The sequence below is a fragment of the Zingiber officinale genome, chromosome 8A, assembly GCF_018446385.1.
Source record: "Zingiber officinale cultivar Zhangliang chromosome 8A, Zo_v1.1, whole genome shotgun sequence".
Classification (NCBI taxonomy): Eukaryota; Viridiplantae; Streptophyta; class Magnoliopsida; order Zingiberales; family Zingiberaceae; genus Zingiber; species Zingiber officinale.
Genome location: NC_056000.1, coordinates 57,189,413 through 57,261,501, shown reverse-complemented (window position 1 = coordinate 57,261,501; position 72,089 = coordinate 57,189,413). Strand labels below are relative to the sequence as shown.

Below are 72,089 nucleotides of genomic sequence, written 5' to 3'. Positions count from 1 at the left end.
ACCTTTTGGGCATGGAGTATCTTTATCTAAAGAGATGTCTCCGAAGACATAAAAAGAGATAGAAGAAATGAAGGTAGTTCCTTATGCTTCAGCTGTAGGGAGCCTAATGTATGTTGTGAACGAGACCGGATATCTGTTTTACCATGGGCATGGTTAGCAGAGATCAAAGTAACCCAGGAACGGAACACTGGACTGCCATAAAACATATATTAAAGTACCTTAGAGGGGCTAGAGATTATATGCTAGCTTACAAGGTAGATGATTTGCTCCCTGTGGGTTATACAGATTCTGACTTCCAATCTGAAAGGGACAATAGTAAGTCAACCTCGGGATTTTGTGTTTACTTTAGGAGGTGAAGTCATAACAATGAAGGAGTGTTAAACATAGATGCTTTTTGGACTTCACCATGGAAGCTGAGTATGTGGCAGCCTATGAGGTAGCCATAGAAGCTGTATGCCTCAAAAACTTCATGATGGACTTAGATGTGATTCCTGGTTTACTCAAAAATTATTACAGTGTATTGTGATAATAAGTAGTGCAGTATCAAACTCGAAGGAACCATGAGCTCATAAGGCAAGTAAACACATAAGCGCAAGTACCACCTAATACAAGACATCGTATAACGAGGAGAAGTTGTTGCCGCCTAGATTGCATCAGATGATAACCTAGGAGATCCTTTCACTAAGGCCCTTAAGGCAAGAGCTTTTGATGGGTATATTGAAGGGTTGGGAATCAGATGTATGGCAGGGTATATGGCAGCATAGTCTTTTAGTATAAGTGGGAGATTATTAGAGTATATACTAAAAGTCTAGATTTTTGTATAAACATTTAAGAATCACATTGGTCAAATGTCTACATTTATGCGAAGTGTAGTTGTCCATTGAATTTATATTGAAGATAACATGGTGTGAGGAGACACACAGAAGTTCATGTTATCAGTTCCTTATAAATTATAAACAGTTGTTCTCAACCAAGATGGAATGGGACAAACTATTGTAGTGGTTGTAGTGTAATTAAGTATTAGTTTATCTTGACTAATAAATTACACTAGTACACTATAAGTGTATTGAGCAGGACCATTTGAGGTAGTATCTTTTTATACTGACTATATAAAAGAACAATACCTCTGTTATTATGGAAGTGTGTACTCTTAATCATGATATAATAACAAGCACGTATACTTAATATTTATTTCTTTGTTTTATTAAAGGGTGTGATTTAGCTCGTTAAATTAATAGGCTCGATAAGTTGGAAAATGATATTATTTATATGGTGTATTGTTGATTATAGAATGAAATTGTGTCATAGTAATCTAGGTTGATGATGTTCACTTGAGGGGCTCATAAGGATTGCCATGTAAACCTTGCAGGTGGACCTAGTTCGGTATGACAATGAAGTTGAGTGGTACTACTCTTGGAGTAGATATTAATTAAGTGAGTTGTCAGTAACTCATTTAATTAATGGACATTCGATATCTTAAACACAAGGAGACTAACACACTCAAGATAAGAAGAGCCCATATAGTAATATGGGATTGGTGCGGTAGTACAATAATAACTCTTTAGTGGAATGAGATATTATTGATGAACTTGAGTTGGGTGTTCGGGGCGAACACGGGAAGCTCAAGCTCATCGGGAGACCAAATCAATTTCTCCTCTCGGTCCCTATTATAGCCTCTTATTTATAAAGTCTTATATCCACCAAACCCAACTTCTTACCCACCTTAAGGTGGTCGGCCAAGCCATGCTTGGAGCCCAAGCTAGGGCCGACTAAACTAAGGTTAGATGGGTTCAAGTTGTGGCCGACCCCAGCTTGGAGCCCAAGCAAGGGTGGCTACCCAAATTCACATTGAAAGAGAGTTTTAAAATTATAAATCTTTCTTTTTATAGCTTTCTACAAAGGATTAAGAGAAAGGTTTGATGTCTTTCCTTATTTGTAGTTAAAAGGAAGATTTTAATTTTTTTGATAAATTTTAAATCTTTCCTTATGTGGAAGCCATGGTTTTAAAATAGAGTTTTAAAATTATAAATCTTTCCTTTTATAACTTTCTACAAAGGATTAAGAGAAAGGTTTGATATCTTTCCTTATTTGTAGTTTAAAGGAAGATTTTAATTTTTGATAAAACTTTCCTTTTTGTAACCATCCACATATTTTAAAAGAGAGATATTAATTTATAAAACTTTCCTTTTATAACCAACCATGAAGGGATTTAAAGAAATAAATTTTTTAATTAAAATTTATTACCAGAAACAATTAAGGAAGTTTTAATTTTTTTAAAAAACTTTCCTTGTTTGGAGAACAAGGTAGGGGCCTACCATTAAAGGTTTATAAGGAAGTTTTAATTAAATTTTCCTTCTTAGACATTGGCAAAGAATATAAGGAAGTTTTAATTATGTTTAAAACTTTCCTTATTTGCCAAGACCAAGGAATATAAAAGAGAGGGTAGAGGTGCCTCACCTCACACAACAACACATCTATTATTCCTCTCCTCTCTTCCTTGGTGGTGGCTGGCACTCTTCTTCCCCTATTCTTCTTCCTTGGTGGTCGGCGGCATCTCATCTCTAGGAGTTGTTGGTGGCCGGATCTTATTAGAGGAAGAAGGAGAGATAGGAGGCATTGTTTCTTAGCATCTCTTGGAGCTTGGTTGCTGGTCAAAGTTCTTCATCTCTAGGAGATTGTTCGTGGCCGAAACTTGGAAGGAAGAAGAAGGTTTTGGTGGAGTCTCATCTTGGTAGATCGTCGCTCACACGACGTCCGAGATAAGAAGAGAAGTACAATAGAAGATCAAGAGGTCTATAAGCTACATAAGGTATAACTAGTTATTAGTTCCCGCATCATAACTAGTGCATCCTTTTATATAGATCTTGTAAAACCAAACACAAGAGGTTATCGATTTTAATTATCATTTTTGTTATCGATTTACGTTTCGATTTCATGTTTCAATAATGTGTTTCTATTGAGGTCTCTATTGTTAAACCTTATTTACTGTGAGAAGTTTAAATATCTGATTTCTTTGAAAGGCTTTGTCTAGGCAGTGGTGGATGATCCCATACCCAAGAAGGCCTAGTGCTTCGCCACGTTTGACCTGGAAGCCAATCCTTGAAATAGATATTTGATTAACTTTTGTAATATAGTTTAACTTAGGAAGATCACATCGATTGAACTTGAAGTAAGAATGTTAAGTTTCGTTCCCAATTCAAGTTTAACTTCTAAAGGGAAATTTGGATTAATAATGTTAAGTATCGTTTGCAATCCAAATTGAACTTTTCTAGAACACATGGGTAGCTAGGATAGTTCTATGCTTGTACAAATTTTTGTACAGGGGAACTAGGATGGAATTCTGAGTAGCAACCAACAATACATTCTACTTTCTTCTCTTCTTTTGCTCATCACTTACTTTCTAGTTAATTGAACATTCCTCAAATATATCACCTTTCAAACTAAAACAGTGGCTTGTGATCAACTTAATTGAAAATAGCAAATTAAAAATCTTACCTTGAAGTCATCAAACATGCGACTGATTACAAATTCACTCCAATCATCTCGTGTAATACCATAACCACTTGATGGTTCTTTCAACTCCTCTGGTTTAGCAGGCTTGCTAAAAATAAACTTATGAGTGAGGAGAGCTTTATATTGTCGTCACTTACTATTTGTAGAATTCAAACACCCCTTTTTCTAGCTGGGGTTAACATTGTAATTCAACTATAAAAAATATTAACCCATTACATTAAATAGATCATAAATATACAAAAGGTAATTAAAATTGTAAAAACAATTTTAACTTACATTAACTGATTCCCATATTAAATCTTTAACACCACTTGGAACTTGCTTCCATGACTTATAACTTATCCTAACCTTTTCCCGAGCAAGAATGCCAATATTGTTGGTGCGGGTAGCACTAACGGTCTAACCCAGGTTTTGATGAATGACAAATAGGTTAAGTTAGTTGTATTGTTGTCTGACACTTTGATCAAGTGTGCAGGAAAAGTCCAACCAGGTCGACGGGCTGACCGGATGTCTGGCACGAAGTCCAGCTAGGTCGACGGGCTGACCGGATAGCTGGCGAGAAGTCCAAGCGGGTCGACGGGCTGACCGGACGCTTGGCGAGAAGTCTAGCTAGGTCGACGGGCTGACCGGATAGCTGGCGAGAAGTCCAAGCGGGTCGACCGGACGCTTGGCGAGAAGTCCAGACGGGTCGACGGGCTGACCGGACGTCTGGCAGGTAAGCAAGGTAAGTCACTGGAAGGGAGTGACTGTGAGGACGCGTTCTCGGGAAGGGAACATTAGGCGTCGATCCGGCTTAGATCCATTTCGGATATCTAAGTCGAGATCGTGACTAGATTCCGGTCTCGGAAAGACGGAATCTAAGTCATACTCTTTTTAATTATCTGTTGAACCTTAACTGTGCTGACAATCTGTTTTACAGGATATACATTTGCCTCGGACTAACTTTGTTTTGCAGGAAAAGGGAGTTTTCTAGAACAAGGTGGTCCGGGCGCCCGGAGGTCCGAGCGCCCGGAGGGGATCCGGGTGCCCGGAGGTCCGAGCTCCCGGAAGGCGAATTTTATCCAGCCAAGTCGTCGCCACGTGGAGCATCATGGTTTGTGCAGCTACGTCACATTCCAGGCGCCCGGAAGGGATCCAGGCGCCTGGAACAGCATATAAAAGAAGCCCCAGACAGGAGCTTCAGAATCAATTTTCACTGAGAACTCTTCTACTGCTGGTCTTGCTGCTCAACGTTCAGTGCGACGCCAACAAAGCTCCGACACTACGCTCCGTTCTTTTCCCTTTTGTCGGTATTTGTTTTCAGTTTTCATTAGCATCTTTTTGTACTTAAATTGTAATTATCCGAATTGCTAGTGAATTGCTCAACGAAAGTACTCAAGGAGTACGGGCCTTCGAGTAGGAGTCCTCACAGGCTCCGAACGAAGTAAAACCATCGTGTCTATTTTACTTTTTTCCGCTGCGCTTATACTCTGTATTTTCGAATCGATATTCACCCCCCCCCCCTCTATCGAATCTAACGGTCCTACAAGTGGTATCAGAGCAGGTACCGCTCTGATTTGGTGCAACCACCAATCAGACAGGGGGTGAATTGTTTTTGTTTTTTTTATAATTAATTTTAAAACTGGTGTTTCGTTAACTTAATATTTCACTAATCAATTTAAATTAGTGCAACACGAATCAAGATTTTTTTTCTATTTTTCTCTTCCCGCACTACTAATCCAAGACCAAGTCTTGGGATATTTTTTTTGGTTATTTACCTGTGCACAGAATGTCCCAACAAGAAGGATTCAGCACAGTGCGACCTCCACTCTTCAACGGGGACGACTTCCCTTACTGGAAGAAGCGCATGGAGGTCTACCTCAAAACAGACTTCGACCAGTGGATGAGCATTACGAAACCTTACAAAATTCCAGTGGACAACGCCGGGAATCTAGTGGATCCTGAAGACTGGACAGCAGATCTCAAGAAAAAAGCATCAACAGAAAATAAAGCGATCAACACTCTACAGTGCGGATTGACAAGAGAAGAACTGAACAGAGTCGGTCCACACAAAAACGCTAAAGAGCTATGGGACAAGTTGATCGAACTGCACGAGGGAACGAGCGACGCTAAGGTAACAAAACGAGACCTGCTTTTAAATAAAATTTTTAATATAAAAATGCAGGAAGGAGAAACAGCGAATCAACTACACGCGAGGATCAAGGACATCTTCAACGGGCTTCATGCAATAGGCCACCAAATGGAGAACAGAGACTTATTAAGGTACGCTTTAAACGCTTTTCCACGTAATAGTTTGTGGGCATCAATAGTGGATGCCTACAAAATTTCTAAGAATCTTTCTAACTTAAAATTAGACGAGCTGTTTTGTGAATTAGAATTACACGAACAAACTAATGCTGGAGCCGAGAAAGGTATAGCACTATTTGCAGGTTCCTCCAAAGAAAAGAAAAGCAAGCCTGAACTTGAAGAAGACTCCGATCAAGATTCTGAAGACGAAGAACACCTGGTGAACTTGGTAAGAAAAATGTTCACCAGGAGAAAGAGGAGCTTCAGCAAAAAGGATCTTCAAAAGATCAGCTCTCCCTCAGAACAAAAGAACGTGACTTGCTACGGCTGCAACAAAAAGGGACATTACAAGAACGAATGTCCAAAACTAAAGTTCGACAAACCAAAGCCAACCAAAAAGAAGGCACTCAAAGCAACGTGGGATGACTCCTCGGACGAATCGGAGGAAGAAGAGCAGAAACATCAGAGCCACCTCGCACTGATGGCCCGCGAAGACGAAACAGAAGATGAGTCAGAAGATGAAGACGGGTCTGAACCCGAAACAAGCCACGAGTCCGTACTCGTTTCCGAAGGCCCGAATGAGGTATATTTTAATTTAAGCAAAATTTTTTTAGAATTATTTCCTGTTTAAATAGTAAATTAACTAAATTAGAAAATGAAAACAAATCACTTCTTGAGGAAAATCAAAACCTCAAGGAACAATTAAAGAATTCGAATCCAACTCAAGATCTAACACTTGAGGAAGAGAATTTATCATTAAAAAATGAAATAAACAATTTAAAAGAGATGTTAGAAAAATTCACAACAAGATTAAAAAATTTAGACTTAATCCTAAATAATCAAAAAGCATGTTATAATAAAACCGGACTAGGATATAAGTCGAATTCAAATAAAACCTTCAAATCATTAATAACCCAATACAAGTCAACCAATCTAGCTTGGGTTCCGAAAGCGTGTTTGACCACGCAAGTAGGACTTAATCAATATTATATACCTAAAGAAAAAAAACATTATATAAAATTAAATAAACCAAACCAAAATCCAAAATACAAACCTAAATCAAATTCAAAATCTAAACAGTTTAAAAAACAACAAAATTATCACCAAGTTAACTATAACTATAAAAAGAATCGACACAAGCCTAAAACCAAAATCTAAATTAATGGCCAATAATTCAGGGGGAGGCTCCAGAATAGCTGGCACCTCCAAAACTAACTACCCGGCAGGGTAATTAGGATTAGTTAAAAAGAGACCAAGTTTAACTTGAATCATGGTACTGGTGAAATTTTTGGATGATAGTACGTTAGGGAAGCTTGGGCATCGCATGTCTAGAAAAATATGGCTTCGATCTGGTGCATTTGGCCAAGTGGAACTGACCGAAGCTACCCTTAAACGAATCCTAACCAGTTAGACCAAGATTTAGTACTAAGTTCCGTGGATAGGACTATTCGGAAAACCTCGAAAGGTTGGTTACTTCTAATGATGTCCTTGTGGCTCACCAAGCTTAGAAGTTTATCCGAAGAATGCCTATTTCTGGAAACCAAAACTAAGTCTGAATCTAACACAAGTTAAACCAAAAGTCTGTAATCAAACCAATTTCATCTCACAAAATCATAAGATTCCCTGATTGATAATATAGATCGGGTGAGATGAATAAGGCTTAAATTTTAATTTCAAAATTTTTTTTAAAAATTAATTTCAAAATTTTAATTTTAAACTTAAAAATTAATTTCAAAATTTTTAATTTTAACTTAAAAATTAATTTGAAAATTGTAATTTTAACTTAAAAATTAATTTGAAAATTTTAATTTTAACTTAAAAATTAATTTCAAAATTTTTAATTTTAAAAAATTAATTTGAAAATTTTTAATCTTAACTTAAAAATTAATTTCAAAATTTTAATTTTAACTTAAAAAATTAATTTCAAAATTAATTTCAAAATTTTAATTTTTAACTTAAAAATTAATTTCAAAATTTTTAATTTTAACTTAAAAATTAATTTCAAAATTTTAATTTTTAACTTAAAAAAAAATCAATTTCAAAATTTTAATTTTAACTTAAAAATTAATTTCAAAATTTTTAATTTTAACTTAAAAATTAATTTCAAAATTTTAATTTTAAACTTAAAAATTAATTTCAAAATTTTAATTTTAACTTAAAAATTAATTTCAAAATTTTTAATTATAACTTAAAAATTAATTTGAAAATTTTTAATTTTAACTTAAAAATTAATTTCAAAAATTTTAATTTTAACCTAAAAAAATTAATTTGAAAATTTTTTTTTAACTTAATTTCAAAATTTTTAATTTTAACTTAAAACTTAATTTCAAAATCTTAATTTTAAACTTAAATTAATGCATGCTCAAAAGACTAACTTCAAAATTCTACTTACTGTAGGAAACCAAGTGGATTTTGGACAGTGGTTGCTCCAAACATATGACTGGAGATCACACCAAGTTCACTCAACTCACTTACAAAAGCCTAGGAACAGTTGCCTTTGGAAACAACGGCAAACTCAAGGTAATTGGTATAGGTAATATTGAATTAAAATTAGACTTTATAATTACAAATGTCTTACTTGTTGAAAACTTTAAATATAATCTTCTAAGTATAAGTCAATTGTGTGATACTAGGTATAAGGTCAAGTTTCTATCTACAGAATGCTCAATCAAACATCTAGATAATCCTACCATAAGCCTAAAAGGTTTTAGAAAAGACAACATCTATGTCATCAACTTAACCATTTCTTCCATTAAGTGCTATTTAACACAAAAAGAAGAAACTTGGTTATGGCATAGGAGAATGTCTCACACCAACTTTAGAAATATAAGTAAACTAAATGGACTTGTAAAAGGCTTACCGAAGTTACCTAACTTAGATTCAACTATATGTAATGCTTGTCAACAAGGAAAACAAACTAAATCAACCCACAAACAAACAAATCAACCACAAACTAACTCAATCTTAGAACTTCTACATTTAGATCTTTTTGACTCCCATGGAGTCAAATCCATTAATGGAAACTTATATTGTTTAGTAATTATAGACGATTACTCCAGGTTTACTTGGGTAAAATTCTTAAAACATAAAGATGAAACTTTTGAAATTCTTACAAATTTTTGCAAACAGATTGAAAACGAAAAAGATATTAAAATTAAAAGAATTAGGAGTGACAATGGGGGAGAATTTAAAATCACAACTTTAACAGTTTTTGTCTAGAAAACGGTTACCATCATGAGTTCTCATGCCCTAAAACCCCCCAACAAAATGGAATTGTAGAAAGAAAAAATAGAACCTTACTTGAAGCTTCTAGAACAATGTTAAATGAGTATAACCTACCTAAATACTTTTGGGCAGAAGCCGTTAGTACAGCCTGCTATGTACAGAACAGAACAACAATAAATAAAACTCATAACAAAACTTTCTTCGAAATATTTTATAATAAACAACCAAACATAAAATACTTTAAGGTATTTGGGTGCCCAGTTTTTATCTTAAATACAAGAGAACACTTAGGAAAATTCACCTCTAAAATTGAAAATGGAATTTTTGTAGGATATTCCCTAAATAGTAGAGGCTACAGAATTTATAATAAGGTTACCTTAAAAATTGAAGAAACTACTAATGTAAAATTTAAAGAAACTAAACAAGACATAGAACCTACACAACCACCGGAGTTTGTTCCAGAAATCAACCAAACTCTAAGTCATGAAGAAGAGGAACAACATCAAGAGAATCAACCTCCTAAAACAATAAGGGTAAACCCAAATCATCCAACTGATCAAATAATTGGTGACCCAGACTTAAGAGTTCAAACCAGATCATCTTTTAGAAACCTAAGTCAAATTTCATTAATTTCAAAAATAGAACCTAAAACTGTGGATGAATCTCTACTAGACCCAGATTAGATTATAGCTATGCAAGAAGAACTAGCCCAATTTGAGCGTAATAAGGTCTGGGACCTAGTCCCACCACCTAAGAATAAGAAAATAATAGAAACAAAATGGGTATTCAGAAACAAACTAAGTGAAACTGGGGAAATTACTAGAAATAAGGCTAGGCTGGTTGTCAAGTTGAAGGACTTGACTATGACGAAACATATGCCCCAGTAGCCAGATTAGAATCCATTAGAATGTTACTAAGTTATGCAGCCCATAAGGGATTTAAACTATACCAAATGGATGTTAAGTCTGCCTTTCTTAATGGACTAATCAAAGAAGAAGTTTATGTAGGTCAGCCTCCTGATTTTGAAAGCTTAGAACACCCTGATTATGTTTTTAAATTAAAGAAAGCCCTATATGGACTTAAACAAGCACCCAGGGCGTGGTTTGAGAGGCTAACATCTTACCTAACATCTAAAGGATTCAAACAAGGTCAAATTGACCCAACCTTGTTTGTTAAATCATTAAATACAAACATATTTATTGCACAAATATACATGGATGACATAATATTTGGCTCAACAAATTCAGAATTTTTAGAAGAATTTATTAATCTAATGGAAAAAGAATTTGAAATGAGCTTAGTGGGAAAACTAACCTATTTCTTAGGATTACAAATCAAACAAACAAATGAAGGAAACTATATTTCTCAACATAAATACACCAAAGAATTACTTAAAAAATTTGGAATGGAAAATACAAAAGAAATAAAAACACCGATGGCTGTAAACACAATCTTAGATAGTGACCCAAATGGAAAACCAATTGATTTAAAATATTATAGAAGTACAATAGGTAGCCTACTGTACTTAACTGCAAGCCAACCTGATATTTTATTTGCAGTTAGTATGTGTGCTAGATACCAAACTTGTGCTAAGGAATCCCATTTGACACAGGTTAAAAGAATTTTTAGATATCTTAAAGGAACAACAAATGTAGGAATCTGGTATCCTAGGACAAATAATTTTGAACTAATAGGGTATTCTGACTCAGATTATGCTGGATGCAAATTAGACCGCAAAAGCACAAGTGGTGGATGCCAATTATTAGGTGCATTACTTGTTAGCTGGTTTAGTAGAAAGCAACATTGTGTTGTTCTGTCTACAACTGAGTCAGAATACATAGCTATAGGCGAATGTGTTGCACAAATATTATGGATGATGCATACTCTAAAAGATTTCAACTTAAATATCACAAATGTAAAAGTATTAATTGACAATATAAGTTCAATTAACTTAACCAAGAATCATGTGCACCATTCAAGAACCAAACATATTGAAATTAGACACCACTTCATCAGGGATCATGTTACTAAAGGCGATATTGAACTCAAATATATTGAGTCCAAATCAAATTTAGCTGACATTTTTACAAAATCTCTCCCTGAAAGTGAATTTAGCAACTTACGACGAAAATTAGGGATGTGCTTAATAGACTAGGATCTTTCAAAAATACTTTCAAAAATGATTTTACCAACTTATAGGCTAAACTTGTTTGTTTTCAAACTTTCCATTTTTAGACTTTCAAAAACAGTTTTGGCCTTAGACTAGTTTTGAATCCTTAGAAAGCATGTACCCATAGGTCTAGTTCTTGAGCATCTCACCAACACCTTAGGTTTACCTTGCTTGTGTTTGATAAACATAGAAAGGAGTGAGATGCATAGGCCAACTGTCTAGACTTAAGATGCTTATTCCAGTGCATCAGCATAAGTCTGGACGTTAAATACAATTCAGATATTAATCAGATTAAAGTTCATCAGTCAAGTCAAACACTGACTGGTTATAATTAACTTAATCTGACTAACCAAGTGAAAGCTACTATCTTCTGATAGTTAGTTAGTACCTAATTGGTTAGACAGCTGGTTAGAGTTAAGTATCAAGTTCAGGGGGAGAATTAACTCAAATTTTGTGTGTTTGAAAAATACTTTTTAAAACCTAACATATGTTTGAACATTGATTTACAAAAAGTTAAATTTAACTAAGTATTTGAAAAATGTGAAAGTTTAATCCCGCCTGATTTTCAAACCTGATTTGAAAAGTTAACTATTTCAAAATTTAGTTCTTATCAAATTAGCCTTAAAAATTAATTTTTGACAAAATTTTTTTTTTCTTGAAAAATTACTTAATTTTTTTTGGTTTGAAAAATCAAAGTTGAAAAACTTACCTTTTTGAAAAGTAGATAAAAATTTGAAAAACCTATTTTGAAAATTTCCACACGCTTGAGAGTTAAACTTGATTAACTTTAAATTTATACTTTTCAAAACTACTTGTCTCCCCCAAGTCAACTTGACAATTTTTTAACTTGGTGTTAAAAATTGCACTTTTATCTTTCAAATTTTGAACCAAACCTAGATATCTTTCAAAATTTGATTACCTGTTACAGTAACTCTTCACTATGATTGTTTACCTTTGATGAATGCCAAAGGGGAAGGAGGGTTAGGTGGTTAAGTTAGCTAAACCAAGTTGAAAATACAAACTAACAAACTTTAAAACCACATAAATGCATGTTGTTTCTTGCATATGTTTTCACTAACTTAACCAGGTTGTCATTCCATCAAAAAGGGGGAGATTGTTGGTGCGGGTAGCACTAACGGTCTAACCCAGGTTTTGATGAATGACAAATAGGTTAAGCTAGTTGTATTGTTGTCTGACACTTTGATCAAGTGTGCAGGAAAAGTCCAGACAGGTCGACGGGCTGACCGGATGTCTGGCACGAAGTCCAGCGGGTCGACGGGCTGATAGCTGGCGAGAAGTCCAAGCGGTCGACGGGCTGACCGGACGCTTGGCAGAAGTCCAGCTAGGTCGACGGGCCAACCGGATAGTCGGCGAGAGTCCAAGCGGTCGACGGGCTGACCGGACGCTTGGCGAGAAGTCCAGACGGTCGACGGGCCGACCGGACGTCTGCAGGTAAGCAAGGTAAGTCACCGGAAGGAGTGTGAGGACGCGTTCCGGAAGGGAACATTAGCGCCGATCCGGCTTAGATCCATTTCGATATCTAAGTCGAGATCGTGACTAGATTCCGGACTCGAAAGACGGAATCTAAGTCATACTCTTTAATTTGAACCTTAATCTGTGCTCATTTCTTATATGCATATTCATTGCCTGACTAACTTTGTTTTGCGGGAAAAGGAGTTTTCGGAAAGGTGGTCCGGCGCCGAGGATCCGGCGCCGGAGTCCGGCGCCTAAGGATCCGGCCGGAAGGCGAATTCTATCCACCAGTCGTCGCCACGTGGAGCATCATGGTTTGTGCCGCTACGTCACGTGGAAGGGATCCAGGCGCCTGGAACAGCATATAAAAGAAGCCCCAGACAGGAGCTTCAGAATCAATTTTCACTGAGAACTCTTCTACTGCTGGTCTTGCTGCTCAACGTTCAGTGCGACGCCAACAAAGCTCCGACACTACGCTCCGTTCTTTTCCCTTTTGTCGGTATTTGTTTTCAGTTTTCATTAGCATCTTTTTGTACTTAAATTGTAATTATCCGAATTGCTAGTGAATTGCCCAACGAAAGTACTCAAGGAGTACGGGCCTTCGAGTAGGAGTCGTCACAGGCTCCGAACGAAGTAAAACCATTGTGTCTATTTTACTTTTTCCGCTGCGCTTATACTCTGTATTTTCGAATCGATATTCACCCCCCCCCCCCTCTATCGAATCTAACGGTCCTACAAATATAACTTTGCATTTCACTAGCAAAGTCTCCTATTGGTTGTCCAAATTTATTTTACATCCTTTCTAATTCCATTGACCCTTTGCCTAACTAGCTTATCCAAACGAGTGCGACCTCTTGAAGTTCTTGTTGTTTCGGTCTCTAGAGATTCCATTACTGTACTAGAATTTCTAGAATTTGAAGAATTTTCCGTATTAACTTCTTTGTTTCGGTCTCATGTACTCTGTTTTCCACGAGATGCCATAGTTTCCACAAAGCAATGAGGAGATACAATTCCAGAATCTTGTTAAGTTCTCTAATGACGCAATTCCTGCATGCATTGACAACTTGTTAGCCATTTATAAAATTACACTATGCAATGCATTGGTAAATAAAGTATAGTATTTTTCCATTTGCATTATACATCAATGTCATTCAAAATGCTACTCATACAAGAATCATAAAAAAAAAGGAATATGTTTCATGTGCAAATAAAATTTATCTGAATACAAATAAACAAATGAACTTCTTCATTTACAACTAATGAACAATAGTCAAAAGACCAAATACCTGCTGGTTCATGCCATGTAGGATTGCACTTATTTATTGTCAACCGAAGTCCTATCACAATCTTCACGAATACATGGTGGTTCTTTCTCATCTATTCCATTAACATCCATTGATAGAAACCCTCTTGTAAAACATTGGTAGTGGATTACATCATTTTCCAACTCATCATCATTTATATATTCAATGTTCTCCCTGGTAGGTGTTGCAAGTACAACATGCCATGTAGAATCTTGAGGATCTTCAATGTAAAATACCTGCTTTGCTGGACTAGCCAATATAAAAGGGTCAGATTTGAATCCAATTCTCTTGAGATTTACCAGCGTAAAACCAAGATTATCGAATTTAATACCATTATTATTCTCAACCCAATTACATTTAAATATTGGAACTTGAAACTTTTGGTAATCAAGTTCCCATATTTCTTGAATGACTCCAAAAAAATCATGTCTGACACAACTGGATTTTTGTCCTTTGAACTAGCAACTTGCATTGTCTTTGCGACTAAGCTTACTCCAGAGTTTTGAACGACTCATATATCATCGCCCTCTTTTGTATGATAAGTAACCCCATCAATTAAATAACTAGAGTACTTTAACACTTGATTGCTAGGTCCGTGGGCTATATCCACTTCAATCTTTCTGATATTTGACTAGTGGAATGACCAACTGCACTTGCAACATATATTTCACAATGTAATAAAATTTGAACTTAGCTTTGAAAAAACCTATATTTCAAAACTTATGAAACTTACACGATCACGTAACCAGTTAATAAATGTTCAGTTATGCTCATCTTGTAGCCACCTTTTAGACTTAGCCTTATGAGGAAATTTTGCATTCAAAAATGTCATGTACTCCTTGATGAAATGATTAGGGATAAGTTAACCAATTACTCGATATAAGGATCAACATCATCATCATTTTCTAATACATAATGATGTGCTTGATGCAACTCATCATGACTAGTGGAGTGAATTACTGAACTAGATAGAGGCTTTGTGAGTTGTGCTCTTCGATGCCTTGATGGGATCCCAATTGTATGCACACTAGACAAGTAGTCTTAGCAAAATTCCACAGCCTCTTTAGTAATATAACTTTCGTCTATACACCCTCCAAGTCGATTGTGATTTCGCACATAGCCTTTCAAGATCTTCATGAATCTTTCAAATGGGTGCATATGCCTATACTATACTGGTCCACACAATTTCACCTCCCGCACAAGATGAATAGTTAAATGAATCATTATATCAAAAAAAGATGAGGAAAAATATTTTTCAAATGAACACAATAGCATCACAATCTCTCTTTGCAAATCATCCAACTTTGAGACATCTATCACTTTATTATATAGCACATTGAAAAAGCTGTTGGTTGCTACTCGGAAAACCTAGAGGTTCTACTGTACAAAAATTTTGTACAGAGGTCTGAACCTTTTCCTAGCTACCATGTGTTCTTTTAAATTAAATTTTGGATCGCCTGCGGAACTTAACACGTTTGATCCAAAACTTAATCTATTTGTTCTTTTAGGTTTTGACTTGGATCTCCTGCGGAACTTAACACGCTCAACCCAAATCACCTTAAGTTATTAATTCCATTAAATATTAATTTCCATAATTGGTTCCCAGTACTGACGTGGCGAGGCACATGGCCTTCTTGGATATGGGAGCAACCACCACCGACTAGACAAAACCTTTTATAGAAAGCTAATATTTAATTTCCTAAAATAACTTTAGGTTAACCGAAAAGAACAATCAAATCACAAGGAAAAGAAAAAACAAAAGAACACAACATCGAAAAACATATTCGAAATTCTAGAATCGTAAGCCTCTTGTATTTGGTATTATTTCCATAAATAACTAGTATGATGCGGAAAGAAAAATTACTAGTTATACCTTGTAGTAAAACCTCTTGATCTTCTACCGTATTCCTCTTCTAACCTCAGACGTTGTGTGGGCAACGATCTTCCGAGATGAGAACCACCTAGCACCTTCTTCTTCCTTACAAGTTTCGGCCATCAAAACTTCTCCTAGGATGAAGAGGTTCGGCCACCACCACCATGCTCCAAGGGATGCTAGAAACAAAGCTTTCTTTCTCTCCTTCTTCTTCTTCTCTAAACTTGATCCGCCACCATATGAGTCTCCACAAGAAGGATGAGGTTCGCCATCAAAGAGAAGAAAGGAGGAGAGGATGGGCCACACCAAGGAAGAAAAGAGAGAGGAAAAATAAATAGAGTTGTTCACCATGAAGGCACCTCTACCTCTCTTTTATAATCCTTGGCCTTAGTAAATAAGGAAATTTAAATAAAATTTCCTTAATTCTTTTGCCATTGATAAGGAAAATTTATTTAATTAAAATAATTTTTTCTCATCAATAATGTGGCTGACCACTTTAAACCAAGCAAAGGAAATTTAATTCAATCAAGAATTAAAACTTTCCTAATTTGTTTCCGGAAATTTTATAAAAAATTTCTCTAATAATTTTCCCTTCATGATGGTTAATAAAAGGAAATTTTATAAATTAAAATATTTCTTTTAAACATGTGGATAAAAGAAAGTTATCTTTAAAAAATTAAAATCTCTTCCAATCTACAAATAAGGAAAGATATCTAATCTTTTCTTAATCCTTGTAGAAGCTATATAAAAGAGATTTTTAATTTTAAACTCTCTTTTAAATCATGAACATGATTAAAAGGAAAGTTTTTACCAAAATTAAAATCAACCTTTTAATCTACAAATAAGGAAAGAGTTTTAACTCTTCTCTTAATCTTTTGTAGAATCTTATAAAAGGAAAGATTTAAATTTTTAAACTCTCTTTTAAATCATGTTATCCACATGAGAAAAATTTAAAAAATAAAATTCCTTTTTATTTTAATAGGGCCGACCACCTAAGCTTGAGTTCAAGCTAGGGCCGGCCACATGAATTCACCCATGAACCAAAACATGGCCGGCCCTAGCTTGGTCTCCAAGCTAGCTTGGCCGGCCCCCTATAGGATGGGTAAGAAGGTGGGTATAGGTGGGTATAATACTCTATAATTAAGAGGCTACGATAGGGACCGAGAGGAGGAATTGGTTTTGGTCTCCCGATAAAATTAAGCATCCCGTGTTCGCCCTGAACACACAACTTAATTTTATCAATAATAATTCATTCCACTAGAGAATTATTATTGAACTACCGCATCAATCCCAAATTACATTTTTGGGCTCCTTCTTATTATGAGTGTGTTAGTCTCCCTGTGTTTAAGATAACAATGTCCACTAATTAAGTAAGTTACTGACAACTCACTTAATTAATATCTAGTTCCAAGAGTAGTACCACTCAACTTCATCGTCATGTCGGACTAAGTCCACCTGCAGGGTTTAACATGACAATCCTTATGAGCTCCTCTTGGGGACATTCTCAACCTAGTATCTCTAGGACACAGTTTCCTTCTATAATCAACAACACACACTATAAGTGATACCATTTCCCAACTTATCGGGCTTCTTGATTCATCGAACTAAATCTCACCCATTGATAAATTAAAGAAATAAATATCAAATATATGTGCTTGTTATTATATCAGGATTAAGAGCACACACTTCCATAATAACCGAGGTCTTTGTTTCTTTATAAAATCAGTATAAAAGAAACGACCTCAAATGGTCCTACTCAATACACTCTAAGTGTACTAGTGTAATTATACAGTCAAGATAAACTGATACCTAATTACACTACGACCTTCTAATGGTTTGTTCCTTTCCATTTTGGTCGTGAGCTACTGTTTATAATTTATAAGGTACTGATAACATGATCCTCTGTATGTGACACCACACACCATGTTATCTACAATATAAATTAATTGAACAACTACATTTATCACAAATGTAGACATTTGACCAATGTGATTCTTATTTCTAGATAAATGTTTATACCAAAAGCTAGGCTTTTAGTATACACTCTAATAATCTCCACACAATCGAGTGATTGTATCTCTAACATATTTAGGCAAGACACTACGGATCACCATTGGAAGCAATTGTTGCATCAAAGTGTGATAGTCATGTGACTTAAGGGCAACAAGTTTCAAGTCCTTCATCGACACAAGGTTTTTAACATTGGATGAGTAACCTGTTGGGACCTTTATTCCTAACAAAGAATTACAAAATTTTCTTTTCTCAGCCTTACTTAGTGTAAAACACGTTGCTGGCAAATATGTTTTATTCCCCCCATCTTTGGTGCTAAATCAGTTCTCACATTCATCTCCATAAGGTCTAGTCTTGCTGCTACTCCATCCTTTGTTTTTCCTGGAATGTCAAGTAACGTACCAATGAGACTTTTACAAACATTTTTTTCAATGTGCATCACATCAAGAACATGTTGAACATGTAGATGTTTCCAATACTCAAGTTCAAAGAATATAGATTTCTTTTTCCAGCATGGTTTTTCATCAACATCCTTTAACTGAAGCTTCCCACTCATTTTTCCTAAACGATAATTAATACTTTCAACTCTTTTTAATACTTCATGGCCAGTTAATGGTTTCGGTGCGAGGTTAAACTCTTGATTCCCGTTAAATGATTTCTTTTGCCTTCGATAAGGATGAATTCTAGGAAGAAACCTTCTATGGCTAGTATATGATATTTTTCTGCTATGCTTTAACCTTGTTGAATATGTTTCTTCATCGCATATTGGACATGCATGATATCCTTTCCCAACACAACCTAACATGTTCCCATATGCAGTGTTATGATTCCGCAAATGCACTGATTCATCATCAGTAATAAAGATTATCGATCCCACGAGGATTGGTTATAAGCACTAGCAATGGTTCACTTAGGAGTAGCTAAACTATCGATGGTTGTAAGTTATCTAAAGAAAATAGATTGGGAAGCAAAAATGAGAACTAGTAAAGAGAAAGTAATTAACTTGTTTTATGAAGAGTTCTAGGAGTTCAGTTTCATTGTGGTGGTATTGATGTATTACGTTCTATCCTTTACTCATTGTCCATCAACATGCATTCGCCGGAAGCTAAAGCAACTATCCTTAAGCACTAAATAGAGAAGATCCCTGTGAAATCCTATTACGGTTAACACTTGTCACTAGAGAGCCTCGGTAGATCACAAGAACGCAACTCTAATTGGTGTCATTAAGGATAGAAATAAGGGCTTGATTTGGTCTCTTACTTCCTTGCGGAGAAGTTGCCTTTCCTTTCAAGGAAATACCCTAAATGTCAGAGAATGGGTTACCCCTGTCACTAGGGCCCCTCGGGTATACGATCTAAGATACTCTCTCTACGAGATTAGCAATTCCTACATGATCAATTAATACGATATGGAAATCTAGCGACAAGTCTCATGCATAGTAGTTGAAACAAAGCAAGCGAAATTATCCAATGAATAAAGGCATAAATATGAGTCTTACATCAAAACTAATCCACAACTACTCCCTAATCCTAGAACAAGGAATCTACTCCATAGACGCCAAAGAAAAATCCGAAGACATAATGTAATTAAGCATACAATCCTCAAACAAGAAGAGAGAAAGAGAAAGGGTGCTTATCCAACGACGACGAGTGATCTTCGAATCCAATCCTTTGCTTCTGGAGTTGATGTGGTGATGAAGGATCACTGGATGGAGGTCTTGAATGGCGTGGAATGGTACCAAGGCAATTCTCCCTTTAACGGCTCGCTCTCCCCTCGAGGAGAAGGGTTAGAACCCTTTTTCTAGGCTAGGGCACGGCGCCATGGCACGACCGTGTAGATGTGGCACGGTTGTGCCTTCTTTTGCTTTTGGCCGCGCTGCATGACCGTACCAATTGGCACGACCGTGTGGATCTGGGGCACTGCTCCTAGGACACGATCGTGCAAGATTGCACGACCGTGCATGGCTTGGCTGCTGGTCCCATGCACGGTCGTGGGGGGCACGACCGTGCAGATTTGCGCGGCCATGCGCAGATCCATCTTTGTTTGGTTGCACGACCGTGTAGATGTTGCACGGTCGTGCACTGTTCTTCCTCTGTTTGGCCACATGACTGTGCAAGGTTACACGACCGTGTTCTCTGCCTCGTTCAGATGCGTCGACAATCACTATTTTTACTCCAAAAGTTGTCCTTGTCAATACAAAGCCAAATAAAGAGCAGATCTCCGAACAAAAGAGTATTTATGATGAGTATATGGTAAGAGAGACGATCATGCAAAGAATATATACACATAAAGTAAGTGAATGTGCGTTTAAACATGCATAAACGATCATAATATTTACGCACATCACACCCCCAGACTTGAACCTTTGCTTGTCCTCAAGCAAAACGCTGCAAACTATGTTCATGAGTTCCTGCAGTGTTTCATAATCCCTAGTGCATTCGCTTAACTCTATCAACTAGTTTCATTGATAAGCACGATTGTGGAGTAACCTAAGTATGTCCTAAGCATAAGTTCTTTATGCTTGGTGCAATAAGTAACTCAAACTCTTCAAGTTTAAATTCTCTGTCTTAGTTAAGTCGTCATACAATTGAATTCCTAATGTTCCCAGTGATAGACACTTACCTGCCACACACTTGGTTCATTTTCCATAAATTACACAAGGTCTCAAAGGATACCATTCACAATCAAGAGAAACATAACATTTATTTCTCCAGTAACCTAACTCTGTCTCGAAGTCTCCCCACGGTCAGCCAGCCCGAGCCGAGGAACTATCGTCGCCGGTCTCCTTCACTGGACAGGCGAACTCAGCATCAACACGCCGAGCGGCGAATAGTTCGACGTTCACCGGAGTGGCTGTCACGCCCCAGGTAGTCCCTGCCAGAAGAAATTTCGGCAGCATCTCCCCTGTACGGGTGATAATATGAATCCAAAATACATATATCTATATCTCGGCCACACACCGCCGGAACAATACACACAAATAGTAAACAATCCATGTAGTTATATTCAACATTTCCACACAGATATAATATGAACAATCCACGCAGTTATATAAAGAAAGAACGATATAGAATTTCGAAGATATATGTAAACATCCTACTCCACTACAACGAAGAAAGACAAAATCCACGAAGTAATGAAAATACATCCGCAGCGGAAAACCAAAAGTAGTAAACCCAAGTGTTCGATATAAAGTTCACAATACAAAACCCACATCACAAGTATATAAGATGCAAAAACAAAACAGATCCCGACAACAGGAAATCCTCGCGATAAAGGGCTAGCGACTGGAATCTCTCCTGACAGCCTCAACCTGAAAAATAGTAACAACGAGGTGAATTCAAAGAACTCAGCAGGTAATCCAATAGATATGTACAGCAACATATAACCACTAGAAATATCCTAAGGTACAGTCTCCTAAACCATAGGATCTATAGTACAGTTTCCTAATAGTACAATCTATGGTACAATCTCCTAACAGTATAACAGATATGCATAGCTGAAATGAACTGTAATATCCAGCAATAGGCATAAAGTATAGTCTATAGCAAGAATAATAATAAAATGCATAACTGAAATAAACTGTACTCACCTGCGAGGCTTGTGCAACTGACTGTGAACATACACAGATAAAAATAGTCAGAGCAAAAGCAAATAACCTGTATGCATGTCAATCATATGCAAGCACCAAAATGCATCAATCACAAATAACGCAATCTGTGCATATGATACAAATGACACGTCCTGGTCACCCCTACTGCCATGCTCAGCCGTCTCACACGCAATGGCGAGACCGAGTGGGTAGGGCTATGACAACCGTGCACTCTGCCGTCACTACCCCTGATGAGTGACCGAGTGGACGAGATACTGTCGGAGTACACCTATCCTCCTGCCCCAAACATAGTTATCTCCCGGTACGCAATGACGGGGAGGGACCCCGGCGTGCTACCACGCTCTTGTCACGCTACCCATGAGCGTCCTAGCGGAGCACTACCGAGCAATCTACCCTACACACCCTGAGTGCTGTGCCACTACCCATGCAGTGAACACGTTGTGTGCAGGTCCATGTAGCCGGCCGACGAGCTCAACAATAATGGAGTCGTCAATCGCCCAGCATGCAATCATGCAGGATGGTGCATGATGCTACAGTATGTCATACCTGAACATAGCCTCCTCCATATATGTGTGTGCCAAAAAGGTAAATGCATATATATAACCATGATATAAACAGCATAAATCCAAGAACACCACATATAACAATGATATAAGTATCATGAATCCAAGAGCACGTATCAAACATGTAAAGCAACTAATCCAGTATAGTGGAGCACTATAAATATACACCTCTATGAACATATACACACATGGCAAGAGATAAAAACATCCAGTCCTAAAGTAAAGCAACTAGCAGAAGAAGCATGTGATAGGTATCAATTAGCTAAGACCAGGGAAGAGATAATCTACTATCTACCACTAGTAATTATATATAAGCTAGACATATCATAAGACATTATCAAAAGATAAGTCAAAGGGTACCCGCCTCAAATAGAATGTACAAATCATGCAATCCAAAGTCGACATCGAGACGCCGTCTCGAATCAGTCCTGTGTCAAACCAACAATATATATAGATTTTATTTAGCTAAATCAAATGAATAGCTAAATAAAACCCCTAGAACTAAATTAGGGCAAAAACCCTAATCCATACAATCTCAACCTACATAATTAAATCTAATGGTTAATTAGGATTAGTTACCTAATCCCTAATCACCAATTAGATTAGAAATCCAACGGTTGACTAGGGTTAATTACCCTAACCCTAACCATTCCATTAGATTTATTCTACACAATTAAATCTACACAATTTAACAACTAATTACAACATGTATCAACTAATGATATACTAACATATCATCTCCAATTTATTCCTACACATAAATGGCTAATCAATCACACTTAACCTAATCCATCTAGAACAAGATCATCAAACAACCACTGATCAATTACCTCAATCTCCAACCTTTGCTCTTGATCCGCAGCCAAAGAGGTGCTGCTGGAACCAAAACAACCCCACAACAATAGAACTTCAGATCCACAGAACACCAACTTGCTGAAATCAACAGGATCAAGAAGGACTCAAGTAAGCAGATGGCTGATCAAGGCCACCTTCTAGCCTCTGGCCCACAGCTCAAGAACACCTCATCAAGACCTCCCTGGAATTCCTCCTCACTGGATTCAATCAGATCACAACAACACCAGAACAGAGCATTAACCCGTGAATCAACAAGAATCCCACAATGAATCAAGAGGAAAGAAGGGTTTCTGTTGCTTACCCTTGAAGCCCTAATTGTCCCTTCAAGCCGGCGGTCGAGTGGATCTCGCTCGATCCAATGGCATCGGTGATCGGCTGAAGGAGACGCGAGTGTCTACAGCCCAGAGACGAAGGGCGTCAGTCGGATCTGAGCTCAGGCGGCTTCCTCCTCAAGCGACACCGTTGATCGCCGCTGCCACTTGCCGTCAACGATCGGCGCAAGAAACTCCCGAAACAAGGACTCCTTGGTCGAAGAAGACCTAGAGTCTGCCACTTCCATCGTGCTCCAGTAGACTCGGGAAATTGAAGATGATCGCCGAAGGAAGCTCCACTCCCGTCGACGTTGGTTGGTTCGAGAGAGAGATAGAGAGAAGAGTCAGGGGGTAGAAGAGGGGAAGGAGTTCGGGTCGCGGCGGTTTGGGGGAAAAGAGGTTCGGGTTCGGGATTAAAAGGGTCGGCGTTTGGGGAAGAAAACGAAAAGAAAAGGAATTTATAAATAAAACAATTCCTCACTTTAATGGGTATCCCAAACAGGCCTTATCCATACCCGTAATTGATCCCCCTCAAAACTCGTCGTACGAGCTCCGAAAAATTCCCAGAAAATTTCTAAAAATTTCGGAAAAATTTTGTAAGGCTATTTCTCAAATAACCCTATTATTTAAATTTTTCTGAGATCTCACAGCGGCACCATCATCAGCAGCAACATCACCAGCCAAGGGCCAAACCTCGAGTCTCCCACGAGCAAGTCAGACCATCTGCTCGGGAGGAAGAGAATAGAAGTAATTCCACTCGGGGGGAAATCAATATCATCGCCGGTGGGCCAACAAATGGGGACTCCAACCGAGACCGCAAGTCGTACGCCCGACGATTGGAAATACATGCTGTTGGATGCAGCTAAGAGAAGGCGAGCGGGCCGGCGATCAACTTTGGGCCTGGCGACCTCGAGGAAGTCGAAGTGTCGCACGATGACGCCCTCATCATCCGAGCGGTAATAGCAAACTACACTATTCATCGCATCTTTATTGACACAGGGAGTTCGGTCAACATAATCTTCAAGAAGGCGTTCGACCAGCTCCAAATCGACAAGGCGGAGCTGCTACCGATAACCACGCCCTTGTTCGGATTCACGGGGAACGAAGTTCAGCCAGTCGGTCAGATTAAGTTGGTCATTTCGCTCGGGGAAGAGCCACTCAGGAGGACACGGACTACCAACTTCATCGTTGTGGATGCTTCCTCTGCGTACAACGTCATTTTGGGCCGACCGACCCTCAACGAGTTTCGGGCAGTCGTCTCAACTTTCCACCAGAAGATCAAATTCCTCGTGGAAGACTGATTTGGAGAAGTTAAAGGTGATCAGTTGGCAGCACGGCATTACTATGTGGAGATGGTGCGAGCAGAGGCGAGGTCCACTCAGAAAGCCCCCTGTATCGAGGTAAACACTATAATCGAGAAGTCGCCTACTTTTGTTTACGAAGAAAAGGAGGAGGTACGTATTCATCCAGATCGACCGGAGGCCACGACATTCATAGCTTCTGACCTGGAGGCAAGCCAGAAGAAGGAGCTGTTCAGATGTCTCCAACAAAACCTAGATGTCTTCGCATGGTCGACGCACGAGCTGCTAGGAATCTCGCCGAGCGTCGCGCGGCACGAGCTACATGTCTGGCCGGACGCTCGGCCCGTCAAGTAGAGGAAGCGGGACTATAGCGCCGAGCAGAACGTCATCATACAGGCAGAAGTTGAGAAGCTTCTGGAGGTCGGCCACATACGCGAGGTGTAGTTCCCGAGCTGGCTCGCAAATGTGGTGCTAGTCTCCAAGCCTGGCAACAAATGGAGAGTCTGCATCGACTTCCACGACCTGAACAGGGCGTGTCCGAAGGATTTTTACCCACTGCCCTGTTGGTTGCTACTCGGAAAACCTATAGGTTCCACTGTACAAAAATTTTGTACAAAGGTCTGAACCTTTTCCTAGCTACCATGTGTTCTTTTAAATTAAATTTTGGATCGCCTGCGGAACTTAACACGTTTGATCCAAAACTTAATCTATTTGTTCTTTTAGGTTTTGACTTGGATCTCCTGTGGAACTTAACACGTTCGACCCAAGTCTCCTTAAGTTATTAATTCCATTAAATATTAATTTCCATAAAAGGTTCCCAGTACTGACGTGGCGAGGCACATGGCCTTCTTGGATATGGGAGCAACCACCACCGACTAGACAAAACCTTTAATAGAAAGCTAATATTTAATTTCCTAAAATAACTTTAGGTTAACCAAAGAGAACAATCAAATCACAAGGAAAAGAAAGAAACAAAAGAACACAACTTCGAAAAAACATATTCGAAATACTAGAACGTAAGCCTCTTGTATTTGGTATTATTTCCATAAATAACTAGCATGATGCGGAAATAGAAATTACTAGTTATACCTTGTAGAAAAAACCTCTTGATCTTCTACCGTATTCCTCTTCTAACCTCGGATGTTGTGTGGGCAACGATCTTCCAAGATGAGAAACCACCAACCACCTTCTTCTCCTCCAAGCAAGGTTCGGCCACAAAAGAAAAGCTTTACCAAGGAGAAAAACCAAAATACTAACCAAGCTCCAAGAGATGCTAGCTTTCTCCTTCTTCTTCTTCTTCTCCAAGTAGTATCCGCCACCACAAGAACTCCAAGGGAGGGAGAGAGGTTCGGCCACCACAAGAGGAAGAGAAGGAGATGATGGCCGGCCACACCAAGGAACAAAAGAGGGAGAGGAATAATAGATCTTGTGTCTTGTGAAGGCACCCTCACCCCTTCTTTTATATTCCTTGGCCTAGGTAAATTAGGAAATTTAATTACAATAAATTTTCCTTAATTTCCTTGACATGATTTAATTGAGAAAAATAAAATAATATTTCCCCAATTAAACAATGATGGCCGGCCAAATCAATAGGAAGCAAATTGGACAAGTTTCAATCAACAATTAAAGCTTTCCTTATTTGTTTCCGGAAATTTTAAAAAATAAAATTTCTCTTTAAAATCTCTTCATGGTTAATAAAAGGAAATATCTATAATTTTAATTTTATTAACATGTGAATAATTTTAAAGAGAAAATAAAACATCTCTCCAATCTACAAATAAGGAAAGAGATCTAATCTCTTTCTTTAATCTTTTGTAAATCTTTTACAAGAGAGATATTTTAATTTTAATTCTCTTTTAAATTAAATCTTCCACATAATAATAAACATTAAAATTAAATTTTCTTTTTAATTAATTATGGCCGGCCCTACTAGCTTGGGTTCAAGCTAGGGCCTGCCACCTTAAACCCTAGCTTGGTTCCCAAGCTAGCTTGGCCGGCCCCCTTTAGGTGGGTATAGAAGGTGGGTATATGTGGGTATAGTACTCTATAAATAAGAGGCTACGATAGGGACCGAGAGGAGGAATTGGTTTTGGTCTCCCGATAAAATTAAGCATCCCGTGTTCGCCCCGAACACACAACTTAATTTTATTAATGATAATTCATTCCACTAGAGAACTATCATTGAACTACCGCACCAATCCCAAATTACATTTTGGGCTCCTTCTTATTATGAATGTGTTAGTCTCCCTGTGTTTAAGATATCGAATGTCCACTAATTAAGTGAGTTACTGACAACTCATTTAATTAATATCTAAGTCCAAGAGTAGTACCACTCAACCTTATTATCATGTCTGACTAAGTCCACCTGCAGGGTTTAACATGACAATCCTTATGAGCTCCTCTTGAGGACATTATCAACCTAGTATCTCTAGGACACAGTTTCCTTCTATAATCAACAACACACACTATAAGTGATACCATTTCCCAACTTATCGGGTTTATTGATTCATCGAACTAAATCTCACCCATTGATAAATTAAAGAAATAAATATCAAACATATGTGCTTGTTATTATATTAGGATTAAGAGCACACACTTCCATAATAACCGAGGTCTTTGTTCCTTTATAAAGTCAGTATAAAAGAAACGACCTCAAATGGTCCTACTCAATACACTCTGAGTGTACTAGTGTAATTATATAGTCAAGATAAACTAATACTTAATTACACTACGACCTTCTAATGGTTTGTTCCTTTCCATTCTGGTCGTGAGCTACTGTTTATAATTTATAAGGTACTGATAACATCATCTTCTGTATGTGACACCACATACTATGTTATCTACAATATAAATTAAATGAACAACTACAAACAAATGTAGATAATTAGACCAAATGTGATTCTTTATTCATAATGAATGTTTACAAAGCTTAGGCTTTCAGTATACACCCAACAATCTCCCACTTATACTAATGACTAAGTCGCCATATCTTCTACCATACATCCGATTCCCATTCCTCCACATGCCGATCGAAAGCTTTCGGAAGGGCCTTAGTGAAAGGATCGCCAGGTTATCTGCCGATGCAATCTTGGCGATGACAACTTCTCCTCGCTCACGATATCTCGTATCAGGTGGTACTTGCGCTCTATATGTTTACTTCCTTTATGAGCTCGTGGTTCCTTCGAGTTTGCAATCGCATCGCTATTATCACAATAAATTGTGATGATCTTGGGCAAACCAGAATCACATCTAAGTCCATTAGAAAGTTTCGGAGCCATACCGCTTCTTTCGCCTCGGAGGCTGCTACATACTCGACTTCCATGGTTGAGTCCGAAACGCATTTCGCTTAACACTCCTCCATGAAATGGCTCCACCTCCTAAAGTAAACACATAGCCCGATGTAGACTTACTATTGTCCCTATCTCATTGAAAATCGAATCCGTGTAACCACAGGGAGCAAATCATCCGCTTGGTAAACTAGCATATAATCCCTAGTCCTTCTCGGTACTTTAATATATGCTTTACCGCAGTCCAATGTCCTTGTCCAGGTTACTCGATATTCTGCTGACCATGCCTACGGCAAAATAGATATCCGGTCTCGTATATAACATTGCATACATTAGGCTTCCTACACGAAGCATAAGGAACTGCTTTCATGTCCTCTATCTCTTTTGATGTCTTTGGAGACATCTCTTTAGATAGAGCTACTCCATTTCTAAAAGGTAAGAAACCTTTCGAGTCTTGCATGCTAAAACGAGCAAGGATTGTATCTATATATGAAGCTTGGGATAGACACAACATTCTTTTCTTGCGATCCCTTATAACTTTGATCCCAAGAATGTGTGCACATTCTCCTAAGTCCTTCATATCAAATTGTTTGGACAACCATACCCTTATGTCTGATAATACCTTGACATTGTTGCCAATTAACAAAATATCATCTACGTATAGTACAAGAAATACCACCACGTTTCCGTTACACTTCTTATATACACAAGACTCATCCGGACTTTGAATAAATCCATATGACTGGATTACTTCATTAAACCGGATGTTCCAAGACCTTGAAGCTTGCTTCAGTCCATAAATGGACCGATTGAGCTTGCATACTAGATGCTCTTTGCCTTTTACAATAAATCCGTTGCTTCATATGGATGTTCTCTTCAAGACTTCCATTAAGGAAAGCTGTCTTGACATCCATTTGCCAAATCTCATAATCCATATGAGAATGGATAAGAGTATCCGGATAGACTTAAGCATGGCTACCGTGAAAAGGTTTCCTCATAATCGATTCCCTCTTTCCGAGTGTACCTTCGCAACAAGCCTAGCTTTGAAGGTTTCTACCTTCCGTCATCCCTCTTTTCCTTTTGTAGATCCACTTGCATCTAACGGCTTTTACACCATCGGTGGTTCTACAAGCTCCCAAACCTTATTAGAGTACATGGACTCTATTTCAATTCATTGCTTTTACCAAGATCTGAATCTATATCTTGGAGTGCTTCATTATATGATCGATCAGGTTCATGTTTACCCGGATCAAGTCCAAGACTCTCCCAAAACATGAATCTTTCAGTGCCTCACAACCCTCCCACTACGACGAGGCACCATGCTGTGGTTGTGTATTATGTGTGACACGTGTTGCGTCTCTTGTGGTACTTCATCTTGTCTTGTTGAAAGTAGACATATCCTCTCTAAGTTCTTCTAAAACAACTTTACTCGGCTTGTGATCCATTATATAGTCTTCTTCTAAAAGCGGGCATTGGTGCTAACAATGACCTTCTCGTCTTTAGGACTATAAAATAAGCCACCTTTTGTTCCTTTGGGATATCCTACAAACACGCGAACTTCATACGAGATTCTAACTTATCATCTCGGTTCAGGACATGTGCCGGACTACCCCAACCGAATATGTCTTAGACTGGTTTTCGCCCATTCCACAATTTTATGGGAGTAGAAGAAACTGATTTAGAAGGTACTAAGTTCGGAACATACACTGCTGTTTCCGAGCATATCCCCAAAACGAATTTGGTAATTCGAATAACTCATCATTGATCTAGCCATCTCCATAAGAGTCTTATTCCTTCGTTCGCCACACCATTCTGTTGGGGTGCTGATAATTGGGATTGAATCCCGGCCTCCGATAAGTAATTCCTAAACTCTCCTAAGAGGTATTCGCCACCACGATCCGATCGTAGTGTCTTGATACTTTACCTAGTCGTTTCTCCACATCAGCCTTGTATTCTTTGAACTTATCAAAGCACTCGGACTTGCGGCGCATTAGGTAAATGTATCCATATCTTGAATAATCGTCTATGAAAGAGACAAAATATTCAAAACCTCCTCTTGCCTGGACAGACATAGGACCACACAAATCAGAGTGAACCAATTCTAACACTTCTTTGGCTCTATACCCCTTGGCCTTGAACGGCCTCTTGGTCATTTTACCTTCTAAGCAAGATTCACAAGTTGGAAAATTTTCCAACTCTAATGAACTCAAAAGTCCATCGGCTATAAGCCTCTGAATCCTACTTAAATTGATATGACCAAGTCTTAGATGCCAAAGATATGCTTGGTTCATTTCTGAAGGTTCTTTTCTCTTATTAGAATTAGAAGATGAGTTATAAATTTCCATGTTTTGCTTTGTGGAAGAGATTGGATTTAAAGTATACAAATTTCCAACTAATGCACCTGAACAGATAATCACTTTATTTCTTTTAATAACTACATCGTTACTAAAGAAAACTGAATATCCATCTAAAAACAGTTTAGAAACTGAAATTAAATTCTTTCTAAAACTGGGTACATAAAGACAATTTCTTAAAACCAAATTTCTATTTCTACTAAAAGATAAGTAGACGTCTCCCACTGCAACAACTGCCACCTTAGTAGCATTGCCCATGTAGACGGTAATTTCTCCTTCAGATAGTCGTCGGGTTTCTTGGAACCCCTGCAAGGAATTGCAGACATGATCAGTGGCTCCCGTATCTACACACCAGGTGCTGGTAGATAACACCGCTAAACATGTTTCAACAACTAGAGCATGAGATATACCTTTGTTTTGGTTCCTACGAGGACAGTCCGCCTTCCAATGTCCTGCCTGCTTGCAGATGAAGCACTTGCCCTTCGGCTTCTAAATCCCGTACACTGAGATTTATTCACTTTCTTTCTGAACCAGCTTGTTTCTTCTTCTTCTTTCCTTTCGGTTTAGAAGTAGAACCGTTTTCAACATAGTGAATTTGAGCATTGTGACGAAATAATCCTTCTGTTACAAGTAGTTCCGCTAATGAATAAACCTCTTATTCATATTATAGTTCAGTCGGAACTCAAAACTTAGGTAGCGTTTGGAGGATCATATCGATCCGGGTTTCCCATCAATTTCTCCTCCAAGGATCAGATCTCGTTCGGATAAGCCATCATCTTTAGGATATGATCCTCACAGGAGTACCCTTGCATGGTAGTCGTCATTATCTTTCTCATGGCTTCTTGCCTAGAAGCCCTATCCGATGACCAAAGAGTTCCTTGAGATTGTTCATAATATCATAGGCTGTTGGTAAATCTTGATGTTGCAATACATTTGACATTGAAGCCAAAATGTAACACCGCGCCATCTCATCTGCTTTACCCATTTCCTATGATATTCAATCTCCTCTTGGGTAGATTCACCAGTGAGTGCATCAGGGCGCTCAATCAGACATATTTATAGCTTTCAGCAGTAAGAACAATGTCCAGGTTTCTTTTCCAATCTATGTAGTAGAAAGTCTATTCTGTTGAAGTATGATGGACAGTGGGTTGAAAGTCATCCTAAGAATCACAAATAACTTTTGGTCAGAACTCTAAATTTAGAATAATATTGATTCCTCAAACAATACTATTTTAAATTAACCAACACCTCATCACACCGTGAATTTTGTATGCCACGTTAGTGTGGACGTATACAAATTCAACATTTGTAAAAGGAGGGTTTTAACCCATTAATTTTATTATCTTGTCAACCTAACTTTTTGACAAATAAAATTAATAGTTGGTATTATTTGGTCACACAAATAATAATAGTGACTCCGTTGGGGAGGATACTATTAGATGTGTCTAAGTGTATACCATTACTTGACACTAAGTCCATTAATAAGATTATGCCCCTTCCGTTGGGGAAGATCACACGCTCTTAATTAATTTCCTATAGTCATCCAAAAATGGAAGTCTGTTCTAGTGATCCACAAACAAGCTCATCCGTTATGGAGGAAGGCACTCAGAGCCAACGCGCAAGCTTGTTTGCATCACTTACAAAACAGTAATGGAGACCATGGGATTTATTTAAAAATCTCTCTCCCACTTAGTTATTTATAAATGAGGAATTTTAACTATGCTAGCCTACTAAACTTGTAAACTAACATGCACACACAGCATAATATAAAAGCAATAAATAGAAAATCTAATTTTCAACTATTATGGCTTTTATCTTTAATTATCCTTCGTGTGTTGTCATCCGAAGCTGCTGCCATATTTGGCCACCGCCACCGGGTCTAACTGTCGCATCCATCTTGCTCCGAGTTCCGCTGCGCCTCTGGTCCTTAGAAGGTTCCACGCTTTGCAAGATTTGATGCGCGACATAAATAGAATTTTACATTTTGATCCTATATTCCATAAAAGGAATGTACATTTATCTAGATCAAAAATAAAATCCTAATAAAACTAAATACAGCTCCTGCTGTATTTTAATACAATCATGCACACACATATAAATTGCCCTTGACATGTCCAAGGGTCCAATCACACACATAATTAACTAAAAGCCATAATAGTTGGATCCTGCATCCACAAAGTTAGCACATCCTACTATTATCCTGCCTAAATTATGTATGACATGTGCATAATTAAACTAAATACCAAATACACAGAGGCAAAACCCTAGCTCTGATACCAATTGTTGGTTGCTACTCGGAAAACCTAGAGGTTCCACTGTACAAAAATTTTGTACAAAGGTCTGAACCTTTTCTTAGCTACCATGTGTTCTTTTAAATTAAATTTTGGATCGCCTGCGGAACTTAACACGTTTGATCCAAAACTTAATCTATTTGTTCTTTTAGGTTTTGACTTGGATCTCCTGCGGAACTTAACACGTTCGACCCAAGTCTCCTTAAGTTATTAATTCCATTAAATATTAATTTCCATAAAAGGTTCCCAGTACTGATGTGGCGAGGCACATGGCCTTCTTGGATATGGGAGCAACCACCACCGACTAGACAAAACCTTTAATAGAAAGCTAATATTTAATTTCCTAAAATAACTTTAGGTTAACCAAAGAGAACAATCAAATCACAAGGAAAAGAAAGAAACAAAAGAACACAACTTCGAAAAAACATATTCGAAATACTAGAACGTAAGCCTCTTGTATTTGGTATTATTTCCATAAATAACTAGCATGATGCGGAAATAGAAATTACTAGTTATACCTTGTAGAAAAACCTCTTGATCTTCTACCGTATTCCTCTTCTAACCTCGGACGTTGTGTGGGCAACGATCTTCCAAGATGAGAAACCACCAACCACCTTCTTCTCCTCCAAGCAAGGTTCGGCCACAAAATAAAAGCTTTACCAAGGAGAAAACCAAAATACTAACCAAGCTCCAAGAGATGCTAGCTTTCTCTCCTTCTTCTTCTTCTTCTCCGAGTAGTATCCGGCCACCACAAGAACTCCAAGGGAGAGGGAGAGGTTCGGCCACCACAAGAGGAAGAGAAGGAGATGATGGCCGGCCACACCAAGGAACAACAGAGAGAGAGAAAATAATAGATCTTGTGTCTTGTGAAGGCACCTCACCCCTTCTTTTATATTCCTTGGCCTAGGTAAATTAGGAAATTTAATTACAATAAATTTTCCTTAATTTCCTTGACATGATTTAATTGAGAAAAATAAAATAATATTTCCCCAATTAAACAATGATGGCCGGCCAAATCAATAGGAAGCAAATTGGACAAGTTTCAATCAACAATTAAAACTTTCCTTATTTGTTTCCGGAAATTTTAAAAAATAAAATTTCACTTTAAAATCTCTTCATGGTTAATAAAAGGAAATATCTATAATTTTAATTTTATTAACATGTGAATAATTTTAAAGAGAAAATAAAACATCTCTCCAATCTACAAATAAGGAAAGAGATCTAATCTCTTTCTTTAATCTTTTGTAAATCTTTTATAAGAGAGATATTTTAATTTTAATTCTCTTTTAAATTAAATCTTCCACATAATAATAAACATTAAAATTAAATTTTCTTTTTAATTAATTATGGCCGGCCCTACTAGCTTGGGTTCAAGCTAGGGCTGGCCACCTTAAACCCAAGCTTAGGTTCCCAAGCTAGCTTGGCCGGCCCCTTTAGGTGGGTATAGAAGGTGGGTATATGTGGGTATAGTACTCTATAAATAAGAGGCTACGATAGGGACCGAGAGGAGGAATTGGTTTTGGTCTCCGATAAAATTAAGCATCCCATGTTCGCCCGAACACACAACTTAATTTTATCAATGATAATTCATTCCACTAGAGAACTATCATTGAACTACCGCACCAATCCCAAATTACATTTTGGGTCCTTCTTATTATGAGTGTGTTAGTCTCCCTGTGTTTAAGATATCGAATGTCCACTAATTAAGTGAGTTATTGACAACTCATTTAATTAATATCTAAGTCCAAGAGTAGTACCACTCAACCTTATTATCATGTCGGACTAAGTCCACTGCCAGGTTTAACATGACAATCTTTATGAGCTCCTCTTGAGGACATTATCAACCTAGTATCACTAGGACACGGTTTCCTTCTATAATCAACAACACACACTATGGGTGATACCATTTCCCAATTTATCGGGTTTATTGATTCATCGAACTAAATCTCACCCATTGATAAATTAAAGAAATAAATATCAAACATATGTGCTTGTTATTATATTAGGATTAAGAGCACACACTTCCATAATAACTGAGGTCTTTGTTCCTTTATAAAGTCAGTATAAAAGGAACGACCTCAAATGGTCCTACTCAATACACTCTGAGTGTACTAGTGTAATTATATAGTCAAGATAAACTAATACCTAATTACACTACGACCTTCTAATGGTTTGTTCCTTTCCATTCTGGTCGTGAGCTACTGTTTATAATTTATAAGGTACTGATAACATCATCTTCTGTATGTGACACCACATACTATGTTATCTACAATATAAATTAAATGAACAACTACAAACAAATGTAGATAATTAGACCAAATGTGATTCTTTATTCATAATGAATGTTTACAAAGCTTAGGCTTTCAGTATACACTCCAACATGCCCCGGATTGACCAAATGGTAGATTCGACCACTGGGTGCGAACTGATATGCATGCTAGATGCATATCAGGGTTATCACCAAGTGCCGCTCGCCCGGGAGGATCAAGAGAAGGTTAGTTTCATCACGGTGGATGACACTTATTGCTACAACGTCATGCCGTTCGGACTGAAGAACGCGGGGGCTACGTACCAGCGGCTCATGAACAGGGTGTTCCGGAAGCAGATCGGGTGAAATCTAGAGGTATATGTCGATGATATACTCATTAAATCATTCTGTGCGGTCGACCTCTGTGTAGATATAGAGGAAACTTTCCAGACACTACGGGCATACGGGATCAAGTTGAACCCACAGAAATGTCTGTTCGGAGCAAAGGGTGGCAGTTTCCTAGGCTACATAGTCACCGAGCGAGGCATTGAGGCCAACCCTAGCAAGGTCAAAGCGCTACAGGATATGCCGCCGCCCCGAAACTTAAAGGAAGTCCAGCATCTCACGGGCCGCATAACAGCGCTATCCCGGTTCATCTCTCGGACGGCCGATCAGAGCATGCCCTTCTTCAAGATCCTGCGTCGAGCGACCAAATTCCAATGGGATGAGGAATGTGACTGAGCATTCTAAGAATTGAAGGCCTACCTAAATTCATTACCTGTATTAGATAAGTCATCTGTCGGCGAGACCCTTCGAATTTATCTGTCTTCAACCGAGCATGCGGTCGGTTCGGCGCTAGTCAGGCAGAACGGCGAAGAACAGCTAGTTTATTTCCTTAGCCACATCTTAAAGGATGCTAAGTCTCGCTACACTGGTCTTGAGAAGCTTGCCTTCGCACTTGTTTTGGCCGCTCGAAGGCTCCGGCCATATTTCCTAGGGCATACGATTATCGTCATGACGAATAGCCCCTTAAGCTGAGTTCTACTGAACCCTGAGGCGTCCAAGCGGCTGATCAAATGGACGACAGAGCTTAGCGAGTTTGACATACAATATCAGCCTCGAATGGCAATCAAGGCGCAGGAGTTGGCAGACTTCATCACTGAGGTACAAAACCCCGAGCCCGAAGCCACCTGGAAGGTGTATGTGATAGATCATTGGAAGCGATAGAGGGGGGGGTGAATATCGCTCGTTTTAAAACTTTTCTTTTCCTTTTCAAATCAGAAATGTGCAGCGGAACTTAAAGAAAGAGACACGCTTTATTTACTTAGTTCGGAGCCTAGCTCGACTCCTACTCGAAGGCCTGTGGTCCTTGACCGCACCGATGGGCAAACCACTATAACACTTCTTTCTGAAACCTTCGGAGAGAAGTGGATCGTATAGTTACAAGGATGTAAGATAGTAACACTCTACTATCTCATAGAATTAAGTATAATACAAAAAGAAATATACCGACAATGGAAATTTAAAGTCGAAGCTCGGTCGGATGGAGTAGCTTTGCAGGACTGAAGAGAATTCGTAGCACGACAAGCTTGCAAACAAGCACATGAATAGATCAGAAAAATTATTCTTTTAGCCTCTGTCTTCGAGTCTGATTTTATAGGTGTACTGGAGGTTCGGTCTACCGATCCCTTTGTTCGGTCGACCGAACCCACCCCCTTCCTTCCTGGCTGAAGTTTGAAGCTGGCACAATCTTTTGCATTTACTGGTCTTTAATGGTTTGGTTGACTGAACCCCTTTTTTGGTCGACCGAACAAGCTTTTCCTTGTTCGTCAGAATCTGCCGTGATCTTGATTTAATGCAGCTTTAATGTTGATTGGATCAGTCGACCAATTTCTGGGTTCGGTCGACCGATCAACCCTTCTTTCCTTTCCTTGCTGATCGGTGCTGACAAACTGGCTTAGCTGAGTCACTAGGTTCGGTCGACTGATCCTACTGTTCAGTCGACCGATCCAACTTAACCTGCAAGAAAGTGTTAAAAATAACCTGCAACACAGATGTTAGACCAAAACAACCTACAACACAGATATTAGCATAATAGTATAATAATGAGAAATAAAAGAACAGTAGAACTATTCTTGATCTCAACTTGGAAACCTTCCCGGTTTTTTCAGTTGGATCAGCGACCTAAGGTTGTTCCCTTCGGGAACCCGACCTCACTATCGCTCCTCCAGTTTGTTTACCTCAACCTAACTACCAAACTTTGATCCTCCAGATCTAGTTTGGACTTTTCACTCAGCCTTGATCGGCTCCCCAGGACTTTTCCTTCGATCTTCGGTCCTCCAGACCTCTCGATCACTCTGCCAAGCCTCGACCCACTTGGACTTGCACCTGGGTTCCACGACCTGCTAAGATTTCTCTGCCTAGCCTCCAGCTAGGACTTTCCCAGTTGAGTAAACATCCTGCACACTCAGTCAACTTGTTAGATCATATTCAGATCCAGTTCGAGCCATCTGCGCTATCGCATATTCAGATCCTTCTGAGTGAAGAAGTACTTCAGACTCTGATGATCTGTATACACTCTACACTGAGCTCCATACAAGTAATGTCTCCAAATTTTGAGGGCGAACACAACTGCTGCAAGCTCAAGATCATGAGTAGGATAGTTCCTCTCATAGTCTTTCAGTTGTCTGGAGGCGTAGGCGATCACCTTGCCATTTTGCATCAGTACTGCTCCTAGTCCCAATTTAGAGGCATCGCTGTCAATATCAAAGCTGTCTGTGTTTTCTGGTAAAGTCAGAATGGGTGCACTGGTCAGTCTTCTTTTGAGTTCTATAAAACTATTCTCACAGTCCTCTGTCCACTGAAATTTTTTGTTCTTCCTGGTAAGAGCTGTCAGTGGGGAGGCTATCCTAGAGAAATCCTCTACGAACTTCCTGTAATAACCTGCTAGTGCCAAAAAGCTTCTGATCTCACTGGCATTCTTGGGTCTTTTCCAGTTACTCACAACTTCTATTTTACTGGGGTCTACCATAATACCATCCTTGGAGATAATGTGACCCAGGAAGGCTACCTGATCAAGCCAGAATTCACATTTCGTGAACTTGGCGTACAGCTGGTTCTGCTGAAGGATCTGCAGTACTATCTTCAGGTGCTTTGCGTGTTCTTCCTGAGTTCTGGAATAGATAAGGATGTCATCGATGAATACGATAACGAACTTATCTAAGTATTCTCTGAATACCCTATTCATGAGGTCCATGAAAGTAGCTGGAGCATTCGTCACGCCAAAGGGCATGACTATGAACTCATAATGTTCGTATCTGGTCCTGAAGGCTGTCTTGGGTATATCATCTTCTTTGACTTTAACTTGGTGATATCCCGATCTGAGATCTATCTTAGAGAACACTGCTGCTCCCTTTAGCTGATCAAACAGGTCATCTATTCGGGGAAGAGGATACCTGTTCTTAATCGTGACTTGGTTTAGTGCTCTGTAATCTATACACAGGCGCATGCTCCCGTCCTTCTTCTTCACAAACAATACAGGCGCTCCCCATGGTGAGTGACTAGAGCGTATGAAGCCCTTGTCGAGCAGCTCTTGCAATTGCTCATGAAGTTCTTTCAGTTCGGTCGGAGCCATGCGATAGGGTGCTTTGGAGATGGGATTCGTACCGGGTATGAGCTCTATCTCAAATTCTATCTCCCTGTCTGGTGCTAGGCCTGGTAACTCCTCAGGAAAGACTGTTGGGTAGTCACATACGACTCGGACCTCCTCTAGTTTACGGTCCTTGTCCTGGCTGGTACTGACTACCTGTGCTAAGAATCCTGTACATCCTGAATCCAGTAGTTTCTGTGCTTTCAGAGCTGAAAGAAACTTCCTGGCTCTTCTCTTTGGCTCTCCGCTGTACTCAAACTGCATTCCTTCTTCGGGTTGGAACATAACTTTCTGTTTACGGCACTCTATGAAAGGACCGTACTTGGTCAGAAAGTCCATTCCCATGATGACATCGTAGTCAGCCATATCTAGCACTACCAGATCGCCAAAAAGCTCTCTGTCTGCTATAATGACTGGCACTGCTCTAAGCCAATGCGTAGATGCCATAATTTCTCCCAAAGGTAGTGTCGTCAAAAACTGACCACTGAATACCTCTAGGGGTATTGCTATCTTTTTGGCGAATGCCCTAGATATATAAGAGTGGGTTGCCCCAGTATCGAATAAGACAGTTGCACTTTGCTGTAAAATACTAATCTGACCTGTAACAACTGTCGAGGCATTCGCTACGTCTTCTCTGGTCAGTGAGTAGATCCTCGCATTCGTCATGGCTGAGGGGGCTTCTAGTCTGCCTTGGCTGATGTGTGGACCATCTAAAGCAGCCTGCATCTGGTGCAACTGTGCTGGCTTGACCTCGTACTGAATTGGCTGTGGTGGAGGAAAGCTGGTCTTGTTTGGGCATTGTTTAGCCATATGTCCCTCCTGGCCACATTCGAAACATCCTCAAGTGCCCTTGCGACAAACTCCTGGGTGTAATTTTCCACAAGTGGAACACTTGGGATAGCTGGGTTGTTTACTAGCTGGTCCTCCTTTTGGGTAACCCCCTGGTTTGCGTTTGTTGCTGGAGTTCCCTTTCCAGTTAGAGCCGTGGGAGCTTTGGCCCTGGGTGTTTCTGAGTACCTGAGCCTCCTTGGTCTTTCGACTCTGAGAGGACTTGCTTATGCTGCTTGATACTATTCTGGTAATGCTCGATGGTTAAAGCACTGCTCACTAGTTCTTCTGTGGTTTGCGGCCTACGGACACCGCTGGTCACATTCATTGCTATTTCCGGCCTTAACATCTTGAGCATCAACCGGACTCGTTCCCTTTCAGTGCTGACTAATTCTGGGCATAGACGAGCCAGTCTGTTGAATTTCCTCACAGCCTCCTCAACTGAAAGGTTGCCCTGACGAAATTCAGTGAACTCGTCGTAGTGGCGGTTTGTGACCCGCATGTGAAAGAACTCCTCGAAGAATTCCTTTTCGAAGTCAGCCCATGTCATCTGATTCACTGGGCGCTTCGCTTTAACTTTCTCCCACCACATACGTGCGTCTCCTGTCAGACAGAAAGAGGCGCACTTCACCTTCTCATGCTCTGGCCAGTGTTTTGAACCAGGCTTGAGCATCCCATGGTTCACTGGTGCCTGAGAAATTCTCTGGCTTGATCTTCTGCCACTGGATCAGATAGGCTTCTCTCTGTGTCCCCGTTGTTGGCCCCACTGGTACTGCAGGTTGGACTGGTAGAACCTCTATCACTACCGGAGTTGCTAAGTTAGGCTCTGGGGTGACAATGGGAGTGTTTTGCTGATTAGCCCTTAAAGTGGCTATTTCCTGTTGTTGTTCAGCTAATTGTTGCTGTAACTGATCCACTACTGCTGTAAGATTTGGAGGAGGCACTGAACTGCCTGCCTCGTGCTGGGGCTCAGTGGCTGGTGCCCTTCTAGCTGGGCGTCCGCGTGCCATTTCTAGAGACATAGAGGACATACATAACTAATACAATCATAATTGCGTAACTATTGTTATCATGTTAAATACTATTATAAACAAACATGCTTTAGTTATCTCTAAACATGAAAACAAGAAACATAAAAAAAAGTGAGAGATGTTCTTACTTGGAAGCTGCAGGTTCAATGCTGATGTGTGTGTAGGAAGTATGGAACTTTTACTCTGATACCACTCTGTAGTGCCCCGCCTTCTACTGGCTAAACTGTAAGGCCGGGGGTTACATTATGCTGTGCTAACTTACTCCCTAACCTTTCCTAACGTCTAGGTGTGGAAAGCTGCACTAATTAAAACTTTGCTAGTTGTTACCACTAAACTGAAGCTAATACTCAAATAACTATTTTTTCATTAAACATATGCTAAGGGGTATAATCTATGATGTACCTGTCATATCTTACATCCCTTATTGTCAAGGAACTGAACTACAAGGTTTCTTGGTCGAAACCCAGCTTCCCAATCGATTGGGATCGAACTCAATCGATTGAAAGCTATTGGATCGATCCATTGATCGATTCAACTCGCTACTGTGCACGGGGTAAATTCTGGATCGATCGACTGATCGATCCAGGCTTGCCAATCGATCCAGGGATCGATTCCAAAGCTCTCTATACGCAAGGCTAATTCCCCGATCAATCCAATGATCGATTCCAGAGCTTACTGTTCGCGACAATAGCTCCGATCGATCAGCTGATCGATTGAACTTAGTCCAATCGATTGGCTGGTCGATCCAGAAGCTTACTGTTCGCGGAAATCAGCTCTCAATCGATCAACTGATCGATTGAGGTCCCTCCAATCGATCGGTCGATCGATTGGAGTTTCTGATTTCACTGCAGAACTCTGATTTCAGAGCTCGATCATACACAACTCAATATAATAAACCTAAAATGCCTAGAGAACATTGTAATAGGTCTTCACTAACATTATGCATGATTTACTACTCATCAATAAGCTAGCTAGTGTCCTAGGCATGACATAAGCATGGTTTCACAATTCTGCATTATTAAACATTCCAAAGGTGCATAATCATTAAAAAGAACAAAGGTTCTAATTCTTTAAATTTGCTAGTTCCCAAGGGTCCTCATTCCAAGTTCCTGCCCACACACATCTTCGTAGCATTAAACTCCAGCCTCCACTAGTCCATTTTTCCTTTACCTTTATCTGTAGTATAAGGAAAAGAAGTATCTGTAAGCTTGGGAGCTTAGTAAGAAACCATCTACCTTACAAAACATGCATACGATGAAATTTATACTTTTAAACATGCTATTTGAAATATATGCTGAACATTGCTATACATGGATTCTAAAACATGGCATAATCACATACGATACATAGCAAACATAGCTAAGCATAGAACTATCATATAAATCCATAAGGAACCAAACTGAAGTGAAAGCTAAGCTACACTACTGCTAACTGATGCTAAGCTGATCTGTATTCACATAAACTATATTGTGAAGGTTTGAAACTATTTATCATAAATAGATGAAAATACATAATCATGCTGCTGATGGGTCCGGCAACTGTACGTGCTATGCGCGCATCCCTAACTAGACCCGGGGTTGCAAATCCCGAATTTAGTAAAGTTACTAGGTTATCTAAATCTAGGGACGACTATGGGAGCCCAACCCAAGGACAACTGAAGTCCAGTACAGTGCCACTGAAAAGTAAAATACTGATTGTAGCTAATATACATTATCTTGCTCTTACTAGGTTATCTGAACCTAGAGGCGACTGTGGGAGCCCACCCATTGGACCGTAGTCCCATAAAAGCTATAGCAAGACTAACTGTGCCATAAAATGCTTCTACTGCATTTATCTAAACCATTGGAATGCCTCTAGTGGCATTTTACTGAGCTAAGCATTCAAGCAAACACTTGGTGTGCGCTAATTCACACCCTATACACTGGAAATTCTGCATATGCCTAAGCTAATGCATAAAACGTACGAAGAGCTACTTATACTGCAGGTGAGGGGTTTCTTACCTCCTGTTCGAAGTTTCTTACAAATCTAAACGCTAGGTTTTCGGTGGAGAAGATCCCTTTGTCGATCTCCTCGCGTCTACGTGCCCTTCTCGCGGAGAGGAACGTTCTCGTGCTGGAGTCGTCGCCGGAAGGTGCTCTTGAAGTCCTTGGAACGAAACCCTAGCCCTTGGGGCTTGGTGCGCTGAGTGGAGAAGAGAAGGGAGAGGCGGCGTGTAAGGGTTTGAGGAGAAAAGAATTGTCGTTAAACAATTCTCCACTTAATAATTTCCTATTTATATTAAGTGGTTTATTCGTCCCAACTCTAACATAAATATAATTGATTCCCTTTTCTTTCAGCACGGCCCTGCTGGGTTCTCTTGGTTACTAAGTCACCCTAAAAGGCATAGAGTTCGCTAGGTCTCGGGTTCAATTCCCGCTTAAGCTATTTATGTTTCTATTTGTTTTTGCTACTTCCGCTACTCTAAAAATTCTGTAAAAATATCCTAAAATTCCAGAAAAAATCATAGAATATTTCTAAAATTGGTTTGAGAATTTTCGGGCGTTACAATAGTAACACTCTACTATCTTATAGAATTAAGTACAATACAAAAAGAAATATACCGACAATGGAAATTTAAAGTCAAAGCTCGGTCGGATGGAGTAGCTTTTTAGGACTGAAGAGAATTCGTAGCACGACAAGCTTGCAGACAGGCACTTGAATAGATCAGAAAAATTATTCTTTTAGCCTCTGCCTTCGAGTCTGATTTTATAGGTGTTCTGGAGGTTCGGTCGACCGATCCCGATGTTCGGTCGACCGAACCTGCTCCCTTCCTTCCTGGCTGAAGTTCGAAGCTGGCTCAATCTTTTGCATTTACTGGTCTTTAATGGTTCGGTCGACATAACCCCTTTTTCAGTCGACCGAACAAGCTTTTCCTTGTTCGTCAGAATCTGTCGTGATCCTGATTTAATGTAGCTTTAATGTTGATTGGATCAGTCGACCGATGTCTAGGTTCGGTCGACCGATCAGCCCGTCTTTACTTTCCTTGCTGATCGGTGCTGACAAACTGGCTTAACTGAGTCACTAGGTTCGGTCGACCGATCCTACTGTTCGGTCGATTGATCCAACTTAACCAGCAAGACAGTGTTAAAAATAACCTGCAACACAGATGTTAGACAAAAACAGTCTGCAACACAGATATTAATATAATAGTATAATAATGAGAAATAAAAGAACAGTAGAACTATTCTTGATCTCAACTTGGAAACCTTCCCGGTTTCTTCAGTTGGATCAGCGACCTAAGGTTGTTCCCTTCGGGAATCCGACCTTACTATCGCTCCTCCAGTTTGTTTATCTCAACCTACCTGCCAAACTTTGATCCTCCAGATCTAGTTTGGACTTTTCACTCAGCCTTGATCGGCTCCCCAGGACTTTTTCTTCGATCTTCGGTCCTCCAGACCTCTCGATAACTCTGCAAGCCTCGACCCACTTGGACTTGTACCTGGGTTCCACGACCTGCTAAGATTTCTCTGCCTAGCCTCCATCTAGGACTTTCCCAGTTGAGTAAACATCCTGCACACTCAGTCAACTTGTTAGATCATAACAAGACTTAACTTGAACCTTTGACAACATCAAAACTCAGGTTTGATTCTGGTGCAGCTTGCACCAACAGATGTCCATTTAATAATCCATGGAGAACGAATGCACCTGTCCGTACGGCTGGACTATAAAGCAACCAACAATGAAGCAGAATATGAGGCGCTTATAGCAGGCTTACAGGCTGCTCGGCAAGTGGGAGCTAGCAACGTTTTAATTCATTCAGACTCACAGTTGGCCGCTCAGCAACTTTCGGGAACATTTGAGATAAGCAACATTAGGCTAAAGCTTTATGCGGAAGCCTTCGCCAAACTAAGGGCCGGTTTCCGAGAGGTGGTGGTACAGAAGGTCCCCCGCGAGGCGAATCAGGCTGCAGATGAACTGGCTAAGCTGGCCAGTTCGATATCACCAATCATCATTGAGCAGTTAGTCGAGCAAGTGTCCCTGGTCGCCCACATTAATCGGATGGAGGGACTCACATTCCCAAATGACTAGCGAATGACCATAACCGAGTTTCTGAAGTCCGGAACAACGCCGTCCGATCGATCGGAGGCACATCTGCTCAGAAGAAGGGCTGGTCGGTTCATCCTCATTGGCGATCAGCTCTACAAAAAAGCGTTCTCCAGGCCCCTGCTTAAATGCGTCGGCCCGGAGGATGTGGACTACATTTTGCAAAAAGTACACCAAGGCTCATGTGGCGGGCATCCGGGCGGCCGCTCGTTGGCGAGGAAGATTCTTTTGGCCGGCTATTTTTGGCTGACTCTATAGGAGGACGCCGCCCGGACAGTCGGCACATGCATATCCTGTCAACGGTACTACAGTTTCTCACACCGTCCCGCGGAAGAATTAAAAACTTCCACGGTGTCCTGCCCATTCGATCAATGGGGCATGGACATTGTGGGACCATTTTCAATGGCGACCGGACAGCGAAAGTTCTTATTAGTAGTAGTGGACTATTTTTCCAAGTGGATTGAAGTTGAGCCGCTAGCTAAAATAACCGAGGAAATGGTTAAGAAATGTATATGGCAGCATATCATTTGTCGGTTCGGCATCCCGCGGTGGCTCATCTCCGATAATGGAAGGCAGTTCGTGGGTCAGCAGCTCAAGGAATGGTGCGAGGGGTACGACATTCAGCAAGCCTTCACCTCTGTAGCATATCCCCAAAGCAACGGGCAAGCAGAAGTCACCAATTGGGAGATCTTACGAGTTCTCCGGGCTCAGCTCAACCATGAAGGTGGCAGTTGGGTAAACGAGCTGCCCGGGGTATTATGGGCACTCCGAACGATGCCCAAGGAGGGAACAGGAGCGACCCCCTTTCACCTGGTGTACGACGAGGAAGCCATCGTCCCAGTAGAAGTCGGGGTAGAGTCCGACCGGGTCAAAGTCTACGACGAGAACAATGCTGAGCGGAGGCATTTGGAGCTGGACTTGGTGGACGAGACGCGAGCCAAGTCGTCGTTCGATTGATGGGTCAGCAGAGGATGAAGCAAAACTACAACAAAAGGGTAATTCCCAGATCTTTTCAGGTCGGCGATCTCGTCTGGAAGAAAGTCAAGCCGGTCGGCGACATGACCAAGTTGGGAGCTCCTTGGGCCGGGCCGTTCTAGATTGTAGAAAAGCTCTGTTCGGGCACCTATTACCTCGAAGATGAAGATGGATGCAAGCTAGAGCGACCGTGGAGCGCAAATTACCTCCAGCCGTACCGAGCTGGGTGAAAGGTGTGCCATTGTAACTCATAATGTTTAATTCTATTGTATCTTTTGTTAGCTAGAGCCTTAGAGCCAATCATTTGATGATTGTATTTTGGACTTGTTGTATCATATTCTATATAAATAAAGGCATTTGGTTTTTGGTTATTATACTTACTTGTATTGGTACCAAATAAACCAAGTATAATAACGTCCTTGAGTAGAAGGTTCTTACCTATATCAATCGATTGGTTGAATTGATAGTGAGATGATATAGGGAACACTACTCTTAATCATTCCTAGTCGAGTATTAACATTCAGGGACAATGTTAATGTAATAAAACTAGCATGTAGGTCAACTCAATGACTTGATCTCACAAGTCATGGATATAGAAATATCAAGTTGACACATGGGTATGCATTGGAGAATGTATATTGAATGACCCGCCATGAGAAAGTATCATGGATCGTTATATGAGTGTCATATATTTTCTCATGTGGCTATTAGTATGACTACTAGTCCTTAGATCTGAAGTCACCATGGATCGCTACATAAGGAGTTATGTACTTTAGTTTCGTCAAACGTCACCCGTAACTGGGTGGACTATAAAGGCGATTACTGGGTATGTAACAAATTATGTGGAGGGATGTGAGTGATGTAGATGGGATCTATCCCTCCTATATGACGGGAGTGACATCGATATTCTTGATAGAGTGAGACCACGAAGTGCATGGCCATGCCCAAATAAGTCAATATGAGATATTGAGCTCATTTGATTGAGTGAGTCTACTTGGAGTTCAAGATTTAGATTGGTCAGAGGATGACACGATCTATGCCTCACATTGATCAATCTAGATGTCTAGGATAGAAGGACACTTGTCATATATTGTGAGGAGTCACAATTAGTAGTCACAAGGTGATATTGGATCTCAACATTCTTGTAACTTGGATAGTAATGATGTATTGCTAGATACCGCTCATTACTTATGCTTCTAAATGAATTTAGGGGCATTGCCAACGTTACAAGAACCTATTGGGTCACACACAAAGAACAAGTGGATGGAGATTAGGTTCATATGATGAACCAAGAGGATTAGATTCATGTGATGAATCAAATTGGATTAAGAGTAATCCTAATTGAGCTAATTGAGTTGGACTCAAGTTGATTCATGTGTTCAATGTGTCTAATTTAGATTATGACTCATTGAATCAATTTAATTAAATGAATTAGATTCATTATATTAAATTGGCTTGAATTAAATGGTTGGATTAGATCAACCATAAAAGAGATTAAGTCAAGTTTGACTTGACTTGAGAGGAAGAGGAAGAGTCAAGTTTGACTTGACTTTATACCACATCATTTGTGACTTAGCATTAGGAGAACTAATGATGATGTGCCACATCATCACATGTGTCACCTCATGGAGGTTACAACTATTCTCTTTAATGGCCTCCACATTAATTGTGATTAATGTGAAGGGGGTTACACCACTTGTAGTGGCCGGCCACTTGATGGAAAAAGAGAAGTTTTCTTTTGGTGAGTAACTCTCATTCAAGTGATCTTCCTCCTCCTAAGCTCTCTTCTTGCTCCTTCTCTTCTCTTGGTCGTGGGTTTCAAGCAAGGGAGAAGAAAGGAGAGTGAATCTAATCCAAGAAGAAAGGTTAGTGAAAGTCACATAGAGATTTTTGAGGAGTGTGTTCTCTTCTTTTCTTTTCTTCTTCTTCCAATCCCATCCGAGAGCATCAAGAAGTGTTAGCACACTTGTGGTGCTCTCTTCTCCATCCTTGTGTGTTAAAGAACACATCTTGTTCGGGTAGATACTTCTAGAGGATTGTCTACGTTGACAATCTTGAGATCCGACGTACCTTGGACTTGCGGGATAGCGAAGGGCTTCGCTTCAAAGGTATAACCTTTTTTTTCCTTTGTAGATCTAAGTGTAGATCTAGGTAAACTCGTACTCGTAGTTTTTCGAAAAGTTTTTCTTTGCACGGATCCGTTGGCTAGGGAGTTTCGGGGTTTCCGTGACGCGAAAAAGCGGTTTTCGCGGCCCGAAAAACCCAACATCTTTTGACCGCAGGAATAAAGTCAAAGGAACAATTTATGCCGAACGAAGACCATCGAGCGGCGACGTTAAATCCCTGAGTCGGACTGGCGACTATAAACCCTCACCGACGACTATAAAAACCCCGGTGCGAAGACCGTCGAGCGGCGACGTTAAATTCCTGAGTCGGACTGGCGACTATAAACCCTCCGGCCCGAAGACCGTCGAGCAGCGACGTTAAATCCTTGAGTCGGACCGGCGACTATAAAAACCCCGGCGTGAAGACCGTCGAGCAGCGACGTTAAATCCCTGAGTCGGACCGGCGACTATAAACCCCCCGACCTAAGGACTACTGAATACCACTCGGGAAAGATGCATGCGAAGAAGTAACATTAGCAGAAACGGAATTTTATATTAACGCATCGTACAAAAATAACACAGTCAAGTAAGTTGAAAGTCAGAATAAAGTGAATAATTGTAACTCGCAGAACGGCGAGCATATAGATACACTTCAAAACAACAAAAACAAAGACAAAGCTGAAAATGCTCCTCACTCCAAGGCTTCAAAAATGGGCTCGGGGATGGTTTCTAGCAGACCGGTAAAGTCTTTGGGAGGGATAGAGGTCGTCTCCGGAAGTTGGCCCTTAGCCTTCAGATAAACAGTTGTCGCCCGGATGGCTTCCTCAAAGGCTATAACTAGCCGATCACTAAACTTCTCACCAAATTCGTCCGAGCGGAGATAGTTTTGCTTCATCACCTCGAAGCGGCCTGATTCACCATCTTGATATTCCTTTAGTGCGGCTCGGGAAGCGTCAAGAGCGTCTTGGAGATCTTTCTTGTCTCCTTGAACTTTTGCTTCAGCAGCCGATCGGCCCTCCTGCTCAGCAGATAGCAGATCGGCCAACTCCTTGACGCGCTGCTCCAGTGCTCGGGCCTGCACATTCTTTGCCTCTAAATCGGAGGCGACCCTATTCTTTCTGTTGGTGGCCAGCTTGATCTCCTGGTCGTGGGACTTAACCTGGGCTTCAAGGCCAGCTACCGTGGTTTCCAAGCCAGAGGACTTGTGCCACTCGGCCTCGAGCAGTTTCTCTGCTTTGGTCAGCTCGGACCGAAGAATGGCATATGAAGGCCCCTGAGCCGGCGCCCCTCCGAAAATTTAGAGCTTCTTCAACTCCTCCTCCAGCGCGGCCAGGCGATTGCTGACCGCGATGTTCTCTACCCAGTTCTGCGCACAGAGGAAATAATATCACGAACCAAGTCAGTTAGTCATGTAGTGTGTTAAGAAGCATACCCCAGTAGCTTGCTGCAAGTGGCTGTCGCCGAGCTGACCGGGAGTTATCAAGGCGACGTGGGCCCTCGCATCCTCCCATATCTTGGCGAGCGGTCCGCGGATAGTAATCTGATGCTTAGGGGCGACTGGCCAATCAGCCGCCAGAAGAAATTCTTCTGTTGGGAGGTGGAGGACGACCTTAACCACTCGACGGTCGCTCGGATCAGATTGAGCTGAGGTTGCACGCTCGGATGACTCGCCGAGCGGGGCAGATTGACAAGCGGCGCTCCAAGGGAAGCCACCGGCAGATCAAGCTGGGAAGGAGTTCGATCCGAAGAAATGGCCTCGACTGGAGCAGGGGCCGGGGCGATTGCTACAGATGGGGCGCCGGCTGGCTCACTCACCGATTCCACAGATGTAGCTGATTGGGTATGGAGATCCATCCGATGTCGTTTGCGTATTATCAGTGGGGAGTCCTCGGTCGAGTGCCCCACTTCTTCCGACACAGGTTGTCCGGCAGACGAGATAGCATCGCCGACCAGTGCAGTTGCAGGGATCCGAACGGCTAACTCTCCAACTGCAGGTGAAGCTTCTTCGCTTTCACCCTCATGCGAGCCGACCGGTTCGATACCTAGATCGACCATCCCCTTCGCGGCCGCCGCCTCCACCTCGGCAGCTTTCTGTTGGTTAGTCCTAGGAAAACGTACAGGTTCCACTGTACAAAATTTTTTGTACAAGTGTCGAACCTTTCCTTAAATAAGCTTTGTGTTCTTTAGAAGTTAAAGGGTCAATGGTACGAAAGAGTCAAAGGTTCGACCAAGCAGGGAGGAATCTCTTGGGCGACCGGCCTGGGTAGACCCCGGACCGGCACGAAGACAGCTCGACCTTGGGTCGAGCTTCCGACGCTCACCAGCTCTTTTATAGAGGAACCGCTATACCGAGTAGTTGGGCTGCGATGCCGAACGGCAGAACGACTAGCTGGTGCCCCTATCCGAGTATATGACTGATCGACCGGTTCACCCGGTCCGAGGCACGTGTATACCCGGGCATCCGAGAGGCCAAGTGATCAGCCCGACCGGCCCGGTTAAAAATAGAGGGCTTAAAAGACGATAAAAGGGGCAGCTAGTGATATCATTCTCGAGACGTCTGCCGCCGACAAGCAACATGGTCGACGGTCGGGCCTTACCAAAGATCGTACGGAGGAAGTTTCCGCTGCCATGACAGAAATATGCTCGGACAATTGAGGTATAGTGTCAGACATGCTTTTCTGACACAGTCATTCCAAGGTATGCTTTGCGATGCATGCACGCCTTGGGAAGCGTGCACGCGCCTCTCCGGGGTCCTATATAAGGATCCCCGGACTTCGACGGAGGTATGACTTTTCTTCTATTCTACTGTAGTCACAGTCTCTGTTTTACTTGTGATTCTTCTCGCCGCCGTCTGATTTGAGCGTCGAAGGGTCGTCGCCGGGAATCCTTTCCCGGTCCCACTTGGTTGCAGGTTCATCGGAGGCTTACGTCGCCGTGAAGGTCACCTAGGAGCAGCAGAGAGCGTCACGCCCCCAATTTCTATCGACTCAGTGCACGGACACGATCAAAATCTAACTTTAATGTTTTGATATTTTTTTTTTGTCAAGTTTATCAAAACTATATATTAATGTCTCAAGTTTGACCTACGGACAATCTCCTCCGTACTCAAACCTCCTAGCTCGGGTAGTATTGCAGTTTATAAATAAAATCATAAGTTTAGTTTAAAAATTAAAGAGAATTAAAAAAAAGTGTGATTCGGTGGCAACACCCCTTGTAATTAATTAATACTAAACCCCTAGTTGAGCTCGCTAATTGCTACTGGATTTGGCGCCAGATTCATACTTGACTTCAAGGCAAATAATGACGAAATTACACGTACTTGAAATTTAATTAAAGAAAGAAAAGGAACGATTGGATGGCAACAACTTTAATTAATTAATTAATACTAAACCCCTAGTTGAGTTCGCTAATTTATGTGTGAAGAGATGCTCCAACTTCCACTTAGTATAAAAGAGGATGTATAAGATCAAAACCTAATTTTGATCTCCTCTTCTCCTCTAGCCGAAACTTCTCCTCCCTCCTTTCAAGTTTCGGCCAAGAACCCTAGGGCTCTAAGCATTAAGGCTTTCCAAGGGGAGAATCTAAGGAGAGGGTCTCTCCCAAGGAGGTAGTTCGCGCGAGGAAGGGTGGCTTAGAGATTTAAAGCGTGTAAGAGAGAGAATTATCTTCCCTACATCTTATAGTAGTAAGATCTAGCGAAAAGAAGTAAGTATCTCTCACCTGCAGTATGAGTAGCTTTGGTAATACATGTTACGATATGTTTTAAGCGTGTTGCATGTTATGATATGCTTATTGCAAGTTAAAAGAGATAGATGCTATGATATGTAAGATGCCCTCTAAAGTTTTGGGATCAAGAGCATGTTTAGATCATCTTGATTTGCTTCCCATTAAGTTTTGGGACTAAGAAGTATAATCAGGTGCTTAAAGTGCTTCCCTATAAGTATGGGGGAAATTAAGCACACATAAGGTGTTTGGCTAAATGTCAAGTAAGTGCAAGTACAAGAAATTAATAGTTAAAAGAAAGTATTTTACTTTAGAAAGGCATGTACTGGACACAAGGTCCATGGGTGAGCTTCTAGATCGCCCCTAGGCTCCTAGACCGCCTAGTAGTACCTTGATAGGTTCGACATTAGGTACCTCTGATTTTATTAAGGATGCACGCAAAGTGGTACAATGTCGGGCCCAAGTAAGTGATTATTATTTTCACTAATTATGTAATATAAAGTTTTCAAACTTCATGGGTTGTCTTAGTGGAAATTTCCTAAGTTGAGAATTTGAGTTATATTGTGTAGCTTTGATGAACTCTATAATATGCCCATAATTCTATGTTCCTTATACTACTAGCATGATTTTTAAGTTGATGGTTAACATGATAAACTGATTTAAAAATACATGTCATGTATATAGTTTCAAAGTATAGTTTTAGTGTGAGTTACTGTCAAGTGCATGTTTGTGTTTCCGTAAGCAGTTTTAAACGTATGTTTACATTGTTGCATTTTCCTCAAGCAGTTTTAAAAAACATGTCCTCTTTTAATGTATCATTTTGTGAGTAGATGGTACTTACTAAGCATCCGCTTATAAATTTGCATTTCCTTATACTGCAGATAAAGGAAAAGGAAAGCTTGAGTAGAAGGAGGCAGTAGGAGCAGTGTGTGTGTGTGTGTGACGGAAGAATGGAAGGAGATCAGAGAATTTGTTATTGTGGGGACATGTTAGAACTTGAGTATTTTCTTCTCTCCGCTTTACATAAAATACTGTCACTAATTGTTTAGGATGAATTTATTGGTTTGCCAGAATTTAGAGTGGCATTGATAAGTGGAAAGAGGGGAGAACAAGCTCTTTGGTAGAGTAGGGTGTGACCCTTCGCACGGCCCGTGGCACGGTCGTGCGGGTTCACTCGACCTCCCACTGCCTGCTTTCGGTCAAGGTGGCACGGCTGTGTGGAATCACACGGGCGTGCACCTCTTCCCCTCGGCCAAGATTGTCACGCCCCCAAAGGAGTCCCTGCCAGACAAAAATCCGACAACATCTCCCCTGTACCGGTGACAATATGAAGCATCACTACAAACCAAATATACATCAGCCACATGCGGCTGGAATATTTATATACACAACCACGCAGTTATAATAACAGCCCATACGGCTGGAATGAAACAATCACAACCACGCAGTTATATATAAGACAGCCCACAGGGCTGTACAAAACAAACCAACACAACGGAAAACGAAGAAAACGGAAAGCCCAATACAACACAATCAACACACTGCTAGCCGGCTAGGCTTATACAACAAATACAACACCCAAAACCATAAGATAGCCACACGGCTATACACAAATACAATGCCAAAAATAAGAAAAGAATATACAAAAGAAAACAATCACGATCTTCGGATGTGACGTAGGACCCGGCAGACAGGATACTCCGAGCGACACTCCAACCATCTACCTGAAAACAAATATATATACATGCGGTGGTGAGTATAGGTAACTCAGCGGGTAATAGAAAAGATAGTGCATGGTCTATACATAAAACATGGAGATCACAAGTATACAGTCTCAGTAGGGAATAAAGAACATGATCATACTATCATAATCAATACATCTGAACTTACCTGACGTAATAACCAGACATAATCATAACTAACCTACAAACTGCACAAACCGCTGCTGACATAATGGTAAATACATACCCAATCTGAAATCAACGCAAGGTACAAAGATCGGTAAACTCACTGGATCTGCAACAGATATATCCGTGACACCTGTGCAATATAAGTACGACTGCATATACATGTAAAATAAATGACATGTATGTAGCATGGCAACCAAATGCAACAACCATATCTCAATCAAGTGCAACAACGACAATCACATGCAACTAGTATCTACTAGGCATGTATGCAAATGCAGATGCACCGCGCATCAAATGCAAGAATAATAACTGCGTATGCATGCTCCATGGTCACCCCTGTAACGCCCCCACTCGGGCGGGCCCCACCCGAACCGAACCAGGAACGCTACCTGAATTGCCCATCGGGTTGATGACTAGCTCCACAGACCACCAGAGGTCCTTTCAGCGTGCTTTGTCCTCACTCGCACGCACCCTGGAAAACTTCCCAGGAGGTCACCCATCCTCAGATTTCTCCAAGCCAAGCACGCTTAACTTTGGAGTTCTTAAGTTTGGGCTTCCGAAAAGGAAGGTGCACCTTGGTGATATGGATAGTACCATCTAACCTTTTAAGTCATATTTAACCAGAATCTCAGAACCGGGGTATTACAATCACCCCCACTTAAAGACACAACGTCCTCGTTGTGTAACCACAAATCACACCACAAACAAATCCCAGAATCTCCCTCGCAAGGTGGTGCCCTGGGTGCTCCTACCACAGGCGCACTCACGGTCGCAAGGTCGCTCTGATACCATCTATAACGCCCCCACTCGGGCGGGCCCCACCCGAACCGAACCAGGAACGCTACCTGAATTGCCCATCGGGTTGATGACTAGCTCCACAGACCACCAGAGGTCCTTTCAGCGTGCTTTGTCCTCACTCGCACGCACCCTGGAAAACTTCCCAGGAGGTCACCCATCCTCAGATTTCTCCAAGCCAAGCACGCTTAACTTTGGAGTTCTTAAGTTTGGGCTTCCGAAAAGGAAGGTGCACCTTGGTGATATGGATAGTACCATCTAACCTTTTAAGTCATATTTAACCAGAATCTCAGAACCGGGGTATTACAAAGATGATATGGTCGTGTGGAATCACATGACTGTGCACCTCTTCCTCTCGGTCAAAGCTACACGACCGTGTGGGTTCACACGGCCGTGTCTCTCTTCCTCTCGGTCGAAGTGACACAGTCGTGTGGATTCACACCGTTGTGCCCCTCTTCTCCGCTGCCAAGGGTCACAGTCGTGTGACCCTCACACACCCGTGCCCTGCGCTAGCCGGGAGTACACTACCTATCATGGCCACATGACCTAGACTTGTTAGAAGCTTTAGACTCCCCTTCAGCTTTGCTTGGCTCCAAGTCATGTCCTACCAGTCGTAACAAGTTAAAATATATCTATGGACTGAGCAGGATGTAATAGGTAGGAATGCCAAAATTTACAATATACAGAAAAGGGTAACGTTTGTCCTGTAAGTTAAGGTTAGTAGAAAGGCGGACATTACAGTTTGGTATCAGAGCCAGTTCCATCTTTCTGTCACACACATCAAGTATTGATCCTACAACTTCCAAGTTAGAAAGTAACTTTCCATAACTTTTATGCATTTATTCCTGTTATGATTAGTAAGAACTGTTGTTAAGATTGAGCATGCTTATATATAAAGTACTAATAATAGTAAGTAAGAATGACGATAGGCTCACCCAAAATCTCACTGGTTGGTCCACGGATATGTATAATGGCTAGAGTACGACAGGCTAAATAGCCAAGAATTAATGAACCTCAACAAGAGACGAATGAGTTTGCACCACCGCCCAACCTCTTAGAAGTAGTAGCTCAGCTGCAAAGACAATTGGCAGAGCAACAGCAGGTTATTACCACCCTGATTTCTAATCAACAAGCTTCTCCTGTAGTCCCACATATGGTGACTTGAACATGAGATAGCGGAGATGGTTTGAACTGGTTAAAGACTATGACTGTAAAATCCTCTATCATCCAGGGAAGGTGAACAAAGTGGTAGATGTACTAAGTAGGAAATCTTGTGTCGCTCTATTGTCCTTATCTGCCATGGCCCCTCCCCTACAGAAAGAAATAGCAAATATTGGACTTGAAATCGTGATTGGGCAACTCTCCACTTTGACATTAGAGTCATCCCTGCTTACAGATATACAGAAAGGGCAAGAGGAAGATCTTATTATTCAGAAAATCAAGCAGGGAATACAGAAAGGAGGAAATGGAGAGTTCCGGGTATCAGATCATGGGGTACTATATTATGGTGATCGCTTATGTGCCCCTAATCAAGAAGAGCAGCGTAAAAAAATTCTAGATGAAGCCCATGGAACACCCTATGCAATTTATCCTAGTTCCACCAAGATGTACCAAGATATAAAGGAACGCTTCTGGTGGTCTGGAATGAAAAGAGATATTGCAAGATATGTCAATACCTACCTGACATGCCAACGGGTTAAAGAAGAACATCAAAGATCGGGCGGAGTTCTGCAGCCTATCCAGATTCTAGAGTGGAAGTGGAAGGATATATCTATGGACTTCATAGTAGGACTACCCAGAACCACGAATGGTTACGATGCTATCTGGGTAATAGTGGACAGATTGACCAAGTCTGCTCATTTTCTAGCTATCAGAATATCCTACTCAATTGAACAACTAGCGCAATTGTACGTTAAAGAGGTCATTAGATTGCATGGAGTTCCCAAAACCATAATTTCTGATAGAGATGGTCGCTTTACTTCAAACTTCTGGGAGTGTGTTCAAAGAGCTCTTGGCACTAAGCTGCGATTTAGTACTGCATTTCATCCTCAAATTGATGGGCAAACAGAACGAGTAAATCAAGTCCTGGAGGATATGCTATGAGCTTGTGCCTTAGATTTTAAAGGAAGCTAGTGTCGATACCGATGTTTAGCGGAATTCACATATAATAATAGCTATCAAGCTACTATCAAAATGGCACCCTACGAGGCTTTATATGGGAGGAGATGTAGATCCCCTATCTGTTAGTATGAAGGTGGTGAAAAGAAAGAAATGGGACTCCAGATAGATCTTATCGAGGACACCACCAAAACCATTCAGAACATTCACCAGAGGATAGAAACTGCTCAGAGCCGACAGAAGAGCTATGTGGATGTGCGCCGTAGACCACTAGAATTTGATGTTGGGGACTTAGTGTTTCTCAAAGTAGCTCCTATGAAAGGAGTAATGAGGTTTGGAAAGCAGGGGAAGTTGAGTCCACGTTATGTGGTGCCATACCGAATCACTAGAAGGGTTGGCAAGGTAGCTTAGGAGCTGGAACTACTGCAGGAAATGTCTGTCATTCATAATGAATTTCATGTCTCAATGCCGATAAACTGTTGGGGTTGCATGGTTGCAAACATAGTTCCACATCGAAAACACATGGGAAAAATCATGGGTTTATAAAGAAAAAGATATCTCCATAGGCATGAGGCCTTTTGGGGAGAGCCCAAGAGCAAAGCCATGAGGGCCTAGGCCTAAAGTGGACAATATCATGCCATTATGGAGATATCTAAATTTTTTTCGATCCAACAATTGGTATCAGAGCTCGGACTGTCAAAAAGTTTAACCGCCGACTGTGCACAAGAACTATTGTCTGATTGAGCCATGTGGGTACAATATTGACCTTGAACAAAGAAAGTGGGGGTTCTTATGTTCAGATCAAGAGGACCAGACACCAGGCAGGAAGTCCTAGTGTCGGCTAGGCAAGAAAGTCCTAGTAGGTCGGATGGACCAAGGGGTAGGAAGACCTGGTGGGTCGAGGATCGGACGTGGGAAGCCCGTGGTCCTTTGTTTGAGGGGGGGGGGCAGGATTGATGGGGTTGCAAGGTTGCAAACATAGTCCCACATCGAAAACAAATGGGAAAGATCATGGGTTTATAAAGAGAAAAGATATCTCCATTGGCATGAGGCCTTTTGGGGAGAGCCCAAGAGCAAAGTCATGAGGGCCTAGGCCTAAAGTGGACAATATCATGCCATTGTAGAAATATCTAAATTCTTTTCGATCCAACAGAAGCATGTTCCTAATGCAAAGCAAGTGATTGAGCCGCAGATGGTACAGGTTCAAGAGGATCTTAGTTATGAAAGTCGACCTATTCAGATAATAGATCGAGAAGTTAAGAAGCTGAGGAACAAAGAGATACTATTAATGAAAGTGCTATGGCAAAGTCAACAGCATGAAGAGGAAACATGGGAACGCAAGGTGTGGGGGATTTGTTATTGTGGGGACATGTTAGAACTTGAGTATTTTCTTCTCTCCACTTTACATAAAATACTATCACTAATTGTTTAGGATGAATTTATTGGGTTGGCAGAATTTAGAGTGGCATGGATAAGTATAAAGAGGGGAGAACAAGCTCTTTGGTAGAGCAGGCTGTGACCCTTCGCACGGCCCGTGGCACGGTCGTGCGAGTTCACACGGCCTCCCACTGCCTGCTTTTGACCAAGATGACACGGCCGTGTGGAATCACATGGGCGTGCACCTCTTCCCCTCGGCCAAGGTGACATGGCCGTGTGGAATCAAACGATTGTGCACCTCTTCCTCTCGGTCAAAGCTACACGGCCGTGTGGGTTCACACGGCTGTGTCTCTCTTCCTCTCAGTCGAAGTGACATGACCGTGTGGGTTCACACAGCCGAGCCCCTCTTCTCTACTGCCAAGGGTCACGACCGTGTGACCCTCACACAGTCGTGCCCCTGCGCCAGCCGGGAGTACACTACCTGTCAGGGCCACACGACCCAGACTCGTTAGAAGCTTTAGACTCCCCTTCAGCTCTACTTGGCTCCAAGTCATGTCCTACCAGTCGTAACAAATTAGAATATATCTATGGACTGAGCAGAATGTAATAGGTAGGATTGTCGAAATTTACGATATACAGAAAAGGATAACATTTGTCCTGTAAGTTAAGGTTAGTAGAAGGGCGGGCGTTACAGTTGTAGCAGGTTGCTCTGTCAAGGGCTCCGCTGGTCCACTCATGGGTAGTGTGACGCAGCGTGGTAGCAGGACAGTGATCCCTCCTCTGGATTGTCTCAGAGAGATGAGAGCATTGAGCTCCCCCACTTATGATTTGGGATAAGGAGGATAGGTGTACTCTGACAGCATCCCGTTCACTCGGTCACTCAGAAGCGGTGATGACAGAGTGCATGGTTGTCACAACCCTACCCACTCGGTATTACCATCGTGTGTGAGACGGCTGACTGGCGTCAGGGGTGACCAGGGCATGTTGCATCATATGCACTGACTGCATTTATTTCTTATGTTTGCTGCACTTTATATGCTGCATATTTGGTGGATGCATTTGTTTGACATGCATACAGGATTTATGATACTCTGGGTCTGACGACCTTGTTATCCCTATACCCAGGTCCTGGTTAGTACAGATACTCCTGCTCCTTACAGTTTTACATTTTTCATATGATATATATCCAGGAGACTGTACGCATATTTATTATTAGTTGTTATTTCTTACTATGCATGTCAGTAGTTACTCGCTGAGGAGTTGACTCACCTTGTTGATATTACTATTTCAGGTTGACGTTGTCCGGAGGATATCCAGTCGCTAGTTCCCCCTCCAGATTACGAGGATTTCCATTTTGGATCTTTTCTTTGGTTTTCTTATTATGTTATCGTCTATGTTTTCAGACTTGTATCTTTTTGGCACTTGGATCTTATATGGTCTTTTATTATCATGAGTTTACATCTAGTATATTTTTTTACATGCCTGCCCGGACAGCAGAAGAGGTAGGTTTGGATGCATGTTGGTGATTTGAGTTTTATAGGTGTAGTTGAGTAGGATATAAGATTTGAGTTTTATGGGTGTAGTTGAGTAGGATATTAGAGATAATTTCCTTATTGTTGTTTAGGTTAGGGTTTACTATTATACTGTGTGGTTGTCACTTTTATTTTATTGTATGTTTCCGGTCGTGTTGGTCGTGTATGGTTATGTTATAGAAAGTTTCAGATTGTCACCCGTACAAGGGAGATGTTGTCCAAATTTTCTCCGACAGGGACTCCCCCGGGGTGTGATAGTACCCCTTATGTTCGACCTGATTACGGGTTGGTTAGCTTTTTTTCGCACTACTTTAAATTTGACCAGGCAAATTCGTCGAGCTTTAGCGCTGGGCAGCCAATCAGAGCCAGGTGGGGAGGTGTTCTCCTCGATTGACTTTGATTGTTACGTCACATTGACGTTGACTGTCATGTCATCTCCTGAGTCCACTTGGTACAACTCGTATCAATATTATAAAAGTTTTTTGTAAAATAGTTTCTCCACCTCTCAAATTATATAAGATTATATGAAGGAGAAAGTAATTTCGAGGACCATTTTATAAGTCAATAGGTCATGAAATAAAAACTTAAGAGTGTCAGATTAAGTTAAAGAATTGAGTCATCAATTACTTGTAGGGGTGTATATAAACCAAGCCGCTCATGAACTATTCGAAACTTGATTCGATAATAGCTCATTTGGGCTTGTTTAATGAGACTCGTTAAGATAAACAAACCAATCTCAAGCTTTATAATATTCGGCTCGCTAGCTCGTGTAAATATTCGTTAGTAAGCTCATGAATCAATTTTCAAATGAAAAATAATAATTTTGATATTGAATTTATAGATTTTATATTTTATTTATGAAAAGTATAGATAAATATAATAACTTTATTTATTTGAATTAAATTGTAAATTTTAATAAGAATATTATAATTTTCTCTAAATATATAATTTAATTTTTAATAAATATTTAAATTTATAATTTATATTTATTAAGTTCATTTAGACTCAACAAAAGCTCGAATAAGTTCGTGAGTCACGAATATATTCATTAAATAAAACTCGTGCTCGGCTTGATTATAAATGAATTAGACTCAAATATTAAAGAGTTCAGTTCGGCTCGATTACACTCTTAATTACTTACTTTACTTACTCATGGGAATGTTGAATCTACACCTAGATCTTATCAAATTCAACAATTGTTTGCCATGACACTCATCAAAATAACAAATATTAAGTCTAACTTAAATGTTTTGATACTTTTTTTTTATCAAAACTATATATTAATGTCTCAAGTTTGACCTACGGACGATCTACTCCGTACTCAAACCTTCTAGCTCGGCAAGAATTGCAGTTTAGAAATAAAATCATAAGTTTAGTTTAAAAATTAAAGAGAATTTAAAAAAAAGTGTGATTCGGTGGCAACACCCCTTGTAATTAATTAATACTAAACCCCTAGTTGAGCTCGCTAATTGCTACTGGATTTGGCGCCAGATTCATACTTGACTTCAAGGCAAATAATGACGAAATTACATGTACTTGAAATTTAATTAAAGAAAAAAAAAGGAATGATTGGATGGCAACAACTTTAATTAATTAATTAATAATAAACCCCTAGTTTCGTTCGCTAATTGCTGCTGGATTTATCCTGGACTTAAAGTCCTGATTAATTCCATATATATCTCCTAATATTTCGCAGCAACTAATTCTGTTGAGTGTGTTTGCGATTTTCCCGCTTTGATTTTGATTTGCTGCTGCTCTATTTAAACTCCTCCGATCCTTCCCTTCAATTTCCACTCCAACTCGATCGATCGAAACCTAACATCTCCTCGATCTCCAGCTTCCAGTACTTTGGTATTTCTAATATCGTCAAACTCATAATGGCTGTCGCAGTTGTCAACAACGATATGCCAATTTCCTCTTCCGCCGCCAGCACCAGCAGAATCGAGGTTCGCTCCGTGTGGGCTCATAACCTCGACGAGGAGTTCGCCCTTATCCGCTCCGCCGTCCCGTTCCACCCCTTCGTCGCATTGGACACCGAGTATCCTGGCGTCGTCGTCGCTTCCAAAAATCCCTACTGCACCCTCACCCTCCCCCAGCGCTACGAATTGATCCGTGCCAACGTCGAGGCCCTCCGCATCATCCAGGTCGGTCTCACCCTCTCCGACGCCGCCGGCAACCTCCCATGTGCCATCTACAGCGACGGCACTTGTGTGCGTTACGTGTGGGAATTTAATTTCCGTGACTTCGACATCAACCGCGACCGTTACGCCCCTTCCTCCGTCGAGCTGCTCAAGGCTAATGGCATCGACTTCCAAAAGAATCAAATATGGGGCATCGACTCTTGCAGATTCGCCCAGCACTTGGCCACCTCCGGCTTGCTTTCCTTTGGCCATTTTTCTCCCGTCTCCTGGGTTACCTTCCAAGGCGCCTATGACTTCGCCTTCCTAGTCAAGATGCTGACATGCGACTGCAAATTACCAAAGACCGTTCGTGAGTTCTTGCACCTCGTTCACTTCTTTTTCGGCAAAAGGGTGTTCGATGTGAAGCACCTTTGCAAGCATTGTCCTGGGCTTTACGGAGGATTGGAGCGGGTGGCCTCTACCGTCCGAGTTGAGCGAGCAGTGGGCTCTCGACATCAGTCCGGCTCCGATAGCTTATTAACATGGCAGGTGTTCTATCAAATTGCTTCTCGTGTGAATCCACAACTCATTGATCGTCCAGAACACATGGGAACACTCTATGACCTCCAACTGCAATAGTAATCTAGTTGTGGCTAGCTCTAGAGTTCATGGCTTATCACAGTTGATAATGATTCTGTCAGCATTAGCTTAATTTGTACACAAAATTAATTGTTCATTGCTTCATCGAATCTTTTTGTATTTAAGTACAGATTATATGTTATCGCATCATCAGATATGCAAACAAATTGTCAATATTAATTCTTAATTTGGATAATGAGTACTTGTTGTTTTACTTTGCCTTAAATCATCCCCTTGTGTATTCTGGATCATACACTGTTCAAATGGTTTTTTTTCCCTTTTATTGATAGTCATATATATCGTAGCCTCTAGTGGTATAGAATTTATAGTAACTATTTTAGTGATAGTGTTGGTGCTACATAGGTGAGCGTTTGTTTTTCTCTTTTATTGATCGTCATCGTAGCCTACAGGAGTTTATAATTTATAATAACTATTTTAGTGAATACTGTTAGAGTTACATAGGTGAGCGGTGCTTTGCTCACCTACTGGGACAAGGGAAGGATGACCGATGCATAGGAAAGAAGGCAACGCATGCAGGAGGATTCGAGCTCTGTAGATCATAAATTTGTTTTTTTCGAATTTAACCATTCAAATCAAAACTCTTTTAAAGATATACAATTAATTAATAGGTAAAATTTGTAATAACCTAATCTCATGCTAAAAAAAATATTATTTAAGACGTATTCAGAGGCCCTGTGGATGTTTCTTTTTAGATTTTCTTTTCATTCTATAAAAGTTATTTTCATCTTTATTTTTGAATTCAAATCATACTCTAATATCAATAAAATTCTTACACCCCAAAGATATATTTGTCTGTTAATCATATAATGACAATATGAGAAGTAAATAATCCATATCAAAATCAGATTAAGTAAATTAAATATCGACGTAAAATGAAAACATACTAATCTTTTAAATATCTATGTGTATGTATGCATTACCATGTGAACATACTAATTTACATAAACTAACAATTATAATATTATTACAAAAACCTTATCGATTCCACGAAGGAAAGAAAATAATAAACAACAACAACATAACAAAAAATAAAACAACTTGAACAAAAATCCAAACTCGAGTAGAAGCGATAGCCAAGACCTTTGAGTGATACGACACATCCTCTATCTACTAACCTGGAAATATAGGAAAAACAAGGGGCAGTGAGTACAATAACTCAGTGGGTATAAGAAGATAGTGCATGCTACTATACATAAGAGGATCAAAGGATGCAATCTCAGGTAATAAATACTTACTATCAAAGTAAGAATACCAACATAAAATCATCTTCTAAGCAAACCATAAACAACAATATAACTCATCACTAACCTGCTCCAGCAAGTATAACCAATAAATTGCCTGCATAAAGCAAACACATAATAAGCACATAACAAATCTATATCAAGTTTTAACTGCACACAAACTCATGCTATCACTGTCTGATCTAGTGGGTAGTTAGGGCTACTATCTGTAGAGCCGTGCACCCGTCAGGTTGGCCCGCCTCGCCAAACAATTTAAGCGGGTTGGGTTGGAATTTTATCAACCCAAGCCCGCCAGGGGCCGACCCGCCTAGGCCCGCGACCCGCGCGGGTCAGCCCGCGATGGACTTGGGTTGACCCGCGGGTTGAGAAACACATGTAAGCTAAGTTTTTTTGCCAATTTATTAACTTTCTTTTTATAATTTTGAAATAAAAATAATACTTTTTATCCCACATAACTACTCGTTTGTGTTCATTTATATGTAAAATACATGTTTATGGATACATTTGGTTGATGAAATATTTCCGAAGTAAAACGTTGTAAATATAAAATATTTTTTATTTTTTTTTAAAAAAATGATAGGCCCGCGGGTTGGCCCGCCAAACCCGCAACCCGCCTTAGATTGGGTTGAGTTGGAAATTTCCCAACCCGCCAAGTTGACTGGTCGCCCCGCCCCGCCCCGCCTTGCCAAATGGTCGGCCCGCCACGGGCCTACCCACCCCGCCATGGTTTGACTGGTTTGACCGCTCTAACTGTCTGTGGACAAACTCATGATACTGTTGGTGCGGTTAGCATTAACGGTCGAACTCAAGTTTTGATGAATGACAAAACAGGTTAAGTTAGTTTTGTTGTTATCTAACACTCTGACCGAGTGTGCAGGAGAAGCCCAGACAGGTCGATGGGCTGACCTGATGTGTGGCACGAAGCCCAACTAGGTCGACGGGCTGGCCGGATAGCTAGCACAAAGTCTAAATTGGTCGATGGGCTGACCAGACGTTTGGCACGAAGTCCAACTAGGTCGACGGGCTGACCGGATAGCTGGCACGAAGTCTAGACGGTTCGAATGGCTGACCAGACGTCTAGCAGGTAAGTGGAGGTAAGTCACTGGAGGGAAGTGACTGTGAGGACGCGTTTCCGGGAAGGGAACATTAGGCGTCGATCTAGCTTTAACGCATTTCGGATATCTAAGTCGAGATCGTGACTAGATTCCGGTCTCGAGGAGACAGAATCTAGCTAATACTCTACTTGTTGGTTTTAAACTGTGTTAACACGTTATTTTGCAGGATTTATATATCGTATATTTACCTTCGGACTAACGTTTTCTTGCAGGAAGGAAGTTGCTGGAAAACCAGGGTCTGGGCGCCCAGGATAGATCTGGGCACCTGGAGGCAAATTTCTATCCTCAACGTTGCCTCGCCACGTGGAGCATCCTGGTTGGGTCCGCTACGTCATATTCAGGGTGCCCGAAGGGATCCGGGTGCTCTGAACCTCCTATATAAAAATGGTAAAGGCTGAAACTCAACACAACAATGAAAGATCTACTCCTCTGTGCTCCTGCGACGTTGTGAAAGCTCTCCGACAAAAGTGATATTTCTGTTTCTGTTTTTTATTTATTGTCGGCTTTTTTTCGCTAATTAATTCCTGTACTTAATTTGTAATCAAACTTTTCGAATTATTAGTGATTGCCCATCGAAAGTACCCTTGCATGCGGGTCTTGGAGTAGGAGTCGCAAAAGGCTCCGAACCAAATTAATCTTTGTGTTTGCTTTGGCTTAATTATTTTCCGCTGCTTACTCTCGAATTTTTAATCACTATTCACGCCCCCCTGAAAACCATGATTTTATTGTATTATTTTGATTCATATATGCATGGTTTGATGTTGATTTCATAGGTTTAAATCATGGTTACATAACATTTTTATGCATTGTCTTTATTTTTGGCTTAATTGTAAATTATCTTATTTTTGGTGTTATATGATGCTAATATTTAATTCTTATTTTATAGGTATCAAAGGATCTTGGATTTGGATCTATTCGAACTTAAATTAGGCTCGAATCGGAGTTTAAATGAGACAATCAAACATTGGAGTTATTTGGACCGTTCATCTACAATCAAGCAGATCTGAGTCATCCATTGAAGATTTGGCCCATCCAACCTAATGAGGAGGAGATCTCAGCCATATATGAAGATCCAGAGGTTTTGATTCAGATCTGAGTTCATACAGCCATTGATCAAGCTTGAATTAATCTAGACCGTTCATCGAAGATTGGGCAGATCTGAACCATCAATTGAAGATCTGATCGATCCGATCTAAGGGAGAGTAGATCCAGACCCTAGATCAAGATCAATACCTTCGGATCGGATTTTAGGTGACTTTCCACCGTTGATCAAGTTCCAAATCAATTTCAGCCATCCGTTCAGATCTGGATCAGATTTAAACCCAGAAGCTACAGTGTTTTCTAGTGTCGATCTCTTCACACTGTTCTTCGTCCCGCGGCGAGCATCTCCGAGAGTTTCGACCCCGATTCCTTCTCCAATCAATCTCTCGAGCTTCAACCTCGGTAGAGAGCTTCTCGGCGGCCTCATCCCGATCATCTGGAGCCTCCGGTGGGTGTTTCCTCAGGCGGAAATATGTTCACGGCATTTCTTTGTTCCAGCGCTGATTTGGTGGTGTTCTTCCAATCGGCGACTCCGATTCCCATCAGTGATGCTTGGAGGTGATCCTCTGACGTTATTGAGCTTCATCCGATGCCCATCCGCAGTCCGCAACATCATTCCAGATCCAGAGATCCAGAATTGCAGATTTCCATATTTTCGGCACTTGAGTGGGTTTAGGGTTGTTCTAGCTCGCCGAGGGTGGTCCGTCGGCGTAGTTGAGCATACCTTGAACTGAGACGCAGCTGAGATGCTTCATTGAGGTCTAGAGTTGGGTGTTCTCGACTTTGGCATTCTTGTGTGATGGCAAGAGTGTGTTGCTTGATAGATTGGTTGTGAGAATGGATCGGTTATGGTTTATTTCATTTTGTTACTGTTTTATAGCTTACAACAGATTCCTTTTATGTTTGTTAAGTTCTTATCATTGCAATTTAGCATTTCTTTGTTTTGTTGAAGTTTAATTCATGTTTGGTAGTTGTAATTTCATTGATACAATTTAGTTTAATTCTTGTTTGATGCTTAGTTAATTGTTAAGTGTTTAATTTCTAAGTTAGGGTTTTGATTATGCTTTAGATCAGATTTAATTGTGTCTCGTTATTTCATATTTAGTTTAAGTGTGTTGATGGTTTAATTATGATGTAGGGTGACAATGCGTTATGGTTTGATCATTGACACATAGTTAGGTTTAACTATTGCTTTAGATTAATTTCTTATTCGCTGTGCTTTACTTTTGTTAGATTTAGATTCAAGCTTAAACCCCCATTTTCATATTAAAAACCCAAAAAATAGAAATAAAATACAATCCTAGATTACATCCTACCATTAGTTCCTCGAGGATCGATTCTGGGCTCGTTATTACAACATGATTGTGTAGTAAAGGGGTTCCCTGGAAAATACATTGATAATTTGATTTACGGGTGTGACAGACTCGTTATCAAATTTTGGCGTCGTTGCCGGGGATCATATACAATGTTTGGTAATTTTAGGATTGTTTTTATTTTGGAAAACCTAGAAATTTTGTTGTTTGATTGCTTTCATGATTATATATCCATGTGTTTGATTTTATTTATTACTGAGTCTTCTTATTTTATTTGCTAGTGTTTCAGTGTAAGAACAGGAAATTCTTTTGACCATGGATCCATATTATCAGCATTTTGGAGATTGGAGTCAGAGTTATTATTATCTGTCTCAGACTGGGATTTATGCGTCTGAATATCAGTATAAGGATGTACAAGAACAATTTGCAGAGTCAATTTGGAAATGTAATGAAGTTATGCAACAAATGAGTAAGCATCAAGAGCAACAATTTGCAAGGATACGGAATATTCAGAGTCAGTTAGATCAGATTGAATTATCCATCAATCAGTTGCAAGCACAAAACTCCAGTAGAGAGATGGAAAGTAGTTATTCTGTCAGGCTTGACCCTACTTCCATTTATTCACAAGAATATTCTAGTTTTATTTGTGATGATGATGTAGTTGTTCAAGTTTCTGATTCTACTAATAGTGTTGCTTTAGGTGATGTGAATGATGCAGGTATTGTTGCAGAAGATGATTTAAGTGTAGGGGAATGCTTACTGGAAGCATTACCTCAAGAATCATCAATAATTGAAGATGTAAGTATAGGGACTTGTGCTATGGAGCCAAGCACCCAAGGATCACCACATGAAGTTGTACACTCACCAGAACTAGAGTCTGAGCATTTACTAGGTGGAAAGGAGGTAACAATCCCTACTTTAGGTACCTTTCAACACGACAAGGTGAGAATTTCTTGTGAATTATCCAAAAATTTCATAGAGGTACCATTAATTGAATTTGTAGAATGTGATACCCATTTATCTTTTCATGATAGTGTTCGGAATGTGTTGCTTATCTTTGCTTTTGCAAGACACAATAGATGTTTGAAATGGGTACTAAATCTGAACCGTTTACTACCTCCGGAAAAAGTTTTCAAGGGAAAAAGGATGAATAAAAAGAATTTAAGTGGAACCATGATTCCTCCATTTCTGAGGTGGCTTTTTCTTTTGAACCTTCTTCAACCACCGGGAATTCAAGGGGAGTTGGTCCCAATTTTGTTTTTTTTTTAGCATTTTAATTCATGCTTTGTGTCTAATAAATTCTTTATGCATTTCTTTAGTTTCATACTTTGCATTTTGTTTTCACACTTTGCTTTCATATTTTGCATTTGGTTTGGTATACATAGCATTTCAATTTTGAATAAATTCTCCAATGAATTTTCTAGTAATATTTTTAAGATGGTAAAAGTTTCTTAAATTTGATCATCAATTTTAGTTCATGTGACATGATTGGATGCTTTTTTACATGATATTGGTTAGATTGGAGGTGGATTCTATTTTGATCAATTGAGCTTGTTTGCAATAAAAAATTTACCTAGAGAGGACCACCTTAAGCCTAAATTGCATTATTTTCTTTTGTGTGGCATGCACTCATAGCTATTGAAACTCTAGAACTTGCTTTGCTTCTTTTCAAAGTCTCAATAGCATATGTATCCATGGAAATTAAGGATATTTATCATTCTTATTTCTCATAACTTCCCATTTCTTTATCCACCAATTCCTTGAAATATTCTCATCTAGAATTCTGAATCTTATCATTTTTGCTTGTCATTCTTTTGTTGAAAGTTTTGGTTGAATCCTTGATGAGTTAGATTGCTAAGATGGAAAAGGTTTTAAGTGTGGGGGAAGAGATGATGAGAAGATGAATTTCTGGAAATGTTTAAGATGTTGCAAGGAGTCATGAAATATTGGTACAATTACTTGATTATGGAGTTGCTTAGTGAAATTTTGAAGTTAAAAATTGTGTACATTGATTTGTGCCAATTGTGTGCCAACTTTCTCTTTTAATTCTCAAATCATTGAGAAATTCAAGTAATGTATTGTATGCTCAATGACAAATGGTGTGACATTCTTTCCAAGTTTACATTAAATTGAAAATCTAGAAAACTTTCTTGGACCTGATTTCTAGCTGTAATTATGATAATTCTGGATTCTGGGAATTGGAAATCTGCAATTTTCTATTGTTGGTGGAAATGGCTACATTTTATACCTCAATAGTTGAACTCAATACCTGCATTTATATGACTGGAATCTGAAACAGTGGACTTGGTGTTCTGTTGCCAAGACTTTGTTGTTGGGCTGTTGCCACTAAATTCCAGAAGATTGCAGGAAACAAGAAAAAATAAATACTCTGCAATAGATTTTGTTCTGATTCTGTTGATAAGAAAGCAATTGAAATGATAGTGTGAAAGCCTAACATTAGTAATGGCCATCTTTCCAATGAAGTAAAAGAGGAAAACAATGGAATCATTTCAGAAGTTGTTAAGTCGAGTCCTTGATGGTTTAAAGTTGAACTGCTGAATTGAAGCTGATGTTTTCTATTGTTGCAGAAGTGGATCTGAGCATGATTGAATCTGATAAGTGCTGGAAAATTCAAAGAAGCTGGAAATTCAAAAATGCAGAATTTGGTATCAAGGTGTATCAAAAATCAGAAGCAACATTTAAACAATTGAGAAGACCAAGTGAAGTCTTACAAGATGCAGAGACAAATGATATATCAACTTTTCCATGCCTTTTCTAACTCTAGAAACTAAAATGCAGAACTCCAAAACAGTGGCTAGCTGGAAATTGGATGCAGGATGAAGAAATAAAAGGAGATAGTGATGGTTGATTAGTTTTGTGAAGTGATATTCAATTCAAGAAATGGAAGTTCAGATCTGAATTGGAACAATGAAAACAAAAGGGAATGATGCTGAAAGAACAGGAAATCACCGAGAAGCAGTAACGCTGAAAATGCAGATTTTGTAGAATGAATTGGGACTTTGTGTGCCAATTTGGGAAGAGAATTGTGATGAGTAAATGCTGCTGGGAAATGGAAGCCCTTCGGATATGCATTGTAATGGTCTTAAGAGTCGAGATGATGAAGTATTGAGATTTCTTGTGGCTTAATAGTGACATATTGATACAAAAGTCCAGAATCTGTATTTTCCTGCATAAATGGAGTTCAAGGATATTAATTCATGAAAAAATTTGAAACCCAGCTGATATTTGAGCGGTGATAAATGGATAACTTGCTTCTCCAAATCTTATAAGAATTTAGGCAAGAAATTTGATACCAAACAGGGAAATAAAGCTAAAAATTGGAAACTGAAACAAAATTGCAGCTTTGGTCCATAGGTAATCTGCTGATTTGAGCCAAGTTCTCTTGCTATTCGAATCTAAAATGAATGGACTTTAAGCTGTTTTGATTCATTATTAAATGTGCTATCTTCCAAGGATACTTGCTTGGGAAATTTGGATGAAAGGTCTTGAAGCAGAATTAGTATAAGCAAACTAAAAATAGTTTCATAATACCACTCTGCCAAAGCTACAGGTTATCAGGGTTTTAATGGTTGATACGGAATGGAAGACTTCAGAGATGGAACTTCAATTCCTGTTACATTGAATGTAATTCTCAAATGGATTAGAATGGAGTGTTATCTATTTAAGAGATCAGATCAGTAAACTTTTAAAAAAAGCTGAACTCTGGAATTGGGGTTTCATGATGCTGCTGTTTGAAATCCAACTTGGTTATTTCTTCAACCATACAATGGGAGAATACTTACTCTGTTAATCAAGGGACAGGTTGCAATTATTGCTGTAAAGAAATCAGAAACTTACAGCAATGCATAACCTGCAATTTCATATTTCTGAAATCTATTCTGTGGCATCTTGAAACAAAAATGCATAAGTGAAGTTTGAAAATCATAACTTAATTTTCAGATTCAATTCCGGAAGCTCAAGTTATTTCATTTCATGATTGGATTCGAAATTCAACCAATTAGTGGTGGATCTGTAGCAACATTTTGAATTCAATGTCAGAACATCAAACTGATATGAACAGAAACACTTTGAAGTCCAATCAGATTGTAATTTCTTATTATGACAGTGCCAATTACCACTCCACCAAATGGCCTCTGTTTACAATGAATTTGAATCAGACAAATTAGAGATAGAGAATGGAAGAAAATGCAGAAATTTCTGCAAAGGAAGCATTTCTGTGCTTTTCCATAAATGAGTTATAACAAGCTTGAGTTTCTAAAACCTGGAAAATTTTTTAGAGGATGAATTGATAAGGGTTTTAAGGAGCTCAATGAAAAGGAATTGGAATTTTAGGAGCTAAATGATGATTAGTTGATACAAAGTCAAGGACTTATGTAGGAAATGCTGAAATCTATTTTTTTGCTGAGTGGAATGCAGATTTAAGTCATTCATTCATGGAAAAATTTAAATCCATCTGTTGTTTTAGTGTTGATAGATGCTGAACTTGCTTCACCAGAAATTTTTTGATTTTAGGCTAAAAGTTGAATACAAATCAGAGGTGCAAACCAAAGGCTGGAAACTGAAAATCTACTCTGTAGTAATACCAGTTTCTTAAATTGCAGAGTTAGAATCCATTTAGGTTTGGCTGTAGAATCTGTCCAAAGCATTAAGCAAAGAATCTTTGCTGAGCTGGAATCTTTATTCAGTAATTCAAAGGGTCTGTTCTGGAATTTTACAGAGTATGCCAATTTGATCTACAGATTTCTGCAGAATTCGATTATCAGCATGAGTTAGAATTCAAGAGCTCCAACCAAATGTTTGCAATCTTCTATGACAACACTCCTGTACGATGATGTAGAGCATGCATTTCCAAAGATGCAGGACCTGGAATTATATAGTTGTAACCATTTCATCAAGGTCTGAATTCTAATTTTGTTGCTAAATTCTATTATTTACCTTGCCGTTTCTGAAGATTGCAGAATTCAGAATGTAATGGAATGCTGGATATGGAATCAGAGCCATGCAATTGTGTCAAACTTTCAATACATTTGTTGATCAGGAAAAGCTGTTGAAGTTTGCAGCAGTGGACTTTTACAGCAGCAAGGAGCTTGGAATTATGAATCACTGCCAGTTTGTGCCGAGCATCCTATCAAGAATTGAATGAACACCAATTGCACTTTGTAGTGGCACAAAGGAAGTGTATCAAGTTGAGAACCAATTACACGTGGCAAATTCAATTTGCAACTTTTGATCTTTGGCCATTTCAAGTTTCTTTGATCAAGCTGTAGGAGAGGCTGAATTCTTAATGAATCAAGTTGAAAGTCCTATATAGCAATGAGCACTATACTTCTTTGTGAGATGAAATCTTTAGTGTAATTTCAGATTGCTTAATTCTGGAAATCTGCATGAATAGAATGGAGAGGCTGGAATTCTGATTGTTGCTATTGATGGTATCAATGCTATGCAGAACTTTGATTTTCGGAGCTAAGTTGTGACATAAATTGTGCTTTACTTCTTGCATATGTGCAATAATTTCGGAATCCAAGCATATTTAGCAAACTAATTGACTGTTCAGAACTGAATTAAAATGAAACAGAATTCAGAAAAAGGAAAAAAAACTGTGACTTTGTTGTTGTGCCAAAACAGTGTGAATCTTTTCTAATATCGAGTTTGTGTTAAATGATGCCTTATTTCCAGCTGATTTCTAACCAAACATTGCTTTAAATCTGATTTTACTGGAACTACAGATTGTTGAAGTTGCTAATTTTTCCAGCTGCATTACAGTGCTGAAATCAG

The 72,089-nt window shown here is 40.0% G+C and overlaps 1 protein-coding gene across 1 annotated transcript; it reads left to right on the top strand.

The window, feature by feature from the left end:
- Nucleotides 1-60,514: 60,514 nt before the first annotated feature.
- On the top strand, nucleotides 60,515-61,562 carry LOC122010844 (probable CCR4-associated factor 1 homolog 11). Its single transcript, XM_042567316.1, has one exon. The coding sequence runs from the start codon at nucleotides 60,681-60,683 to the stop codon at nucleotides 61,560-61,562; it is 882 nt and encodes a 293-aa protein (XP_042423250.1). The 5' UTR covers nucleotides 60,515-60,680.
- Nucleotides 61,563-72,089: the final 10,527 nt, after the last annotated feature.

Bases quoted from the DNA above. Each gene is read 5' to 3' on its own strand.
- LOC122010844 (XM_042567316.1), top strand. From the start codon at position 60,681: ATGGCTGTCGCAGTTGTCAACAACGATATGCCAATTTCCTCTTCCGCC.